At 42.8% G+C, this 72,089-nt stretch overlaps 2 protein-coding genes across 2 annotated transcripts in view; one reads left to right on the top strand and one right to left on the bottom strand.

Moving 5' to 3' along the window:
* The first annotated feature begins 19,137 nt into the window (after positions 1-19,137).
* Positions 19,138-53,992, top strand: hgfb (hepatocyte growth factor b). The gene is made up of 18 exons (XM_029696519.1): positions 19,138-19,408; positions 20,706-20,862; positions 22,892-23,004; positions 23,404-23,518; positions 24,472-24,614; positions 25,299-25,419; positions 33,854-33,972; positions 35,140-35,305; positions 35,466-35,599; positions 41,487-41,580; positions 51,539-51,675; positions 51,823-51,855; positions 51,960-52,065; positions 52,233-52,307; positions 52,413-52,562; positions 52,668-52,774; positions 52,878-53,020; positions 53,134-53,992. The coding sequence occupies exons 1-18, from the start codon at positions 19,360-19,362 to the stop codon at positions 53,311-53,313; spliced, it is 2,142 nt and encodes a 713-aa protein (XP_029552379.1). The 5' UTR covers positions 19,138-19,359; the 3' UTR covers positions 53,314-53,992.
* Positions 53,993-69,258: 15,266 nt separating this feature from the next.
* Positions 69,259-72,089, bottom strand: part of LOC115151353 (uncharacterized protein K02A2.6-like) — a 10,971-nt gene continuing 8,140 nt past the window's right edge. The window contains exon 2 of the mRNA XM_029695267.1: positions 69,259-69,474. Within this exon, the coding sequence (XP_029551127.1) occupies positions 69,259-69,474 (216 nt within the window). The remainder of the gene's footprint in view (positions 69,475-72,089) is intronic.

Below are 72,089 nucleotides of genomic sequence, written 5' to 3' on the forward strand. Positions count from 1 at the left end.
ACCCTATCATGGAGAGATGTACTGCTTGGATTCTTTACCTACGATATAAATATGTTTTTATATAATTAATTTCATTATAATTTTGGCCAAATTGAACATTATTTGAAGTCAATAAAATACTCAACCAAAAAAAGATTTTAGAATTATACATGTGTGCATATCCCTTAAAGTAGAACTGACAACATTTTAGAAACGTGAAATCTTCTTACGTGAAATCTTTCTTACAGAAATTTTACAATTAAAAAAAAAATAATCTGCGAGCACTTAAATATGGTAATGTTCACGTTTTCATAATTTTTTGAGATACGTAATTCTCAAACATTCTAAGGCATTTGTGAGAATTCTATAGTAATATAGAGCGGGAAAGCGACCGTGTGTTTGTACAATTAATAGACACTGCAGTAAATATAGTGAGGGAAAAAAGTATTTGATCCCCTGCTGATTTTGAACGTTTGCCCACTGACAAAGAAATGATCAGTCTATAATTTTAATGGTAGGTTTATTTGAACAGTGAGAGACAGAATAACAACAACAAAAAAATCCAGAAAAACGCATGTCAAAAATGTTATAAATTGATTTGCATTTTAATGAGGGAAATAAGTATTTGACCCCCTCTCAATCAGAAAGATTTCTGGCTCCCAGGTGTCTTTTATACAGGTAACGAGCTGAGATTAGGAGCACACTCTTAAAGGGAGTGCTCCTAATCTCAGTTTGTTACCTGTATAAAAGACACTTGTCCACAGAAGCAATCAATCAATCAGATTCCAAACTCTCCACCATGGCCAAGACCAAAGAGCTCTCCAAGGATGTCAGGGACAAGATTGTAGACTTACACAAGGTTGGAATGGGCAATAAGACCATCGCCAAGCAGTTTGGTGAGAAGGTGACAACAGTTGGTGCGATTATTCGCAAATGGAAGAAACACAAAAGAACTGTCAATCTCCCTCGGCCTGGGGCTCCATGCAAGATCTCACCTCGTGGAGTTGCAATGATCATGAGAACGGTGAAGAATCAGCCCAGAACTACACGGGAGGATCTTGTCAATGATCTCAAGGCAGCTGGGATCATAGTCACCAAGAAAACAATTGGTAACACACTACGCCGTGAAGGACTGAAATCCTGCAGCGCCAGCAAGGTCCCCCTGCTCAAGAAAGCACATATACATGCCCGTCTGAAGTTTGCCAATGAACATCTGAATGATTCAGAGGACAACTGGGTGAAAGTGTTGTGGTCAGATGAGACCAAAATGGAGCTCTTTGGCATCAGCTCAACTTGCCGTGTTTGGAGGAGGAGGAATGCTGCCTATGACCCCAAGAACACCATCCCCACCGTCAAACATGGAGGTGGAAACATGATGCTTTGGTGGTGTTTTTCTGCTAAGGGGACAGGACACCTTCACTGCATCAAAGGGACGATGGACGGGGCCATGTACCGTCAAATCTTGGGTGAGAACCTCCTTCCCTCAGCCAGGGCATTGAAAATGGGTCGTGGATGGGTATTCCAACATGACAATGACCCAAAACACACGGCCAAGGCAACAAAGGAGTGGCTCAAGAAGAAGCACATTAAGGTCCTGGAGTGGCCTAGCCAGTCTCCAGACCTTAATCCCATAGAAAATCTGTGGAGGGAGCTGAAGGTTCGAGTTGCCAAATGTCAGCCTCGAAACCTTAATGACTTGGAGAAGATCTGCAAAGAGGAGTGGGACAAAATCCCTCCTGAGATGTGTGCAAACCTGGTGGCCAACTACAAGAAACGTCTGACCTCTGTGATTGCCAACAAGGGTTTTGACACCAAGTACTAAGTCATGTTTTGCAGAGGGGTCAAATACTTATTTCCCTCATTAAAATGCACATCAATTTATAACATTTTTGACATGGGTTTTTCTGGATTTTTTGGTTGTTAATTCTGTCTCTCACTGTTCAAATAAACCGACCATAAAAAGTATAGACCGATTTTTTCTTTGTCAGTGGGCAAAAGTACAAAATCAGCAGGGGATCAAATACTTTTTTCCCTCACTGTAAAACCTAATAAAAACGTCTGTCTCATCCAGGACCAGAGTCTACGCAGACCGGTGCGCCATAGTCAATCAGAGCTATACTAGGACTTTATGCAAATAAGCCTTTAGCCACACGGTAACTTTGTGATGAAACGTAGATGCAACGGTAATATTTCATACTTTGGTCATCATACTTTGATCAGGTTTCATCCAAATATCATCCAATTTCATGACAAACATGTTTTTGACTGTTTATTACCTTTCAAATCTAAATACCTTGTGTTAAAAAAAAACATGTTAATGTGTTTAAAAAGTGTTACAGCGGTTAAACACGTTATTGTAAACACCATCTAAACACTGATGCATATTCATTGAAATTCTAAATGCCTTGATGCGTTTTACCTCTTAAAGTCTAAGCCGTTTGGGAAAAGTGTTTAGTTATGTTTTCAGATCCTAAACACTTGGTTTTACAATGTAGACTGGGGGGGTCTGTGTGTAATGTGATATCCTGGTCTGTAGTGATGGGGGTCTTAGCTGTTGCCATGGCTGCCATCTTCTCACATGCCAGTGCTAAGCATTAACAGAGAATGAGAAAAAGGGATAAAGAGAGAGGGGGGGTGAAGGAATTACCTCATCAACTTCACAAATGGTCACAGTAAAAAAAAAGTATTTCTGAATGAAGTAACATTACCCCAAATAAAAGTTTCCACATAAAGAGTCAGCACACTGCTATGTGTATCTGAGTTACGATATACTGAATGTAGGAACTATGATGTTCAACTGAGATAAAGACAAGCTCAATCTCCGCACTAAGCATTGACCATTGATATTGTAATTTGATCCTCATTAGTAAAACAGGCCACAACCACCCTAAGGCCAAAACTAACATGAACCTAACTGTAACCATAAGGCCATTAGACCTAACCTGTATAAACATCTCTTATCAAGTGGCCCTAATTTAGTTGACCTCTGACCTTCATTCAAATTGGTTGTAGATTAGTTCTTCCAGTCAGAGCAAAGAGGGGGGTGGGGGGAGTTGTTCCCGTAAGCAGGGTCCAGAACAGGACAGAATAGAAAATAATAGAATAGAATGGATCACCACTTATTGAACACTGTTAACATTAAATGTAAGGGTATTTTGCCATCTCCTTTAGTCAGAGGGCTCCCTCCACATTGCTACGTGTGAGGTGAGCATATTGGACGCAGCGTATGAGCTGTCTCCATCTATTATCCCTAACACCATCCCTTTAGGAATTTATCGTTCAGCTTAAGCCTCTGCACACATTCAGAGACCACAGACTTTGCCAAAACATTAAACCTGACCACACAATCACTTGCTCTTACTCTCTTTTGCTTCGTCCTTGCTTTCTTCTCACCCTCTTCCTCCCTCTCCTAACCCAGAATTTAGCTTCATCCTGGATGTCCCAGCATTAATTTACAATCAGTCAACAATAAATCTCAACATTCCCCAGTATTCCTTCTATTCTTCTGTGAGGGCTGGAATTACAGTCAAGATTCCCAACTTGACCTACAGGACCAGCGGGACACAGGGTCCCCAGGTGTGTGCGCATGCGTGTTCCCCTTGTCAGTGGAAAACAGAGAACTCTCTCCAGGTGAGTATTCTCAGTGGCACAATGAGTGAAGTTGATCTCTGCATTTCCAATCTGTTTGGAATGGGGCCCAAGCACTCTCTGTACTACGTGATGACTAGCTGTAGTTTGGCCATTACTATACAAAAACACACGCACTATAATGAGTGATCTGTTGGTGGTTAAAGGTACATGGCAGTCATCATAGTGTAGTGGTCTGCCTCTGGCTACCAACCTGTAAAGGCAAATTAGATTCCCCCCTCCCACCAAACACACACAAACATGAGACTGAGCAATGCTTGTGTAGAGGGGGGTGCAAGCGTATGTAGTAGCTAAATCTTTCCCAGCTATTGGGTCCCTGCTTCATCAAATGGTAATAACACACACACACACACACACACACACACACACACACACACACACACACACACACACACACACACACACACACACACACACACACATAAGAGAGGGGTGCACAACCAAAAGCAGATGTGTGTGAGACCCCAGCTGCACCTTGTCTGGCTTGGCATGCACAATGTTAAGCATCAACATGCTAAATACACATATCAGCTCTGACACAAGCAAAACCACAAACACACACACACGTGGTGAGAAAACCGCTTGACCAGATAGAGCTATTTCTCTCTTTCTCTCTCTCTCTCCCTTCACAGCAGTGTCCACCAGACAACATAAGCTGATTGTTACCAGTTGTGTAAGTGGTTATAAACCATAAACACACTCATAAGTACAGGCCATTGTGAAATAGAAGTAAGGAAGTATTACAGTGGTAGAAGTGATGCCAGTTATTAGTCACCAAAGTCACATTTTGAGGAGACTGTAGGTATAGACCACACCCATTTGGAATGTTACAACACAATCTTTATCAGCTAGCAAAACAATAGTGGAAAAAATATTTCTTTCCTCTTCAAGTGTAATGGTCTTTTATGTCAAATGGGACCTATTCTGTGTGTGTGTGTGACGTATATGTATTGTATGTTGAAGGATGTGTGTCTTAAACAGTTATGTTTAGTGTGATATACAAAAGGACATGGTATTCTACTCAGGGATTGTTTCACATCAACACCCATAAACACAGGAGATGAAGGACAAACACTAGTCTGAAAGAGAGATAAGGTGTGTCATTGGGTGTGTACACGTGTATGCTTGCGTGCATGTGTGTGTGCATGTCTGTATCTGGCAGATTGAAAAGGAGCTGCTGTATTTCTTTGGGGAGTGTGTGTGTCTGACAATAGAACCACCTAAGGTCGATGTCCGCACATTGGCTGCGTCTCAATCCGAAGGCAAGACTATTATGAACACGTTCATGTTTTGTTCAAGGATGCCCACAGTACCAGTCAAAAGTTTGGACACCTACTCATTCTAGGGTTTTTCTTTATTTTGACTATTTTCTACATTGTAGAATAATAGTGAAGACATCAAAACTCTTCAAAGAAGCCACCCTTTGCCTTGATGACAGCTTTGCACACTCTTGGCATTCTCTCAACCAGCTTCATGAGGTAGTCACCTGGAATGCATTTCAATTATCATGTGTGCCTTGATAAAAGTTAATTTGTGGAATTTCTTTCTTAATGTGTTTGAGCCAATAAGTTGTGATGTGACAAGGTAGGGGTGGTATACAGAAGATAGCCCTATTTGGTAAAAGACCAAGTCCATAAAATGTCAAGAACAGCTCAAATAAGCAAATAGAAATGACAGTCCATCATTACTTTAAGACATGAAGGTCAGTCAATGCGGAACATTTCAAGAACTTTGACATTTTCTTCAATTGCAGTCGCAAAAACCATCAAGCGCTATTATGAAACTGGCTCTCATGAGGACCGCCACAGGAAATTAAGACCCAGAGTTACCTCTGCTGCAGAGGAGTTACAATCCTCAGAAATTGCAGCCCAAATAAATGCTTCACAGACTTCAAGTAACAGACACATCTCAGCATCAACTGTTCAGAGGAGATTGCGTGAATCAGGCCTTCATGGTCAAATTGCTACAAAGAAATGACTACCAAAGGACACCAATAAGAATAGGATACTTTCTTTGGCCAAGAAACATGAGCAATGGACATTAGACAACTGAAAATCTGTCCTTTGGTCTGATGAGTCACATTTGAGATTTTCGGTTCCAACCACTGTCTTTGTGAGATATTTTGATTTGTTTAACACTTTTTTGGTTAATGCATGATTCCATATGTGTTAACTCATAGTTATGATGTCTTAACCATTGTTCTACAATGTAGAAAATAGTAAAAATAAAGAAAAACCCTGGAATTGGTAGGTGTGTCCAAACTTTTGACTGGTACTTTATATATGGAGACTGATTAGTGCTAAAATAATTTTTTTATCCTTTATTTAACAAGGTAAGTCAGTTAAGAACAAATTCTTATTTACAATGACGGCCTACACCGGCCAAACTTGAACGACGCTGGGCCAATTGTGTGCCGCCCTATGGGACTCCTCAATCATGATCGGTTGTGATACAGCCTGAATTTGAACGAGGGTGTCTGTAGTGATGCCTCTAGCACTGAGATGCAGTGCCTTAAACCGCTGCGCCACGAGGGAGCCCCCCAAAAAATAAGGGGTAAAATATATATAATTTTTAAATACATGTTTCCTGATCTTTATTATATCTCTCAGCTATAGGACAGAACCTTCAGAACAAACTTCCTTTAGATTTTTTGGGGGGACTATCTTTTGTTTCACGTAGTGAATATGTTAATCAATGCATTTGTATTGGCTCATAGCAGTAAGGGCAAAAATACTTTTTTGAAATGTCAAGGGGTCTTAAAATTCAAAATTAAATACAAAAACTATCTTTGGTATGACCTTCTTAAAACAATTCCATGTAGCTTAGTAGAACCCCCCTCCCCCGACCTTAGACTGTTATGGATTTTAAAAGCCTAAGGTTTACAGTGAAATGCCTTTCTTGCTCTAAACCCAACAATTCAGTAATCAATAACAATGTAATACTATAAATAACATGAGGTAGAACAAAATCACAAGAAATAAAATAAGAAGAACACAAGAAAGTAAATAAGCATACTATTTATAGGGTCAGTCAGTTCCAGAACCATACATACAATGTGCAGGGATACTGGAGTGATAGTGGTAGTATGTATAGGGGTAAGGTGATTAGGCATCAGGATATACATTGTGTACAAAACATTAGTAATACATGCTCTTTCCATGATATACATTGCCTTTGGAATGTATTCAGACCACTTGACTTTTTCCACATTCTCTTATTCTAAAATGTATTGAATAGTTGTTTTTTTCTCAATCTACACACAATACCCCAATACCCCTAATTTATTTAATACATTTTTAAAAAAATCACATTTACATAAGTCTTCAGACCTTTTACTCAGTACTCTGTTGAAGCACCTTTGGCAGCAATTACAGACTTTTTCCACATTCTCTTATTCTAAAATGTATTGAATAGTTTTTTGTTCTCAATCTACACACAATACCCCATGAAGACAAAGCAAACACTGGTTTTTAGAAATGCTGGCTAATTTATTTAATACATTTTTTTTTTAAATCACATATACATAAGAATTCAGACCTTTTACTCAGTACTCTGTTGAAGCACCTTTGGCAGCAATTACAGCCTCAGTCTTCTTGGGTATGACGCTACATGCTTGGCACACCTGCATTTGGGGAGTTTCTCCCATTTTTCTCTGCAAAACCTCTCAAGCAGAACCTGTCAGGCAGAACCTGCCAGGCTGGATTGGGAGCGTTGCTGCACAGCTATTTTCAGGTCTCTCCAGAGATGTTCGATTGGGTTCAAGTTGGGGCTCTGGCTGGGCCACTCAGGGACATTCCGAGACTTGTCCTGAAGCCACTCCTGCATTGTCTTGGCTGTGTGCTTAGGGTCGTTGTCCTGTTGGAAGGTGAACCTGAGGTTCTGAGCGCTCTGGAGCAGGTTTTCATCAAGGATCTCTCTGTACTTTGCTCTGTTAATCTTTGCCTCGATCCTAACTAGTCTCCCAGTACCTAACACTGAAAAACACCTCACAGCATGATGCTGCCACCACCATGATTCACCGCAGGGATGGTGCCAAGTCTCCTCCAGAGATGACGCTTGGCACTCAGGCCAAAGAGTTTGGTATTTGGTGTTTTATTAGGATCCCCATTAGCTGTTGCAAAAGCAGCAGCTACTCTTCCTGGGGTCCACACAAAACATGAAACATAATACAGAGTGACATAATACAGAACATAATTAGACAAGAACAGCTCAAGGACAGAACTACATACATTTTTAAAAAGGCACACATAGTTTTTGTTCATGCATTGATATCAAGGCTATCTAGGTCAAATAGGGGAGAGGCGTTGTTCCACAAAGTGTTGCTTTATCTGTTTTTTGAAACCAGGTTTGCTGTTTATTTAAGCAAATGAGATGGAAGGAAGTTCCATGCAACAAAGGCTCTATATAATTCTGTATGTTTTCTTGAATTTGTTCTGGATATAGATACTATGAAAAGACCCCTGGTGGCATGTCTGGTGGGATAAGTGTGTGTGTCAGAGCTGTGTGTAAGTTGACTATGCAAACAATTTGGGATTTTCAACACATTAATGTTTCTTATAAAAAGAAGAAGTGATGCAGTCAGTCTCTCCTCAACTCTTAGCCAAGAGAGACTGGCATGCATAGTGTTTATATCAGCCTTCTGATTACAATTAAGAGTAAAACGTGCCGCTTTGTTCTGGGCCGCTGCAGCTTAACTAGGTCTTTTCTTGCACCACCGGACCACACGACTGGACAATAATCCAGATTAGACAAAACTAGAGCCTGCAGAACTTGCTTTTTGGACTGTGGTGTCAAAAAAGCAGAGCATCTCTTTATTATGGCTAGACCTCTCCCCATCTTTGCAACCATTGAATCTATATGTTTTGACCATGACAGTTTACAATCTAAGGTAACGCCAAGTAATTTAGTCTCCTCAAGTTGTTCAACAGCCACACCATTCATTACCAGATTCAGCTGAGGTGTATCAATTAAGGAATGATTTGTACCAAATACAATGCTCTTAGTTTTAGAGATGTTCAGGACCAGCTTATTACTGGCCACCCATTCCAAAACTGCAACTCTTTGTTAAGGGTTTCAGTGACTTCATTAGCTGTGGTTGCTGATGCGTATATGGTTGAATCATCAGCATACATGGACCCACATGCTTTGTTTAATGCCAGTGGCAGGTCATTGGTAAAAATAGAAAAGAGTAGAGGGCCTAGAGAGCTTCCCTGCGGTACACCACACTTTACATATTTGACATTAGAGACGCTTCCATTAAAGAAAACCCTTTGAGTTCTATTAGATCGATAACTCTGAATCCACAATATATATCCATGAGGTTGAAAAGTCATAGCACTTAAGTTTTTTCAACAACAGGTTATGGTCAATAAAATCAAAGGCTGCACTAAAATCTAACAGTACAGCTCCCACAATCTTTTTATTATCAATTTCTTTCAACCAATCATCAGTCATTTGAGTCAGTGCAGTACATGGTGAGTGCCCTTCTCTATTATCACGCTGAAAGTCTGTTGTTAATTTGTTTACAGAGAAATTGCATTGTATTTGATCAAACAGAATTTTTTCCAACAGTTTGCTGAGAGCTGGTAGCAAGCTTATAGGTCTGCTGTTAGAACCAGTAAAGGCCACTTTACCACTCTTGGGTAGCAGAATTACTTTGGCTTCCCTTCAGGACTGAGGAAAAATACTTTCCTCTAGGCTCAGATAAAAAATATGACAGATAGGAGTGGCTATAGAGTCAGCTACCATACTCAGTAGCTTTCCATCTAAGTTGTCAATGCCAGGAGGTTGGTCATTATTGATCGGTAACAATAATTTTTCCACTTCTCCCACACTAACTTTACAAAATTGAAACTTGCACTGCTTTTCTTTCATTATTTGTTAATGCATGAGTATCATTTTTCACTGTTTGTCGTGGGCATTTCCTGCCTAAGTTTGCCCACATTGCCAATGAAATAATCATTAAAATAATTGGCAACATAAAATGGTTTTGTGATGAATAAGCCATCTGATTCGATGAAAGATGGAGTTGAATTTGTCTTTCTGCCCATAATTTCATTTAAAGTACTCCAAAGTTTTTTTCCACCATTTTTTATATCATTGATCTTGGCTTCATAATACATTTTCTTCTTCTTTTTGTTGAGTTTAGTCACATAATTTCTAAATTTGCAGTAAGTAAGCCAGTCAGATGTACAGCCAGACTTATTAGCCACTCCTTTTGCCCCATCTCTTTCAACCATACTGTTTTTCAATTCCTCGTCAATCCATGGAGCCTTAACAGTTCTAACAGTCAGTTTCTTATCAGGTGCATGTTTATCAGTAACTGGAAGAAGCAATTTCATAAATTCATCAAGTGCAGCGTCTGGATGCTCCTCATTAATCACATCAGATCAACAAAATTTTTTAACATCATCCACATAAGAGTCACAGCTAAATATTCTGTTTACACTATTTTAGGCCCAGCTGTTGGAACTTTGGCTTTCCTGGATATAGCCACTATATTGTGATCACTGCATCCAATGGCTACGGATTTAGCTTTAGAACAAGCTCTACAGTGTTAGTAAAAATGTGATCGATACATGTGGATCATCTTGTTCCTGTAGTGTTTATAAACACCCTGGTAGGTTGATTAATAACCTGAACAAGATTACAGGCACTGGTTACAGTAAGAAGCCTCCTCTTGAGCGGACAGCTTGATGAAAACCAGTCAATATTCAGTCAAAAAACCAGTCAATATGATGTTTACATCACATACACTATCAAGATTTTCACACATATTATTTAGATACTGACTGTTAGTACTTGGTGGCCTATAGCAACATCCCAAAAGGAAAGGCTTTCGATGTGCCAAGTGAACCTGCAAACACAACACTTCAATAACACTTGACATAAGTTCTTCTCTAAGCATTACAGGGATATGGCTCTGAATATATACATCAACTCCTCCCCCATAAGCATTTCTGTCTCTTCTATAGATGTTATATCCTTGTATTGCTACTGATGTATCATCAAATGAATTATCTAAGTGAGTCTCAGAAATGGCTAATATATGAATGTTATCGGATGTTAGCAAGTTATTGATTTCATGAACCTTATTTCTAAGGCTACATATATTAATATGGGCTACTTTCAGCCCTTTCTTGGGTAGCTTATCAGAGATAGACATAATATTGAAAAGCGCAAACAAAGCAAGAGAAAAATATATAATTCAGCAGTCCATTAATCAATTGGTGTGTGTGTGTGCTGCGGGGTTGAGGCTACGAAGCCATAGGGTTGGATCTTTCATCCCTTAAAGGCTTCTGGGAGGGAGGTTGGACAATGAGTCTGTCGTAGCGGACGTACGCAATGTCCCCATGCGCTCTGGCAGCTTTAATGCCTGGGATCAGTTCTTTCCACTTCTGGCGCACAGCTTCAGGATAGTCCTCGTTGAGAAAGATATACATTCCTCTCAAGTTCTTGGCTCTTTCCAGAACAGCTACCTTGTCCTTGAACCTCAGGAACTTAACCACTATCGGCCTGGGCCTATCACCTGGGCCGGTGGTGGGTTTTTCAGTCCTGTGGGCACGCCTCACCTCAATCTTCCTATGGTCCATCTTCAATTTCTCAGTGATCATTTCCCTCACTTTGTCCTCAGACTCCATCCAGGTCTCATGTGGAGATTCTGCAATTCTGTCCACAACCATGTTGTTTCGCCTTGATTGTCCCTCGGGATTATCCCTCATCTGATTTATCTGTCATTGTTATCATGGATTCACACACAAAACTGATGTCCTCCCTCAATGACTTACAGATTGCTGTCATCTTGCCGTTCTCCTGTTTCAACTCGTTGAGGGGACCCTGGGAGAACTGCAAACTGTTCTTCAGGTCCTGGACCTCTCTGGTCAGGTTGTCCATTCTTTTATTAGTAGAATCCACGAGTATTTGGACAAAACACTTGAAACTATTTTCTTGTTGTTGTAACAACTGCTTATAGGTCTCTTTTTGTAAGTTTAAAAGATCCATCACGTGTGATAGAGCGACACCACTGGCACTGTCCTCAAAGGTACTCCCGCAAGCTTTGGTCTTTGTCATGGTAGCTAGCAACGTATGTTAAGCTATTACTCCTCGCAGTTCTAGACAGGGCATGTCACAGCAGCTAGGCTGTCTGTTTCTCAGACCCATTCTTGGTTGGCAGAATCACTGTAAAGATACAAGCAGTCCCAGCAACTGATGCCAACTGCGATGCAGGATCCAACATACGAAGCTAGGTAGCTACTAAGAACATTCCAATATACTTTTAAACAACAAACTTTCCAAACAAACAAAACCGAGCTCTTCCTTCGTTCTGCGTTGAATCTTTTTCTCATCAGACCAGAGAATCTAGTTTGTCATGGTCTGAGAGTCCTTAAAGGTGCCTTTTGGCAAACTCCAATCGGGTTGAGGAGTGGCTTTGGTCTGGCCACTCTACCATAAATGCTTGATTGGTAGAGTGCTGTAGAGATACTGTAGTTGTCCTTCTGGAAGGCTTTCCCATCTCCACAGAGGAACTCTGGAGCTCTGTCAGAGTGACCATCAGGTTCTTGGTAACCTTCCGGACCAAGGCCCTTCTCCCCCGATTGCTCAGTTTGGCCGGGTGGCCAGATCTAGGAAGAGTCTTGGTGGTTCCAAACTTCTTTCATTTAAGAATGATGGAGGCCACTGTGTTCTTGGGGACCTTCAATATTGCAGAAATGTTTTGGTACCCTTACCCAGATCTGTTCTTTGACATAATCCTGTCTCGGAGCTCTACAGACAATTCCTTCGACCTCATTGCTTGGTTTTTGCTCTGACATGCACTGTTAACTGTGGGACCTTATATAGACAGGTGTGTGCCTTTCCAAATCATGTCCAATCAATTGAATTTAACACAGGTGGTAGAAACATCTCAAGGATGATCAATGGAAACAGGATGTACCTGAGCTGAATTTGGAGTCTCACAGGGTCTATATATTTATGTAAATAAGGTATTTCTGTTTTTTATTTTAATGAATTAGCAAAAATTGAAATAACCAGTTTTTCCTTTGCCATTATGGGGTATTGTGTGTAGATTGCTGAGGCTTCTTTATTTTAAAATACATTTTAGAATAAGGCTGTAACATAACAAAATGTGGAAAAAGTCAAGGTGTCTGAATACTTTCCAAAGTTAAATCCACTTCAATCATTGTAGATGAAGGGTAGGAGACAGGTAAAAAAATATGTTTAAACCTTCATACAACTGAGACATGGATTGAGTGTGTGCCATTCAGAGGTTGATTGCAAGACAAAAGAAGTGCCTTTGAACGAGGTACGGTAGTAGGTGCCAGGTTCACCGGTTTGAGTGTGTCAAGAACTGCAACGCTGCTGAGTTTTTAAACGCTCAACAGTTTTGCGTGTTTGTCAAGAATGGTCCACCACCTAAAGGACATCCTGCAAAATTGACACAACTGTGGGATGCATTGGAGTCAACATAGGCCAGCATCCCTGCGGAATGCTTTCGACACCTTGTAGAGTCCATGCCCCGTCGAATTGAGGCTGTTATCAGGGCAAAAGCGGGTGCAACTTAACATTAGGAACGCTTTCTAATGTGTTGTACTTTCAGTGAGTGATAAACAGAGTAGCAGCATCGTATATGAGGATTTCATGTAAGTGGGTCTGCGTGTGTCTAGAATCAGAATAAATACATATTATAAGTGTGTGACAAATTATGGTGTGAGCGTTTGTGTGTGTGTTTGAGTGTCAGTGTGTGTGAGTGTGTAGGGCTCTGTCAGTGCGCAAACGTGAAAATAAAATAGAAGGGCCAACTCACACAGTCCATGTAGAAATGTAGTTATTTATTCAGTTAGCTATTTAGCAGTCTTATGGCTTGGGGATAGAAGCTGTTCAGGATCCTGCTGGTGTCAGACTTTATGCACCGGTGCCGTTTGCCATGCGGAAGCAGAGAGAACAGTGGGTGGCTGGAGTCTTTAACAATTTTCCAGGCTTTTCAATCACACCGCCTGATATAGAGGGCCTGGATGGCAGGGAGCAACAGTGATGTACTCGGCTGTCCGCACTACTCTCTGTAGCACCATGCGATTGAGTGTGGTGCTATTGCCATACCATACAGTGATGCAGCCAGTCAAGATGTGAGGAAGGTATTTGATGCCCCGTTCTACATGAGAGAAGCTGCCATAAAGCTAATCCAGCTCCGTCAGGACGCCCGAAGGGTGACCGACTATGCGGTGGATTTCCGCACGTTGGCAGTGGAGAGTGCGTGGAACCAGGAAGATCTGTTCGACATGTTCCTGCACAACGTCTCGGAGGAGCTTGCTGCTCGGGAGTTACCCATGGCCGAGGCACTGTTTCCCGAGCCTATGCAACTAGGCAGAGCTGGGCTGTCGCTAGCGGAACGGCAACACAGGATCAACACAAGGAGCAATCTGTATTGCGGGACTTTTGGTCATTTTGTGTCCTCTTGCCCGATAAAAGACCAGGCTCACTGGTAGGAGCGAGTACTCTGGTGGGCCATATGGAGACCTTTTCTGCTTCCCTTACTTGCACCCATTTCATGTCATTCTGCTGTGGGGAAACCAGTCCAAATCTCTCTGGGTCCTCATTCAGTCTGGGGCCGATGAGAGCTTTTTCTATGCCACACTGGCTTCCGAGCTGAACATCCCCACTCAGCCCCTCTCCGTTTCCATGCATGCTAGAGCATTGGACGTGCGCTCTATACGTCGGGTCACCCATAACACCACTCCCACCCACCTACATGTGTCAGGGAATCACAGCGAGACCATTCAATTCCTGCTCATCAAGTTCCCCCAGATTCCTGTGGTTTTGGAATTCACCTGGCTCCAGCGACACAATCCCCTCATCAACTGGTCTACTGGTGCTATCACAGGCTGTAGTCCGTTCTGCCACGCCCATTGTCTGAAGTTGGCACAACCTGCCCCGGGACGTCTTCCTGGGGCCTCGGATGTTGTTCCAGGACCTCCGGGAGGTGTTCAGCAAGTCCCGGGCCACTCCCCTTGATCTGCACTGCCCCTATGACTGCGGGATTGACATTCTCCCTAGCACCACACCACCCCAGGGACGTCTGTACTCTCTGTCGGGAACGGAGACCAAGGCTATGGAGACCTACATTGGGAAAGCCCTAGCTTCAGGATTTATCTGTCCCTCTTCCTCTCCCGCAGGTTTCTTCTTTGTGGAGAATAAGGACAAGACCCTGTGCCCGTGCATTGACTCCCGGGGACTCAATGACATTACTGTGAGGAACCGTTAACCGCTACCACTAATTTCCTCGGCCTTCGAGTCGCTCCAGGGGGCAACTGTTTCTGAAAGCTGGATCTACGAAACGCCTACCACCTGGTGCGGATACGAGAGGGGGACGAGTTGAAGACCGCCTTCAATGTGGCCAGCGGCCACTATGAAAATCCCATATATCCCTGGATTTTGTCCCGGGTCTCCCCCTGTCTGAGGGCAACACTGCCATCCTGACTGTGGTCAACCGATTTTCCAAAGTGGCCTATTTCATTCCTCTCCCCAAACTACCCTCGGCCAAGGAGACGGCCCAGCTTATGGTGCGTACGTCTTCCTGATCCACGGACTCCCGGTGGACATGGTCTCCGGCCCGGGGTCCACAGATCTCGTCCCAGTTCTGGAAGGCGTTCTGTACGCTCATTGGGTCGTTGGCCAGCCTGTCCTCCAGATTCCACCCCCTAATCCAACGGCCAGTCGGAACGAGCCAACCACGACTCTTCGCTGCATTGTCTCCGCCAACCCTACCACCTAGAGTCAGCAACTGGTATGGGTTGAGTACGCGCGCAACACCCTTCCTTTCTCTGCCACAGGTCTCTCGCCCTTTGAGTGTTCCTTGGGATATCAGCCTCCACTCTTCCCCGAGCAAGAGGAGGAAGTCATCAATCCCTCTGCCCAGATGTTCATCTGCCGCTGTCGCCGTACCTGGAAGAGAGCCCGGGCCACTCCGTTGAAGACCACTTCCAAGTATAGGCGACACGCAGATTGCCCCCGGACCCCTGCTCCACGCTATCGGCTCAGGCAGAGGGTATGGCTCTCCACCCGGGACCTGCCCCTCTGGGTGGAGTCCCGTAAACGTTTCATCAGCCCGTTCCTCATCTCTAGGGTCATTAGCCCCACTGATGTTTGTCTTTTGTTACCCCGTACCCTCCATATTCACCCTATTTTCCATGTGTCTAGGATTAAGCCCATGTCTCACAACCCTTTGTCTTCAGTTTCCCGGCCCTCCCACCCCTCCCCGAGTCATTGATGGCCATCCTGGGGACACGGTGGGAAGCCTCCTGAGTGTTTGACCACGGGGCATGGGTTTCGAGTACCTGGTTGACTGGGAGGGTTATGGTCCAGAGGAGAGGTGTTGGGTCCCCGCTAGAGACATCCTGGACCCAGCCCTCATCGCCGACTTCCACCGCCGGTACCCCGGTCAACCAGGTACACGCCCAGGTAGGACACCAGGTGGCACCCCTAGAGGGAGGGGTACTGTCACACCCTGATCTGTTTCACCTGTCTTTGTGATTGTCTCCACCCCCCTCCAGGTGTCGCCCATCTTTCCCATTATCCCCTGTGTATTTATACCTGTGTTCTCTGTTTGTCTGTTGCCAGTTCGTCTTGTTTGTCAAGTCAACCAGCGTTTTTGTGTCTCAGCTCTTGCTTTTTCCAGTCTCTCTTTTTCTCGCCCTCTTGGTTTTGACCCTTGCCTGTCCTGACTCTGAGCCTGCCTGCCTGACCACTCTGCCTGCCCCTGACCCTGAGCCTGCATGCCATCCGGTACCATTGCCCCACCTCTGGTTAACTGACCCCTGCCTGCCTTGACCTGTCTATTGCCTGCCCCTGTTGGATTATTAAACCATTGTTAATTCAACGTTGTCTGCATCTGGGTCTTACCTTCATACCTGATAGATGGCGGTCATTTTAAAACATGCTGGACAAGAAGAGGTTGAAAATTACCGTGAATATGCCTGCCAGCTGTTCTGCGCATGGTTATGACCTGATTAAAGACTTTACTCACATCAGCCTCGGACATCGAGATCACCCAATCCTCTTGGTCGGTGGCAGCCCTCACACCAGGCATGATGTTGTTATTGTCGAAGTGTGCATAAAATGCATTGAGTTCATATGGTAGAGAGGCATCGTGGGGCAGCTAAAGGCTGTGTCTTCCTTTGTAATCCATAATGGACTGTAGTCCCTGCCACATATGGCGGGCATCGGAGCCTGTGTAATATGATTCCACCTTATCCCTATTTGTTCCTTTTGCTCATTTGATGACTGCTGAGGTCATAGTGGGACTTCTTGCACTTGTTCCTGTCCTCCGCTCTAGCCTCAGGGTTGTCTGCAGGGTTGTGCAGTAGCCATGTCTTTTAGTTTAGCACCAACCTCTGTGTTAATCCAGGGCTTTGATTTGGGAAGTAGCGAACCATCACTATGGGGACAAATGAAGCTGATGAAGGAGGTGGTTTGCTCGTCGATGTTATCGGCAGAGTCTTAAAACATATTCCTATCAGCGATAGCAAAGCAGTCCTGTAGCATAATCTCTGATTCTGGTGACCCTTTCTCGATGGAGCGAGTCATAGGTACTTCCTGTTTGAGCTTCTGCTTGTAAACAGGAAGCAGGAGTACAGAGTCATGATCTGTTTTGCCAAAAGGCGGCCGAGGGAGGGCCTTGCATGCTTGTTTGTCAGTAGAGTAACTGTGGTCTAGGACTTTATCGCCCATAGTGGCGAGGGAGACGTGTTGAATTTAAATCGCCGGCAATCAGAAAAGCAGCCTCTGTATGTACGTTTTTCTGCTTGTTTATAGCCTCATACAGTTCGTAAAGTGACAGTTTGTTATTTTTATCGTCCTGAGGTGGAATATATACAACAGTCAATAACAGCTGAAAACTCCCTCTGGAGGTAGAAGGGTTCAGGCATTCCAAGGTGGGTGAACAATGGGTTGACACTTGCACCACTTTTGAGTCAGCTCACCAGTTGTTACTGATGAAGAGGCAAACCCCTCCCTCTCTCGGTATCCCTGACTCCACTGTCCTGTCCGTGTGTGTGTATAGAGTTGACAGTCCCTGTCAGCACGTGTTAATTAGCAGTAGAGGTCTGACAACAGGATCTGTGTGTTTGTTTACAGGATGATCTTCTGATACTGTGTCTGTGATTACACCCTCTACATGCACCCACATGCACACACATGCACACACATTGTATTTGTTTGAGGACGAACCCCTTATCCTCCAGAATCTCGCCATCTCACTCCCCTCTTCTCTTGCTCCCTCATTTCTCATCTGCCTTCCTTCCCTTTCTCCTCAGGCCTGGTGGGTCACTCCAGGTCTGAAGAGAGAGAAGAGAAAAGAGGGAGTGAAGAAGAGAAAAAAAGAGGGAGCAAGGAAGAGTGAAAGAAACAGAAAGGGAGGAAGGGTAAGGGTCAGCTTGAGGTCCAGATAATTTAGAGCAGATGAAACATGACCTTTGTGTGCGTGCACACACACACACACACACACACACTGCCCTGGTGCAGTGTGTGTGTCTGGAGGAAATCAAATGGACCCCTCTGCCCTAGCACCCTGCGCCCCTTCTCCGCAAAGGATGCCCAGTTCCAAACCAACCCAGTTCCAAACCAAAATAATAGAATGTGCCTGCACCTTTATTAACTCCTAAATGTGGCAGGTTGAATTGGATGGTAACAGAGTGCATGTGGAGGAGCTGTTAAGTGGACATTCTTAGCCATATCTTACAGAAGCAAAACAAACCAAGGTGCTGAACACTAAATCGTGCAGTCTTAAATGGTTCCAGTGGTATGTAACAGAGCGCTACCAGAGCTCTAATCTCAGTCTAATATCTGAAAGCACACACACACATGCTTCTATCAGATCGTTAGATTGAACTAATGGAGATTTACTCAACCCAAAGCATGTGAGTGATCTGTACACATCTGCTTCTAGTTACGAGGGTACGAGGGTGTGTGTGTGTGTATGTGTGTGCGTGTGTGTGCGCGTGTACGTGTGTGTGTGGTTATGAGAGTGAAAGTCCCTGATTCATTGGCAGGGATTGTTTATTATCATGTCAAGTGACTGTGGTTTCTTTCTAAGTAACAAAAAACCTCCTATTAGTCATCTAGAAAAAGAGAGATAAAAATGAAGATGCATAGTGTGTGTGTGTGTGTGTGTGTGTGTGTGTGTGTGTGTGTGTGTGTGTGTGTGTGTGTGTGTGTGTGTGTGTGTGTGTGTGTGTGTGTGTGTGTGTGTGTGTGTATGAGATCGATTATAAAGGAGGTGAGGTGATTCCCCAAGTCCCAGGAGATATGGAGAAGAGGAGGTAGTTCATCCTGGTTGAGGATGTTGTGTGTCACCCATGAAGACAGAGCTGTTTATAGAAGATAAACTCTGACACTTTTGCTCATGTGTATCATGCTATCATCACTGGGACTTTTCCACTGATTTTCCACTGATATACCTACCCAACATATTGTTCAACAGTGAGTGAGTGGGGTAGAGGAGTAAAGTGGGAGGAGAACTGACAGTGTGTAATATGGCTGGTGCTGAGAGAGAGAGAGAGAGAGAGAGAGAGAGGTCCACACAGTGTGTTTCTACTCAGAGGCATCTCTGCTGTAGCTGAGTGAAAATCCCCAGTCTCTTCGTACCGTCGTCTGGACTTTATCAACGGACGGCAATACCTTTACTATTGGGATATCGTATCAGTAATAGTTTGGATATCGTGAACAGCCTTTGAAGCAACCATGTGGATTTACAACATTATTTTTATGCTCTTAATTGTCCACTATTCTGGTAAGTTGAGGAGACAGTCGTAATAGGAATTCAGCCTTGCAGCTTGTTATTGAGATTCAGCATAGTTGTTTAACTTTTCTCCAGCCTGGTCCCACCAAAACTTAGCTCAGCCTACATTGCATTTGTGATTTAATAAAATCTTATTTTACGAAGGTAGGCCCTGAGCCTAATGTCGAATGGTGGAGTTTATTGATTTGAATTTTTTTTGCAGCACACAGCACAATAATCTGCGTAAAATCTGTTACCTTGCAGTCAGCTGAGCAAGTTTTCCATTCTAACAGACTACCATCTCTCCATCTTGCAAATGTAACATGTCAGGGCAGATGAGCTTTGATTAGATAAAAAACTGTCATCCTACAAAATTAAACTGCAAACATAAACAACAAAAACATTCTGTGGGGAATGGAGAAACTGTGACCCCCATCTCTATAGACTTTCTGTGATGATTCTACAGCAAACTTGCATAACATCATTTTATTTTTGAAAATCCCAGAGAACCCTGTGTGCTTGAATGAATTTTGAATGAATGAATGTTATATATATAAAACTGTGTCTAACGATCTGTAGCACGAGATGCAGCCTCTCAGGTAGAAGCACGTGCATCTCCAGCTCTCATATCTCCACTCAGCTATAGATGTGCTGGTGGAACTATGGACGATGTAAATTTGCAGTTTTCTCTCACGATAATCACTCATTCTAAAGCTTCTAGACGAGTCTGACATGGACTCTCTGATCCCAGTGCATTCATTATTTAGAAGGAAAGTATATCATATTTGTTATAGGCTATTGATAATACTTGTGTAGGCTAGGTATTTATCCATAATATGGTTCATATTAAGTAACGCACTTTTTTCTCTATGACTTTTATTGAGGAGGAAAATACCGGAGTATTAAGAAACATACACATAGCCTGACTGTCTGCTACTGGGCTGTTTATGTATTCACGTATGAGTCAACTCAGCATGGTGTGGTGATGAGAAACAACATAATTAGTCAATCAATCCCTGCTGGAGAGGGAGGGGGATTGAGAGAAACTGTGTGTGTGTGTGTGTGTGTGTGTGTGTGTGTGTGTGTGAATGTGAATGTGAAAGAGAGAGAGAGAGGGAATGCATCCCATTAAGTCATGTGGCAGTGGAACCAGGCTAATTGACACATCATGATGCTGCTGGTTTTGTCTCAGTCCTGATGGGAACATTAACCACTACCTCACTGGCCAGGGGATGGACACCGCATTCAACGCCTTTATTTCATGCTGTGTGTGTGTGTGTGTGTGTGTGTGTGTGTGTGTGTACACTAGAGTGCAGGAGGAATGCATTGCAGGACTACCAGAGAAGCGATAGTGTGCGATTGCTCCAGCTGCCAGACTCCGCCCTCCAGACTATAAGCAGGAAGTTGAGCGTAGTGAAGTGTGCCCGGAGCTGCAGCCGCAACAAGCGACTACTCTTCACCTGCAGGTACGTGTGGTGCATCTGAGAAAAAACTCCTGGGGTTCTGTGCCTGTAGCTTCACCTGCTGTGTTTCTATAACTTTCTCCTTATGATGTTTTGGCTTGTCTGGGGATTGTTTTTCACCTGTAGGTAAATATATTTATTGTCCAAGCCAGTATGACATCATCCCCTGGCTTTCCTTAGCAGCAGTCCAAACTCTCTATTGTAAATATGGCAGCTCTAACTCTTACTACAGTCTAATACCCTCCCATTCTCTAATGAGAAGTCTGGTTTCTCTTAGTGTCGTTCAGCAGCAGCAAGCTTGAGTCTGGTGTGCAGGACTAGGTTTCCCCTGGCAGACTGAGTCCTCTCTGACATCTCCTCTCAGCAGTAGCAGGCTCAGGGTCAATCCTATTTCAATTTAGGACACATACTGTATAGTCTCCTCCAGGTTGCTCAAGATCCACTTCGAAATCCGACGTCCGTCCAAGTAAGCAGGACGTTGAGAGATGATTTCAAAACTGGCCACTAGGGCCAATGGTGAGCGCTGGGGTTTGCTAGGGTGTTCTGGACGGGGATGGTGGATAGACGCAAGCCATGAGTTCCGGCTCTGAGGTTCGCATGTTCAATCTCAGTGCTAGGCACTCATTTGGGGGGCTTTAACCCTATCCCAAACCTTAACACTTACCTCAACCATTCCGAATGAATGCTTAAACTTAACCGTGAACCTTCTCCGGCTCCAAGGGTCACGTGTTCAATGCCAGTGCGTCCCACCTGGCCAATATCCGGTGAAATTGCAGAGTGCGAAATTCAAACTACAGTATTATAAATATTTAACTTTCATAAAATACAAGTGTAATACATCAAAATAAAGCGTAACGTCTTGTTAATCCAGCCGCTGTGTCAGATTTCAAAAAGGCTTTACGGTGAAAGCAAACCATGCGATTATCTGAGGACAGTGCCCGCATACAAAAGCATGAAAAACATATTTCAACCAGGCAGGTGCGACACGAAAGTCAGAAATAGCGATATAATAAATGCCTTACCTTTGATGATCTTCTTCTGTTGGCTCTCCAAAATGTCCCAGTTACATCACAAATGGTCCTTTTGTTCGATAATGTCCTTCTTTATATCCATAAAAACTCAGTTTAGCTGGCGCGCTTCAGTCAATAATCCACCCAGTTTCCATCCATCAAAATGCATACAAAATGAATCCCAAACGTTACTAATAAACTTTTCCAAACAAGTCAAACAACATTTATAATCAAACCTTAGGTACCCTAATATGTAAATAAATGATAAAATTTAAGATGGAGAATTGTTATTGTCTTTACCGGAGAAAAATACCAAAGAACGCGCTCTCTTCCACGCACTTGGAAACACTACAGCCAAAATGGGAGCCACCTAGAAAAACTACAATTTCTCGCTCATTTTTCCAAAAACCAGCCTGAAACTCTTTCTAAAGACTGTTGACATCTAGTGGAAGCCCTGGGAACTACAATCTGGGAGGACTTGGCCTTATAATAAAAGTGATAGCCATTGAAAATAGGGGTTGGCTGATTTGTTTGGGGGGGGTTGGTTTGTCCTCGGGGTTTTGCCTGCCATATCAGTTCTGTACAGTTTTAGAAACTTGAGTGTTTTCTATCCAAATCTACCAATTATATGCATATCCTAGCTTCTGGGCCTGAGTAACAGGCAGTTTACTTTGGGCACGCTTTTCATCCGGACGTCAAAATACTGCCCCCTACCCAAGAGAGGTTAAAACCTATTCCAAAACTTAACCCTTACCTTTACCATTCCAAATGAATGCCTAAACATAACCATTATGTCAATTTTTTTTCCTTATCTCAAACCTTAACCCTTAATTTAACCATTCAGAATGAATGCTTAAACTTAGCCTTCGAAATTTGACGTTTCTTCAGTGAGACTGAGACCATGTTAATAGTCTACTATCTGCATGTTAATTGTAAGTTGCTTTGCCTGCTAAATTATTATATTACGTAAATCGATCAATATCTCTCTTTCTCTCTCTGTTTGTCTCTCTCTCTCTCTCTAGAGCATTTCTGTACGATCAGAAAAACAAGAAATGCCAGTGGCTTTCATTCGACAGGAACTCACCAGGAGTCCATAGCCAACACGACTTCAACTACCAACTCTACCAGAAGAAATGTATTGTACTATTCTCTCTCTCTCTCTCTCTCTCTCTCTCTCTCTCTCTCTCTCTCTCTCTCTCTCTCTCTCTCTCTCTCTCTCTCTCTCTCTCTCTCTCTCTCTCTCTCTCTCTCTCTCTCTCTCTCTCTGCGTCAGTAGAAAGGCACTGCAGTGCTTACAATATGTGTCTAAAGCAGGGCTGCATCTCTTTCTCCTTTCATCAGAGTTTGGTAGCCGGGTTAGTATTCTAACATATTGGAACAGTGAAATGGAGCATTATGGTAGATGTGAGACCTGTCTTAATATGCTCTGTTAGATGAGTAAAACAGAAAAGCATATTTTTTCAGATTCTGTTCTTGCAAACACTCACAGTCTGTTTTTCCATTCCTTTTGTTAACTCTTTCTCTCTCTCTGTAGCCTATGTGCAGGAGTGCATAGTAGGGACAGGAGTGAACTACAGAGGGAGGAGGTCAGTAACAGCCAGTGGAATAAAGTGCCAGGCATGGGCCTCTCCTATCCCTCATGAACACAAGTAAGCTAGAGCCTGTGTTTGTGTGTGCGTGTGCGTGTGTGTGTATATATAGGATGGTGATTAGTCCTAAGGGACCAGTTATTCATCAGTACTAGTCCTCTCTGACCTCACTCTAACACTACACAGTCAGGGATCATTTCCTGTTGTAGTCACACTGTTTATATGTGTGTGTGTGTGTGTGTGTGTGTGTGTGTGTGTGTGTGTGTGTGTGTGTGTGTGTGTGTGTGTGTGTGTGTGTGTGTGTGTGTGTGTGTGTGTGTGTGTGTGAGAGAGAGAGAGTTTAAACTGTATTAAAACCTAATTAATTTTGAGATAAAGTATACAACCTGTGACAAACAGCAGCCCTGATACAGAGATAGTAGCAGAGGATGATGACATGCAGCCTTGTTACGGGAACAGAGAGAGAGAGAAAGTGAGCGAGAGATAACAGAAACGTCTCGTGCCAGAAGTTCATTAGAGCAGCACAACCAGAGGACAACCAACCATAACAACCCCCGCCTTCCTCATGCTTACTTTTCCTCCCATGTCTTCTCGTGTTGCCCTCTTACCTCCCCATTCTCATCTTTTCTCCTTTTCTCCTCTCTCCTTTCCAGTGAGCTCACACTGGGGCAAACACACACACCTCCATCACACCATTACCATATGTTGCATTATGTTGCCTAACTCTGTGCCTTCCAAACTGTTTCAGCTGTGACCCATATAAACCAAATGATCATGTGACTCAGCAAACAAAACCACAATCTAGTGAGGACCTCAGTCAGTATGTAGATGTGTATGACTCAGTATTGTTTAACTACCACATATTTCACAACACATGGAGCAGGCCTGATCTACACTACACAATGGAGATTTCCCTTCTGCTTCTCAACTTTCTGCACCAGATAGAAAGGGAATATTGTCCTGATGTTGGGAGATATTGATTAACACTAACTGAAGTCCTTCTCTCGCTCCAGTTTCCTACCGAGGAGGAACAGGAAGAAGGACCTGAGAGAGAACTACTGTCGTAACCCTGACAACGCTACCTCAGGACCATGGTGTTTCACTACAGACCCCAATGTCAGACACCAGGACTGTGGAGTACCTCAATGCTCACAAGGTAGGACACATACACACATGTCCATTTCCTTTTACAGAACACCATTTAAGTGTACTGTCAGATATGAGCTCTCCCTTCTCCCTGTGGCGCTGGACCATAGCCTGCTGTGGTATCTACAACTGAATGACGCAAACTGTCACAGGATAAATGATCCTCTGTGGATATTTTTTTGTTATATGTATAGTTAATAAACATCTGACAGTGATGTGATTAGGTGTGTATGAGAATATACAAGACTATCAGGGATGTGTGTGACTGAGTGAGGAATCTACTGGGTTGTTTTCAGAGTCTGAGGAAATGTAGTGGGTCTGTCCAGAGAGAGTGTGTGTTCTGGTCAAAGGAAAAATGACTGGTTAGGTTGATTTCAAAATAAGTTTCCAGTAATGACGAACACTGGAACATAAGACAACCAAACCCACGGACGGAGGGACGGACGGACGGATGGACGGACACACACACACACACACACACACACACACACACACACACACACACACACACACACACACACACACACACACTGATTGTTGACTCATTTTACATTACATTCTAAATAGATAGACAGGACAATTATCCGGAACATTTGCGGTACAGCACCTCATGTTGTTTATGAAGTACAGTATATGCAAAAATAATGTCCATTGCATGTGAGAAAATTTAAATATCACCCCTGTGTGTGTCCAGTGGAGTGTGTGAGCTGTAACGGGGAGAGCTACAGAGGTCCCATGGATCACACAGAGACAGGATGGGAGTGTCAGCGCTGGGACCTGGAGGAACCACACAAACACCTCTTCCACCCCAAGAGGTAACACACACATATGCACACACACACACACACATATGCACACACACACACACACACACACACACACACACACACACACACACACACACACACACACACACACACACACACACACACACACACACACAGAAACACACTCTCACTTTCTCTCAGTATGAGGTTGAGTATGAGTCTCTGGGGCCTCTTCATTACAGAAACAAAGGGATGATTAAAGACGTGTTAACAAGTCTAACACTAATCCACACCACCTGCTGCTGGGGCAGGACACACACACAATCACACACACACACACACGCACATACCCTTCACCTCTGTGATGAAGATGCCCTCAGCACCTCTGAATCTCTGTTAGTATTTAATTTTTTGAAAATTACTATTATTATTATTATTATTATATATAGATATTTGTTTCATCAGGGGAGCCCAATTGAGACCATGGTCTCATTTCCAATGGTGCCCTGAGACCATAAAGTAATAGAACAAGTACACTACACCAGAACATCACCAACATCACAGCCATCATAAACAAGTTATTACATCAATGTTTCAAAACAAATGCACACCTCGGTGAACTCATTTATCATCAGGGTTTTAAAATGCCCTAGTGGCACCAGGGAATCCAAATGTAATTCATTGTATAAGTGATTCCAAAAAACGTGGCGCATGAAAACTTAAAGCTGATTTACCAAATTCCGTGGAGACTCAAGGAATCTGAATAGTTACCAAACCCGTTCACAGGGTTGGTTATCTCATTCTTTTATACGTTAGCAATGAAGTTAGGTAAGTTGGAAGCTTGTGTAGTAGGGCTTTGTAAACAAAAATGGAGTAATGCATTGATCTAAGGGACTTTAATGAGGGCCAGCCAACCTTTTGATACAGGATGCAGGGGTGAGTATTAAATCTATCACCAGGAGGAATGAGATGGAGAACACCTGCACTATAAAAACTAATTAGTTCTGCTAACAACATTTTTGGCTGGAAACCAGTTGCCTAGAACCATTCAAGTAACCCAACTCAATGTATTTCAGTGTTCAATACATAAAGTAACTAACTATATGATGAATATTATGGTTATCTTTTTAAGTTTACAAATACAAAATCTATTCTGAACTATAAAGATTGAAGTTGCTTGAACATGAATATGTGTTGTAGTGAACATAGAAATGTAGGGTCCGTTCTTAAAGGATTAACCTTCATTATCATTTTATTTTCAAGTGTAAGTAGTAAGTAGTTCTGATTACAAATTTTCAGTGATTGTGTCTTCATGTTTAATGTTGTTTTATGTATTTGAAGATTTGTCATTTTAACCCACCTGTGCAGGAATTGTTCAACACAGTGCTCATTCCTCTAGCAGTAACTGGAAGAAGAGCTGTAAGCATTACATGATAATGCATTAGCCCCGGTCATTAAGAGTGGCTCACATGATTTTGTTGATGGTGGGAATGGCTTGTCTTTTTATTGCACGTACATTTGATCGATTGTTTTGATATCCAGTCATCATGATCAATTACACACTAATTACACAGCAAACTGTTTAATACTATTTTATTAATCTACTTTTCTTGCTTCAAACATGCAATACAACATTGTGTAAAAGTATCATGAAGTCCAAAAATATTGAATTACCCACAATCTTCTAAAAACAGTTCCAAGGCACTAATAAGTATTCATAACTTCCAAAAACATACAACCCATATAAATAAATCAAGTGTTTTTACCCCAAAATCCATGTCTCTGACTTATACTTTATTATTTTAAGTAAAGACGCAAAAAAATTATACAATCAAGTAAGAACAATTTATTTAATAAATGCTAAATTGACTCAAAAATAAATAATAATAACTTGCAAAAACTCAATGACTTTAGATTAGCAGAACACAAATAAATAAATGTATATTTACTCAATAATTTCTTGAAACAAACTGGTTCACCTGGCACCTACTACAGTACCCCGTTGAAATGCACTTAAATATTTTGTCTTGCCCATTCACCCTCTGAATGGCACATATACACATTCCATATCTCAATTGCCTCAAGGTTTGAAAATCTTTCTTTAACCTGTCTCCTCCCCTTCATCTACACTGACTGAAGTGGATTTAACAACTGACATCAATAAGAGATCATAGCTTTCACCTCGATTAACCTGGTCAGTCTGTGTCATGGAAAGAGCAGGTTTCCTTAATGTTTTGTACACTCAGTGTACACACACACACTTACAGTGCCTTTACAAAATATTCACACCCTTTAGCTTTTTCCACATTTTGTTGTGGAAACATTTAAAATGGTGTAAATGTAGATGTTTGGTCACTGTCCTACATACACAATACTCCATAATGTTATTAAAGTAGAATTGGCTGTGATAGAATGGCTGTGATAGAAATGACTGTGATAGAATTGGCTGTGATAGAATTGGCTGTGATAGAATTGGCTGTGATAGAATAAAAACTGGGGATGGATCAACAAAACTATATTTATTTCACAATATTGACAGAGTGAAAAGAAGGAAGCCTGTAGATACAAATATTCCAAAACATGCATCCTGTTTGCAACAAGGCACTAAAGTAACACTTCAAATCCTTATGTCCTGAATACTAAGTGTTATGTTTGGTGCAAATCTTATACAACCCATTAGTGAGTACTACTCTCCATATTTTCAAGCATAGTGGCTGCATCATGTTATGGGTATGCTTGTAATTGCTAAGGACTTGGAAGTTGTTCAAGATAAAAAATAAACAGAATGGAGCTAAGCACAGGCATAGTCCTAGAGGAAAACCTGGTTCAGTCTGCTTTCCACCAGACACTGGGAGATTAATTCACCTTTCAGCTGGACAATAACCTAAAATTCAAGGCCACATCTGCACTGGACTGGCTTATCAAGAAGACAGTGAATGTTCCTGAGTGGCAGAGCTAAAGTTCTGAGTTAAATCTACACTGAACAAAAATATGAACAGAACAGGTAAAATGTAGATCCAATGTTTCATGAGCTGAAATAAAAGATCCCAGAAATGTTCAATACGCACAAAAAGCTTATTTCTCTCAAATGTTGCACACAAATTTGTTTACATCCCTTTTAGTGAGCATTGATACTTTGCCATCTACCTGACTTGTGTGGCATATCAACAGCATAATCATTACACAGGTACACCTTTTGCTGGGGAGGATAAAAGGCCACGCTAAAATGTGCAGTTTTGTCACACAACACAATGCCACAGATGTCTCAAGTTTTGAGGGAGCGTGCAATTGGCATGATGACTGCATTTTAGAGAATTTGGCAGTACGGCCAACCGGCCTCACAACCGCAGACCACGTGTATGGAGTCGTGTGGGCGAACGGTTTGCTGATGTCCACATTGTGAACACAGTGCCCCATGGTGGCGGTGTGGTTATGGTATGGGCAGGCAGGCATGAGCTACGGACAACGAACACAATTGCATTTTCATCTATGGCAATTTAAATGCACAGAGATACCATGACGAAATCCTGAGGCCCATTGTCGTGTCATTCATCCGCCGCCATCACCTCATGTTTTAGCATGATAATGCACAGCCCCATGTCGCAAGTATCTGGAAACAATTCCTGGAAGCTTAAAATGTCCCAGTTCTTCCATGTCCTGCATACTCACCAGACATGTCACCCATTGAGCATGTTAGGCATGCTCTGAACCACCAATATCCAGAAACTTCACACAGCCACTGAAGGGGAGTGGGACAACATTCCAAAGGCCACAATCAACAGCCTGATTAACTCCATGCAAAGGAGATGTGTCGCGCTGCATTAGGTAAATGGTGGTCACATTGACTGGTTTTCTGATACACGACCCTAGCTCTTGGTATCTGTGACCAACAGATGCATATCTGTATTCCCAGTCACGTGAAATCCATAAATTAGGATCTTATATATTTTTTTCCAATTGGCTGATTTCCTTATATGAACTGTAAATCAGTAAAAAAACATTGTTGCATGTTACATTTGTTTTTGTTCATTAATACTTTTGATGATCTGAAATATTCAGCTTTTAAAAATGTTTATGCTGTTTTCAAATGAAACAATACCTTGCTCTTGTTAAAGTTTTTTTATTAAATTTTTTCTATGGCAAGACCTCAAAATGCTTGTCTAGGTATAATTAACAACAAATTTGATAGAGCTTGAAGATTTTTATAAAGAATAATGGGCAAATATTGCACCAGGTTTCGAAAGCTCTTACATGCTGACTAGACCGGGGACGCGCATAGGTTTGCATGCGCCAACACGCGCATATTGATTTTGTTCATTCACACTAGACACGATCAGGACACACAGCTTGAAATATCAAAACGAACTCTGAACCAACTATACTGCTCAAAAAAATAAAGGGAACACTTAAACAACACAATGTAACTCCAAGTCAATCACACTTCTGTGAAATCAAACTGTCCCCTTAGGAAGCAACACTGATTGACAATAAATTTCACATGCTGTTGTGCAAATGGAATAGACAACAGGTGGAAACTATAGGCAATAAGTAAGACACCCCCAACAAAGGAGTGGTTCTGCAGGTGGAGACCACAGACCACTTCTCAGTTCCTATGCTTCCTGGCTGATGTTTTGGTCACTTTTGAATGCTGGCGGTGCTTTCACTCTAGTGGTAGCATGAGACGGAGTCTACAACCCACACAAGTGGCTCAGGTAGTGCAGCTCATCCAGGATGGCACATCAATGCGAGCTGTGGCAAGAAGGTTTGCTGTGTCTGTCAGCGTAGTGTCCAGAGCATGGAGGCGCTACCAGGAGACAGGCCAGTACATCAGGAGACGTGGAGGAGGCCGTAGGAGGGCAACAACCCAGCAGCAGGACCGCTACCTCCGCCTTTGTGCAAGGAGGAGCAGGAGGAGCACTGCCAGAGCCCTGCAAAATGACCTCCAGCAGGCCACAAATGTGCATGTGTCTGCTCAAATGGTCAGAAACAGACTCCATGAGGGTGGTATGAGGGCCCGACGTCCACAGGTGGGGGTTGTGCTTACAGCCCAACACCGTGCAGGACGTTTGGCATTTGCCAGAGAACACCAAGATTGGCAAATTTGCCACTGGCGCCCTGTGCTCTTCACAGATGAAAGCAGGTTCACACTGAGCACATGTGACAGAGTCTGGAGACGCCGTGGAGAACGTTCTGCTGCCTGCAACATCCTCCAGCATGACCGGTTTGGCGGTGGGTCAGTCATGGTGTGGGGTGGCATTTCTTTGGGGGGCCGCACAGCCCTCCATGTGCTCGCCAGAGGTAGCCTGACTGCCATTAGGTACCGAGATGAGATCCTCAGTCCCCTTGTGAGACCATATGCTGGTGCGGTTGGCCCTGGGTTCCTCCTAATGCAAGACAATGCTAGACCTCATGTGGCTGGAGTGTGTCAGCAGTTCCTGCAAGAGGAAGGCATTGATGCTATGGACTGGCCCGCCCGTTCCCCAGACCTGAATCCAATTGAGCACATCTGGGACATCATGTCTCGCTCCATCCACCAACGCCACGTTGCACCACAGACTGTCCAGGAGTTGGCGGATGCTTTAGTCCAGGTCTGGGAGGAGATCCCTCAGGAGACCATCCGCCACCTCATCAGGAGCATGCCCAGGCGTTGTAGGGAGGTCATACAGGCACGTGGAGGCCACACACACTACTGAGCCTCATTTTGACTTGTTTTAAGGACATTACATCAAAGTTGGATCTGCCTGTAGTGTGGTTTTCCACTTTAATTTTGAATGTGACTCCAAATCCAGACCTCCATGGGTTGATAAATTGGATTTCCATTGATTATTTTTGTGTGATTTTGTTGTCAGCACATTCAACTATGTAAAGAAAAAAGTATTTAATAAGATTATTTCTTTCATTCAGATCTAGGATGTGTTGTTTAAGTGTTCCCTTTATTTTTTTGAGCAGTGTATATTAATTTGGGGACAGGTCGAAACACATAAAACCGTCATGGACATTTAGCTAGCTAGCTTGCTGATGCTAGCTAATTTGCCCTGGGATATAAACATTGGGTTGTTATTTGTGACTTGATTCGGTCATATGTAGCAAAAATTTGAACAGTGTTTTTTACATTGGATAAAAGCAGAGACACAGAGCTACAAACTGGTATATCATACTGCATTTGAGGACCAAAGGGAAAGTAATTCTGCTTTGAAAGTTGATAACCTCTATGGGATTTTTGTCCCTATACCAGGACTGTTGCGCTAACGTGCGCTAATGTGATTAGCATGATTTTGTAAGTAACAGCAAACCTTCCAGGACAAAGACATGTCTTATATGGGCAGAACCCTTACATTCTTGTTAATCTAACTGCAGTGTCCAATTTACAGTAGCTATTACAGTGAAAAAATACCATGCTATTGTTTGAGGAGAGTGCACAACAACAAAAAGCTTTTATCACGGCAACTGGTTTGATACATTCACCTCTGAAGGTATACAATGTACTTACATTCAGTAACCGTGATCTGATTTGTCATTCTGAGGGTCCCAGTGATAAAATGTAGCATAGTTTTGTTTGATAAAATACATTTTTATATTCAAATGTAGGAACTGGGTTCTACAGTTTGAACACCTGCTGTCTTTGGCTCCACACCCACCCTGCCCGGCCATCTAGATGTGTGAAAGTCAGTGTGTAAGCTAATGATCCATCATGTATGACATTCCTGAGAGTGTGTAAACGTACATGTTGTATTACCATATCATTTTTGAATGTTCTCTGTAGTTATATACTTGAAAATGTATCAATTGACCAATTCGGCACATTTGGGCAGACTTGATACAAAATACTGTGCAGTACTGCAATGCTCCACTGGATCAATCTGAAACTTTGCACACACACTGCTGCCATCTAGTGACCAACATGTAAATTGGGCCTAAACTGCAATATTACACTATGTCATTTCTCTTGCATTTCAAAGATGATGGAGAAAGAAAATAGAAAACGCATGTTATTTTGTTTGTATTTTCTTTTACCAGATCTAATGTATTATATTATCCTACATTAATTTCACATTTCCACAAACGTCAACGTGCTTCCTTTCAAATGGTATCAAGATTATGCATATCCTTGCTTCAGATCCTGAGCAACAGGCAGTTAGATTTGGGTATGTCATTTTAGGCAGATTTTTTTTTTAAATGGTCAGAACCTTGTAACCTCACTTTTGAGAAAATGGCCTATGAATGTTTTGGTATGCACTGGAGACCTCATAGTTGTCTACACCCATTCAGCATTGTTTACACCCTTTTCAGCTTTAGCCCCACACATCTCTTTAAGGGTTGATCCAAGCGTTCTGTCCTAACAACAGCAGTCAAGCACCCAAGCTAACTAGCTAAAGTTGGCTTTTTCCATACTTGCATAGTGGAGTCTTTTGTTAAGACAAGTAGCTAGCTTGCTAAACAATGAACCATTATCCCAACTCATGACATTAATACATTGCATGACTTTGCAGGTAGCTAACCAACCAGGTTCAATGTTAGCTAGCTAACATTAGGCTATAACTACCAAAGCAATTGGCTCTGAGATACGAATAATAAGATCATGCACGTAATGTTAGCTGGCGAGCAACACCAATGCAGTTCTAAAAGCTGCGTTAGACAGGATTATCTACGCATACTGACCAGCTCAAATAGACAGAAGCGAGCTACAGTATATGGCAGACCAATCCAAACTCATCTCTCGTCATGTCCAGCCCACTCATTATCTCAGTCAATCATGGCTATCTCAGCCAATCATTGCTGTCTTTTCTGTGGCTAAACCAACTAGGCTCGTAATTTAACATTTTTACTCATATTTATAGATGACATACGGGTTTGTTATTAAGGCACAGGAAAGTTTACCTGTTCCAGAAGTAATTTCTGCCAAAAAACGAATGTTGATTTAAGAAAAAGTAATTTCTGCCAAAAAACAAATGTTGATTTAAAAAAAAGTTTACGTTCAAATGGCTCTGCTGTGAAGTAGTGACCAGCGACATATGCCTAGTTTCCTGAAATGAGTCACATTTTACCTGACATGCACAAAGTCTTTGTAGAATTTGGACCCATTTTGAGTCATACAAAATTGTGTGTTCTCTACTCAGACAATTAATCCACAAATTAAAGGGAAACCTAGCTAGTTTCTAGTAATCTTCCTCCTTCAGTCTTTTTCTTCTTTTTCTGTGGACTTTTTATGGTGATTGGCAACCAACTTTAAGGTGCATTACCGCCACCAACTGGACTGGAGTGTGGACCTCAGTTCATCTTTCAATCACCCATGGGGCGGCAGCGGGGCGGCAGGTAGCCTAGTAGTTAGAGCATTGGGCCAGTAACTGAAAGGTTGCTGGATCGAATCCCGTGAACAAGTCAGTTAACCAGTTAACCAGTTAACTTCATTGCTCATATGTATCTCCATCTGTCCCAATGACTTGTTGAAATCCTACTCTTCCCTCTGTGTGTTGTGTTGCAGGTATCCTGATAAAGGCCTGGTTGATAACTACTGTAGGAACCCAGATGGACGTCAACGACCGTGGTGTTTCACCACGGACCCACACACACTCTGGGAGTACTGCAACATCACAGCCTGCTGTGAGTGTCTGTGTGTGCATACATGTGTGTCTGTGTGTGCTGTGAGTAACTACTCCAAATTTACAGCTTCCTTTACCTGTCATTCCGCCCCCTCCTCTCTCTCTGATTGGCTAAGGATGAGGAATGCTGTTTGAAGGAACACACACCCTCTCATTTTACTCTGGTGTCCTGCTTCATTCACTGTTTATTGTTCTAAACAGGCCCTTGCGACTGTCCTGTAATTCTAGTACATTTCACACACACAAACACACACGCACGCACAAGCACACACACATGCATGCACACACACACAGGCACACAAAAACACACACATACAGTACATGCATACACAAACACAAGCGTGTATGCACACACACTTTAGAAAGCTCAGGTACTCTGCTATATAAACCTAATGTCAGACACACAGAAGTCACACACATTATGCTCCAGTTACATACAAGATGAGGGGTGTGTGTGTACCTGTTTATGCAAGAGTCGAAGAGAGAGAAATACATCTCTATAGTCATCATATTTCTAATTGTTGAGGGCTGAAGTGAAGAGAGTCTATAGAAGGTTGACAGAGAACAGCACTTAAACGCTGCAAATGTGTTTTGTTTTTCTCTGTCTGGCTCTTCTCTGCTCTGATCGAGTAATCAGGAGCTCTGGAACTGGGTCTTTACAAGATGGCGTCTTTTCAGTTGGACTCTTTCTTTGTCTCATTGTAGTATCTGGTACAGGCCTTGGAAGTCAACCCAGTCTAGTTTTATGGTCTAACCCTTAAACGTGGTGTTATTGAAACCAAGGCAGAAAGAAAGACATGGAAACAAAGAGTTATATCGTTTTGGCCTGTTCTATTCCCTGTATCTGTCTTTATTATCCTTACTAGTAGCAGTATATTTTCAGACAGATCCACAGAAAACTGTCGGTTTAAATTCTGGACAGCTAATAGGCTACCGTATATTTCTGGGAAAATTGCATCAGAATTGTTTCCTTCTTATTGCAACTTAATTGATCAGCTAATTGAGTACAATGTATTGTATAGAGCAGTTAAGTCCAAGTCAGCCTTGTCCTTGTTACAGTGTCTGAGTGGCACGTTGGCCTCAAGGAGAAACTATTTCAGTTTAACAGAGGGTATAGGTGATATGGCTATGTTTAATCTCTGTCTCTTTCTCTCTCTCCCTCTCTCAGCCACAGACAGTGTTGTAGAGGTGGATGTGACTACTAGGTGTTTCCGGGGTCAAGGTGAGGGCTACAGAGGGTCAGTAGCAGTAACACCCAGTGGGGTGATCTGTCAGCGCTGGGACTCACAGTACCCCCACAACCACTCATACGTTCCCCAGAACTACCGCTGCAAGTGAGTGAACCACACTTGTATCGACAGCCCTACACACAATATGTTTGTCTTTGTGTGAATATATCTTTATTGTGTGTGTGTGTGTGTGTGTGTGTGTGTGTGTGTGTGTGTGTGTGTGTGTGTGTGTGTGTGTGTGTGTGTGTGTGTGTGTGTGTTTCAGAGACCTGAGGGAGAACAACTGCAGGAACCCAGATGGACGTGACCTCCCATGGTGCTTCACTTCAGACCCTAAAGTTCGCACAGCGTTCTGCACTAACATCCCCCGCTGTGGCAAACAGAACACTGAACCTCAAGGTGAGAGCCTATTGTAACATAGCTCCAGGAGATGATACAAGTCTTCAGGTCTCAGACAATCATAGTTCGATGAGTGCTGTTGAGTGTGCAAAGCTGTCATCAAGGCAAAGGGTGGCTAATTTGAAGAATCTATTTTGATTTGTTTAACAATTTTTGGTTACTACATGATTCCATATGTGTTATTTCATAGTTTTGATGTCTTCACTATTATTCTATAATGTAGAAAATAGTAAAAATAAAGAAAAACCCTGGAATGAGTAGATATTTCCAAAGTTTTGACTGGTACTGTATATTTAAAACCAAAAACCTTTAGACTTTTACTGAAGTAGTGTTTTACTGGTTAACTTTCACTTGAGTCATTTTCTATTAAGTTATCTTGACATTTACTCAAGTATGACAATTGGCTACTTTTTCCACCACTGTGAATTATTTTGCTGTAACAATATAGGTCAAATTAAGATGCCACATCTGTAGAACTCTGGTAATGACAGCCCACTACACATAAACAAACTAGCTCTGACACATTGGACAGTGAGGTGAGGCTCTGTCCCATCAGATAGAGAGAAGACGGAAGCTATGAACCATTGGATAGAGAGGAGAAAGAAGCTACTGTATGTCCCATTGGATAGTATCAAAAGGGAGGAGCAGTGAGGGATTCTGTGGGATTCATATTATGTAGGGTTGTGCTTTTCTCACACTCAGATGATAACCTCGGGGCTGGGACAGTTTTGTGACAGTTGTTATTTGAACACTCATTCAAATAACTCCGTGAGAAGCAGGGTGCCGTTTTGGAAGTTTCTTGAATCACAGTGTGAAACTGCAACAAACACAAAAGTACATGTTTTCAGTTACAGTAATATATAGCACAGAATGTCATCCACAATAACTGCACTAAATGTATGAAATAAGGAATAAGAGTACTCACTCGAGAGCCAAGTATAAAATAAAGTTAGTAGAATGCAACTGTATGCTTGATATTGCTCAGCTAGGTGTCCCTAGGGAGAAATAGCATTGAAGCTCATGCAAAGTACTTAAACTGCCACCAGGGGGTGCTAAACAACTAACAGGTCCAGAACACTCCCCACCTGGGGTTTTTAACGATCCCCCATAAACCTAACTCTGACCACTGGGGTCTTCTGAAGAAAAAAGGAGAACCACTTCAGAGGTAGGCTGACAGAAGACCTTCAGAGTTCCCTCCTTGACAATTCTCACATTGACTTTCCTCGCTATCCCATCCCAGCTGTTAAGGGTGTTCACAACGACAGCCATAGGCCATTTATTTATTTTAGCCTGACTGTCCTTCATTAAGACAACTTCCCCTTCTTTAAGATCTGTCCTCTTGTCCTGCCACCACCTGTTCCAAAAGGTGTCAGCCAGACTTTGTACCTGCTTCCACTCTTGCTTGTAGAGTTCTACTTCCCTGAACATGGCTGGTGGAGGAGGGGGGACACCAGTCTTCTGTGTCAAGAGCATAGCTGGGATGAAGATGAGGGGTGATTCCGGGTCTGAAGATACTTGGATGAGAGCCTGGCATTCATCACAGCAGTGACCTCAGCCATCAGTGTTGTCAGGACATTGTGTGTAAGGCGTGAAGTTCCACCTTAGAGGATCATGCAGTGAAGGATACGACGTGCAATACCAATCATCTGTTCCCATGCACCACCCATATGGGATGAGTGAGGTGGGTTGAACACCCAGGTACATTTCTGTTCTTGGAGATAACTCTCCATGCTCTCTGAACTGGAGCTTGATCCATCCATCCTCAGTAAGTACCAACAAAGTTTGTACTGCAATCTGAACTTATCTGCTTCGCTATACCTCTGATTGAGAATAATCTTCTCAGGGCATTTATGAAGCTGGAAGCACTTAGTGATTCAATTACTTCTTTGTGTACAGCTCTTGTGCACAAGCACAAGAACATCGCCACCCACCATTTGCTATTGGCATGTCCTCCTCTGGTGCGGCGTGAGACCACCTCCCATGGGCCGAAAACATCCACACCGACGTAGGTGAAAGGTGGTGCTACCTGTAGCCACTCAGCTGGCAGTTCCGCCATTTGCTGGTGTTTCGTCTTCCCGTGGAGCTTCTTGAACACGACACACTTGAAGAGTGCACCACTGATACATCTCTTAGCGCCAACCAACCAGAGTCCATCTGCTCGCATGGCATCCTCTGTGAAATATCTCCCTTGATGTTTCATGGCTTCATGGTGGTGACGCACAAGCAAGGTTGCCAGGTGGTGACGACCTGGAATGATGATAGTGTTGACATTGTTTGTTCTTAATTTAGATTGCTTGATTTGGCCTCCAACTCTGAGCAGCCCATCACTGTCAACGATAGGATGCAGACTTCGTAGACTGCTGTCAGTAGGAAAACTGCGTTCTGCTGTTATGCACCTAAATTCCTCTGCATAACACTCGTCTTGGACACTCTTTATCACAAGGACTTTGGCTCTTTCCAGCTCTTTCCAGCTCTTCTTCAGTGGGATTCTTCAGACAGATGTTCCATCCATGGCAGCTGTTCTCTTGTGCAGACTGAGAGAAGGTCCAAGCTATGTGGATTAAGCGTGCTACTGTCCTTATGAGACTGTTCCATTTGGAGAAACGCTCAAAGCGTTTGGTCACCTGTAAGTCACCTGTGGCCGTATCTCAGAGTCGGAAGCAGAGTTGATAAGGTGTCATGAACCGGCTCGAAGCCTGTAACAAAAAGGGAGACAACGTGGAGTAAAGAATAACAAAATATATTTATTAACTGAAGTAACCTTATATACAAATACACAATAGTGTGTCTGCATGGAGAGAGTCTCCCAATGAATGTGGAAGAGGTCTATTTATCCTGGGACAGACCTGGGCCCAGGTGTTTCCCATGTCGCTGACGACCCTCCCGGCTCCGCCCACCGGCATCCTAATAAGGAAACAAGAGCAAAGAGAGAGAATATGGCAGACAGAGTGGGAGGGTCATCACAAAGGCCAAACAACTCTAGAGATTTGGAGGAGTGCAGGGCAGGATTCTGAAGAAAAGCTGGTCCAGACAGCCATGTCGTGTTGCTGAGGAGGGCTACTGTTACGGATCTAAACTCATGGTCAGCTGGGTTGAGATCTGCGGGCACGTACCTCCATTGGTCTGTGGACGTGGATTGCCAGATGCGCTGAACTCTGTTGCTCACGTAGACGTAAAACCCCCTTGTTTGGTTGTGGATGTACACAAGCACCACTATCCGAATAGTATGTGATGCTGTCAAACTTCAGATACATCTCCTCAACTATCAACTCTGCAATCTGGACTGCCACCACGGCTGCGCATAGTTCCAGTCTAGGGATAGTGAGTTCTGGCTGGGGAGCCAGCTTGGCCTTTCCAAAGACAAAGCCAACTTCACTTTTTTCGCTTTGGCAATGACTATACTAGTCCTTGAACTGGCTGATGACCTCGAACTGACTGATGATTTGTAAGAGCGCAAACTTATAGACTGTGCATCGAATGCTCCATGTTTCTCTTTAATGTTTTCATCTTTCTGTGTAGAATTTTCCTTACTACTTTCCTCCATGATGTGAGGTAAGCGTGGTATGTAGGTGAAGACTTAAGCTGGCGATGTCGTGATGGCTTGCTCTGCGCCGAGATGACAGCCCGTTAACCTATCATCCCACCCACGGTTCACACTATTCAACAGCCAGTAAAAAATCAGAGCGCCAAATTCAAAACCACAAAATGTCAAAATTCTAACTTCTCAAACATAGGACTATTTTACACCATTTTATAGATACACTTCTCCTGAATTGAACCACGTTGTCCGATTTCAAAAAGGCTTTACAGCGAAAGCAAAACATTTGATTATGTTAGGAGAGTACATAGACACAAATAACCCCACGGCCATTTTCCAAGCAACTAGATGCATCACAAATACCCAAAACACAGCTAAATGAAGCACTAACCTTTGACAATCTTCATCAGATGACACTCCTAGGACATCATGTTACACAATACATGTATTTTTTGTTCGATCAAGTTCATATTTATATCCATAAACCCCATTTTACATTGGCGCGTGACGTTCAGAAAATATTTTTCCTCCAATACTGCCGTTGAATCAGCACAACAATTTACAAAATACTCGTCATAAACGTTGATAAAATATTAAACTGTCATTCAAAGAATTATAGATGAACATCTCCTTTATGCTAATGCTGTGACAGATTTCAAAAAAGCTTCAAGACGAAAGCACACTTTGCAATAAATCTGAGTACTGCGCTCAGAAAAATACACTAGGCAATACAGATACCCGCCATTTTGGAGTCATCTAAAATATTAAATAGCATTAGAAATATTCACTTACCTTTGATGATCTTCATCAGAAGGCACTTCCAGGAATCCCAGGTCCACAATAAATGTTGCTTTGTTCGATAAAGTCCATAATTTATGTCCAAATAGCTCCTTGTTGTTAGCGGGTTCAGTTAGCTACTCCAAGTGTAGGAAGCGCGCGGAAAATGTCACGATGAAAAGTAAAAAAAGTTTTATTTACGTTCGTTCAAACATGTCAAACGTTGTATAGCATCAATCTTTAGGGCCTTTATAATGTGAAACTTCAATAATATTCCAACCGGACAATTCCATTGTCTTGAAAAACATTTGGAACACAGCTACCGCTCACGTGAATGCGCGCCAATGAACTGATGTCCTTCCCTGGGTCACCAAATTCCCCACCTTCTTTCTCGCTCTCTGTTCATCATAGCCGCCTCAAACAACTTTCTAAAGACTGTTGCCATCTAGTGGAAGCCTTAGGAAGTGCAAAATGAACCCTAAATTACTGTGTGTTCGATTGGCAATGACTTGAAAGGACTACAAGCACCAGAATTCTCACTTCCTGGTTAGATTTTTCTCAGGTTTTTGCCTGCCATATGAGTTCTGTTATACTCACAGACATCATTCAAACAGTTTTAGATACTTCAGAGTGTTTTCTATCCAAATCTACTAGTAATATGCATATTCTAGTTCCTGGGCCCGAGTAGTAGGCCGTTTAATTTGGGTACGTTTTTCATCCGGCCGTGAAAATACTGCCCCCTTATACCTTAAGAAGTTAAATCTTTAGTCCTTGCTGCTAAACATGGAGGTTCCTCTCTTACGGGTAGCCGTGCCTGTCTTTTCACTATACTGGACTTGCTAAATGTACAGTAGCCCTTAGCCAGCTATCTAGTTAGCTAAACATTCATTCAAATAACTCAGTGAGAAGCAGGGTGGCGGTTTGGAAGTTTACTGGAATCACAGTGTGAAACTGCAACAAACACAAAAGTACATGTTTTCAGTTACAGTAGTATAGAGCACAGAATGTCATCCACAATAACTGTACTAAATGTATGAAATAAGGAATAAGAGTACTCAATCTAGAGCCACATATAAAATAAAGTTAGTAGAATGCAACTGTATGTTTGATATTGCTCAGCTAGGTGTCCCTAGGGAGAAATAGCAGTGAAGCTAATGCAAAGTAGCTAACAGCTAACTCAATTATTCATATTTTACAGAAACATGAACATTATATGTGATAAACATTTATCTTGTGTTAATAAACGCATGTACTTACAGACATTGCGTCATATGAAGCTTATAAAGAATGATGTTGAATGATTGTAACTACTCTGTCACACACATTGCGATAAACATTTGAAACGGCTTCCTGTCACATGACACAAACAGGTAAATTCTACACTGCTGCACTTAAACTGCCACTAGGGGGTGCTAAACAACTAACAGTCATGTTGTGGTCTACCAGTCAGGACAACATAGATCAGTATAGTTTTCCCAATATATTCCCCTGGGGCTGGTTTGTAGTATTCTATTACATTAACATAAATATGTTTTCATATTTCATTAGCTTGGTCTCATGTATGTGTTCCAGACTGCTACACAGGTAGTGGAGAGAACTACAGAGGCGAGGTTTCCAGGACCAGGTCAGGTCTTCCCTGTTCCCTCTGGAGTGACCACAGCAACAGGTAACAAAACCACACGCTACACATCTTTGTGTGTGTGTGTGGGTGGATGCCAAACCACATGAATTCCGCATGTAAACGGATGAAGTGTCCCAAAAACACTTTTTGTTTTGCGTGACCTGACATATGAAACAAAATGGATGACGTAGTACACAATTTGATGACATAGTAAACACAAAATGTGAGCACCACTTTCAAAACTACTTTTTGAAATCATACAAAAGTTGGGACATTCCCCACATCCCCATAAAGACAAAGGCTATTTTAAGCTTACAGTAGGTGTTAGGTTTAGGGTCACAGTTAGGGTTAGAATTAGGAGTAGGGGTTAGGTTTAGGGTTAGGGAAAACATATGCTGTGTGTGTGTGTGTGTGTGTGTGTGTGTGTGTGTGTGTGTGTGTGTGTGTGTGTGTGTGTGTGTGCGAAAGCATCTGGGGGACATGCTTCAAGCCTCACCTCTGAACCTGAGCCTCTTCCTTTTTCGGGAACACTTCACACTTCAAAGCCAAACAGCTCCTCTGCTTGGCTCCCACCCAGGGGTTAGACGTCAGAGGTCAGGGATAGAGTTTAATATTTTCCGGGTAATTTACAAATGTTTCATCCCGAAAATGAATCACTTTTCCCCCGGTTGACCTGGTATTTCCAGTCAAAACCGTAAGTGTCATTCTAAAACAAATAAAGCATATAAATGTGTCTCGATTTGATTAGAGCTTGAATCGGCAATAAAATTCAAGCATGATGCCACCTGAGCCTGATTAGCCATACATTAAAGACATTTTATGAGCCCATGCCCAAAAAAGTGTAAAAGATTGTGCAGTTATCCAAGACAGCATATACAGTGCATTCGGAAAGTATTCAGACACCTTGACCTTTTCCACAATTTGTTACGTTACAGCGTTATTCTAAAATGGATGGAATAGTTTTTTCTCCTCATCAATCTACACACAATAGCCCATAATGACAAAGCAAAAACAGGTTAAGAAATCTTTGCAAATGTATTAAAAATAAAAAAGGGAATTTACATATTTACATCAGTATTCAGCCACTTTACTCAGTACTTTGTTGAAGCACCTATGGCAGCAATTACAGTCTCGAGATCCTCTCAAGCTCTATGAGGTTGGATGGGGAGCATTGCTACACAGCTATTTTCAGGTCTTTCCAGAGATGTTCGATCAGGTTTAAGTCCAGGCTCTGGCTGGGCCACTCAAGGACATTTAGAGACTTGTCCCGAAGCCACTCCTGCGTTGTCTTGGCTGTGTGCTTAGGGTCAATGTCCTGTTGGAAGGTGAACCCTCGCCCCAGTCTGCGGTCCTGAGCGCTCTGGAGCAAGTTTTCATCAAGGATCTCTCTGTACTTTGCTCCGTTCATCTTTCCCTCGATCCTGACTAGTTTCCTATTCTCTGCAGCTGAAAAACATCCCCACAGCATGATGCTGCAACCACCAAGCTTCACCGCAGGGATGGTGACAGGTTTTCTCCAGACATGACGCTTGGCATTCAGGCCCAAGAGTTCAATCTTGGTTTCATCAGACCAGATAATCTTTTTTTTCATGGTCTGAGAGTCCTTAAGGTACCAACTTGGCAAACTCCAAGCGGGCTGTCATGTGCATTTTACTGAGGAGTGGATTCCGTCTGGCCATTCTACCATAAACGCCTGATTGGTGGAGTGCTGCAGAGATTGTTGTCCTTCTGGAAGGTTCTCCCATCTCCAAAGAGGAACTCTAGAGCTCTGTCAGAGTGACAATTTCTTTGACCTCATGGCTTGGTTTTTGCTCTGACATGCACTGTCTACTGTGGGATCTTACATAGACAAGTGTGTGCCTTTCCAAAACATGTCCAATCAATTGAATTTACCACAGGTGAACACCAATGAAGTTGTTAAAACATCTCAAGGATAATCAATAGAAACAGGATGCACCTGAGCTCAATTTTGAGTCTCACAGCAAAGGGTCTGAATACTTATGTAAATAAGGTATTTCAGTTTTTTTTTTTTACATTTGCAAACATTTCTAAAAACCTGTTTATGTTTTGTCATTATGGGGCATTGTCTCTAGATTGATGAGGATTGGATTTGATTTAATGCATTTTAGAATAAGGCTATAACATGACAAAATGTGGAAAAGGTCAAGGGTTCTGAATACTTTCCGAATGCACTGTATAATATACTGTTTATGCTACCGCACAATAAGCATGACAGAAAAACATAAAAGTCCATAAATGTGGCTATGCTCTCTTTGGTTTATAAATGTTTTAAGCTCCAGTAGGCTAATATTTTTGAGTGTGGATTGTATTACTGTATTGTATTGTATTGTATTATACTGTATTATAGGACTTGAATTACGAACCTCTTTCAATGAAGCTCGGAGAGAACATGCGATGCTGGTGCAGATTATGTGTTCAACAAGTGGGTTTGTGATATTTCTGCCCTGCTAGAGCTGCCCTGGTCAACTGTAAGTGCTGTTATTGTGAAGAGGAACCATCTAGGAGCAACAACGGCTCATCCGCAAAATGGTAGGCCACACAAGCTCACAGAACGGGACCGCTGAGTACGTAGGCGTGTAGCGCGTAACAATCGTCTCTCCTCAGTTGCGACACTCACTACCGAGTTCCAAACTGCCTCTGGAAGTAATGTCAGCACAATAACTGTTCGTCTGGAGCTTCATCGAATGGGGTTCCATGGCTGAGCAGCCGCACACAAACTTATGATCATCATGCGCAATGCCAAGAGTCGGCTGGAGTGGTGTAAAGCTCATTGCCTTTGGACTCTGGAGCAGTGGAAATGCATTCTCTGGAGTGATGAATCACACTTCACCATCTGGCAGCACAACAGACTAATTTTGTTTTTGGCTGATGCCAGGAGAATGCTACCCGCCCCAATGCATAGTGCCAACTGTAAAGTTTGGTGGAGAAGTAATAATGGTTTGAGGGTTGTTTTTCATGGTTCGGGCAAAGCCCCTTAGTTCCAGTGAAGGGAAATCTTAGCATTATAGCATACAATGGCATTCTAGACGATTCTGTGCTTCCAACTTTGTGGCAACAGTTTGGGGAAGGCCCTTTCCTATTCCAGCATGACAATGCCCCGTGCAAAAAGAGAGGTCCATACAAAAATGGTTTGTCGAGATCGGTGTGGAAGAACTTGACTGGCCTGCACAGAGCCCTGACCTCAAACACATCGAACATATTTGTGAAGAATTGTAACACCAACTGCAAGCCAGCTTAATCACCCAACATCAGTGCCTAACCTCACTAATGCTCTTCTGGCTGAAATGAAGCCTGTCCCCACAACAATGGTCCAACATCTATTGGAAATTCTTCTCAGAAGAGTGGAGGCTGTTAGAGCAGCAAAGGGGGGACCAACTCAATATTATTGCCTATGATTTTGGAATGAGAAGTTTGAAAAGCAGGTGTCTACATACTTTTGGTCATGTAGTGTGTGTGGATCTATATACAGTTGAAGTTGGAAGTTTACATACACTTAGGTTGGAGTCATTAAAACTTGTTTTTCAACCACTCCACAAATTTCTTGTTAACAAACTATAGTTTTGGCAAGTCGGTTAGGACATCTACTTTGTGCATGACACAAGTAATTTTTCCAACAATTGTTTACAAACAGATTATTTCACTTATAATTCACTGTATCACAATTCCACTGGGTCAGAAATTTACACACACTAAGTTGACTGTGCCTTTAAACAGCTTGGAAAATTCCAGAAAAGAATGTCATGGCTTTAGAAGCTTCTGATAGGATAATTGACATCATCTGAGTCAATTGGAGGTGTACCTGATGATGTATTTCAAGACCTACTGTCTCTTTGCTTGACATCATGGGAAAATCAAAAGAAATCAGCCAAGACCTCAGAAAAAAAATTGTAGACGTTCACAAGTCTGGTTCATCCTTGGGAGCAATTTCCAAATGCCTGAAGGTACCACATTCATCTGTACAAACAATAGTACGCAAGTCTAAACACCATGGGACCACGCAGCCGTCATTCCGCTCAGGAAGGAGACACGTTCTGTCTCCTAGAGATGAACGTACTTTGGTGCGAAAAGTGCAAATCAATCCCAGAACAACAGCAAAGGACCTTGTAAAGATGCTGAAGGAAACAGGTACAAAAGTATCTATATCCACAGTAAAACAAGTCCTATATCGACATAGCAAGGAATAAGCCACTGCTCCAAAACAGCCAAAAAAAAGCCAGACTACGGTTTGCAACTGGACATGGGGACAAAGATCGTACGTCTTGGAGAAATGTTCTCTGGTCTGATGAAACAAATATAGAACGGTTTGGTCGTAATGACGATCTTTATGTTTGGAGGAAAAAGGGGGTGTCTTGCAAGCCGAAGACCACCATCCCAACCGTGAAGCACCGGGGGTGGCAGCATCATGTTGTCTGGGTGCTTTGCTGTAGGAGGGACTGTTGCACTTCACAAAATAGTTGGCATCATGAGGGAGGAAAATTAAGTGGATATACTGAAGCAACATCTCAAGACATCAGTCAGGAAGTTAAAGCTTGTTCTCAAATGGGTCTTCCAAATGGACAATGACCCCAAGCATACTTCCAAAGTTGTGGCAAAATGGCTTATGGACAACAAAGTCAAGGTATTGGAGTGGCCATCACAAAGCCCTGACCTCATCCTATAGAACATTTGTGGGCAGAACTGAAAAAGCGTGTGCGAACAAGGAGGCCTACTAACCTGACTCAGTTATACCAGCTCTGTCAGGAGGAATGGGCCAAAATTCACCCAACTTATTGTGGGAAGCTTGTGGAAGGCTAACCGAAAAGTTTGACCCAAGTTAAACAATTTAAAGGCAATGCTAGCAAATACTAACTTTGTGTATGTAAACTTCTGACCCGCTGGGAATGTGATGAAAGAAATAAAAGGTGAAATAAATCATTCTCTCTACTATTATTCTGACATTTCACATTCTTAAAATAAAGTGGTGATCCTAACTGACCTAAAACAGGGAGTTGTTACTTGGATTTAATGTCAGGAATTGTGAAAAACTGAGTTTAAATGTATTTGGCTAAGGTGTATGTAAACTTCCAACTTCAACTGTATATATATATATATATATATATATATATACTGCTCAAAAAAATAAAGGGAACACTTAAACAACACATCCTAGATCTGAATGAAAGAAATAATCTTATTAAATACTTTTTTCTTTACATAGTTGAATGTGCTGACAACAAAATCACACAAAAATAATCAGTGGAAATCCAATTTATCAACCCATGGAGGTCTGGATTTGGAGTCACACTCAAAATTAAAGTGGAAAACCACACTACAGGCTGATCCAACTTTGATGTAATGTCCTTAAAACAAGTCAAAATGAGGCTCAGTAGTGTGTGTGGCCTCCACGTGCCTGTATGAGCTCCCTACAATGCCTGGGCATGCTCCTGATGAGGTGGCGGGTGGTCTCCTGAGGGATCTCCTCCCAGACCTGGACTAAAGCAGCCGCCAACTCCTGGACAGTCTGTGGTGCAACGTGGCGTTGGTGGATGGAGTGAGACATGATGTCCCAGATGTGCTCAATTGGACTCAGGTCTGGGGAACGGGCGGGCCAGTCCATAGCATCAATGCCTTCCTCTTGCAGGAACTGCTGACACACTCCAGCCACATGAGGTCTAGCATTGTCTTGCATTAGGAGGAACCCAGGGCCAACCGCACCAGCATATGGTCTCACAAGGGGTCTGAGGATCTCATCTCGGTACCTAATGGCAGTCAGGCTACCTCTGGCGAGCACATGGAGGGCTGTGCGGCCCCCCAAAGAAATGCCACCCCACACCATGACTGACCCACCGCCAAACCGGTCATGCTGGAGGATGTTGCAGGCAGCAGAACGTTCTCCACGGCGTCTCCAGACTCTGTCACGTCTGTCACGTGCTCAGTGTGAACCTGCTTTCATCTGTGAAGAGCACAGGGCGCCAGGGGCGAATTTGCCAATCTTGGTGTTCTCTGGCAAATGCCAAACGTCCTGCACGGTGTTGGGCTGTAAGCACAACCCCCACCTGTGGACGTCGGGCCCTCATACCACCCTCATGGAGTCTGTTTCTGACCGTTTGAGCAGACACATGCACATTTGTGGCCTGCTGGAGGTCATTTTGCAGGGCTCTGGCAGTGCTTCTCCTGCTCCTCCTTGCACAAAGGCGGAGGTAGCGGTCCTGCTGCTGGGTTGTTGCCCTCCTATGGCTTCCTCCACGTCTCCTGATGTACTGGCCTGTCTCCTGGTAGCGCCTCCATGCTCTGGACACTACGCTGACAGACACAGCAAACCTTCTTGCCACAGCTCGCATGAGCTGCACTACCTGAGCCACTTGTGTGGGTTGTAGACTCCGTCTCATGCTACCACAAGAGTGAAAGCACCGCCAGCATTCAAAAGTGACCAAAACATCAGCCAGGAAGCATAGGAACTGAGAAGTGGTCTGTGGTCCCCACCTGCAGAACCACTCCTTTATTGGGGGTGTCTTGCTAATTGCCTATAATTTCCACCTGTTGTCTATTCCATTTGCATAACAGCATGTGAAATTTATTGTCAACCAGTGTTGCTTCCTAAGTGGACAGTTTGATTTCACAGAAGTGTGATTGACTTGGAGTTACATTGTATTGTTTAAGTGTTTCCTTTATTTTTTTGAGCAGTATATATATATATATATATATATATATATATATATATATATATATATGCACTTAGTGTACAAAACATTAGGAACACCTTCCTAATCTTGAGTTGCACCCCCTTATGCCCTCAAAACAGCCTAAATTCCACTCTACAAGGTGTCAAAGGCGTTCCACGGGGGTGCTGGCCCATGTTGATGCCAATGCTTCCCACAGTTGTGTTAAGTTGGCCAGTGGACCATTCTTGATTTGCACAGGAAACTGTTGAGCATGAAAAACCCAGCATCCTAGCAGTTCTTGACACACTCAAACTGATGCCCTTGGCACCTACTAACATTCCCCGTTCAAAGGCACTTAAATATTTTGTCTTGGCCATTCAACCACATACACAATCCATGTGTTGATTGTCTCAAGGCTTAAACATCCTTATTTAACCTGTCTCCTCCCGTTCATCTACACTGATTGAAGTGGAGTTAACAAGTGACATCAATAAGGGATTATAGCTTTATAGCTTTCATCTAGATTCACCTGGTCAGTCTATGGCATGGAAAGAGCAGGTGATCCTAATGTGTTGTACACTCAGTGTGTGTATATATAGAGTACCAGTCAAAATCCCTCCATCACTCTCCTTCTTCGTCAAATAGCCCTTACACAGCCTGGAGGTGTGTTTGGTCATTGTCCTGTTGAAAAACAAATAATAGTCCCACTAAGCGCAATTCAGATGGGATGGCGTATCACTGCAGAATGCTGTGGTAGCCATGCTGGTTAAGTGTGCATTGAATTCTAAATAAATCACTGACAGTGTCACCAGCAAAGCACCCCCACACCATCACACCACCTCCTCCATGCTTCACGGTGGGAACCACACATCCTCCGTTCACCTACTCTGCGTCTCACAAAGAAACAGTGGTTGGAACCAAAAATCAAAAATTTGGACTCATCAGACCAAAGGACAGATTTCCATCAGTCTAATGTCCACTGTCTCTTATTTTTATTGGTGTCCTTTAGTAGTGGTTTCTTTGCAGCAATTCCACCATGAAGGCCTGATTCACGCAGTCTCCTCTGAAGAGTTGATGTTGAGATGTGTCTGTTATTTGAACTCTGAAGCATTTATTTGGGCTGCAATCTGAGGTGGAGTTAACTCTAATGAATTCATTCTCTGTAACTGATGTAAATCTGGGCCTTCCTTTCCTGTGCCGGTCTTTAAGCGAGTCAGTTTTATAATGGCGCTTGATGGTTTTTGCAACTGGACTTGAAGAAACCTTTTATGTATTGACTGTCTTCAAGTAATGATAGACAGTCATTTCTCTTTGCTTATTGGAGCTGTTCTTGCCATAATATTGACTTGGTCTTTTACCAAATAGGGCTATCTTCTGTATACCACCCCTACCTTGTCACAACACAACTGACTGGCTGAAATTAATTAAGAAGGAAATAAATTCCATAAATGAACTTTTAACAAGGCACACCTGTTAATTTAAATGCATTCCAGGTGACTACCTCATGAAGCTGGTTGAGAGAATGTCAAGAGTGTGCAAAGCTGTCATCAAGGCAAAGGGTGGCTAATCTATTTTTTCGTTACTACATGATTCCATATGTGTTATTTCATAGTTTTGATGTCTTCATTATTATTCAACAATGTAGAAAATAGCAAAAATAAAGAAAAACCCTGGAATGAGTAGGTGTGTCCAAACTTTTGACTGGTACATAAAATAATATATATATCAGTGCATATATATGAATCTTGAACAGTATTATCTGTTTTGTAGGCAATTTTAAAGCAATTGATTGTGAGAAAGATTGCGAGAAAGATTGCGATAGTGTGCTTGCTTATGCACTGATTTAAAGCAATGATGTTCGAGTGATAGACTGTTTTAACAAAAGAAAACGTCTTTACAATTAGAAAGGTAAGGTGACCCCCGAAAGCCAGATGGAGATGTGTAAATTAGATGCGCATTCGGTCCTTATTATAGTAGCATAATCTATGCTGCTAACCAGCTCTCAAAGTCACACTTCAGAATTAGACGTTCATCCATGTTTCTCAAATGTCAAAATTTGAGGTTATTGCAAACGTCAAATTTCAAAGTGTTTAAGGTTAAGTTTAGGCATTAACTCAACATTTTTAAGGTTTGGGTTAAGTTTATTCATTAACTCTGAAATCTTAAGGCTAGGCATTAACTCTGAATGGTTAATGTAAGGGTTAAGGTTTGGGATAGGCTTTCTATCGCTGGATTCGAACTTCCAACTTTTGGAATCAGAGGTAGATCCACCATCCCTGTCCACAACCGAAACCTATCCCCGTCTACAACTGAAACCTACTTGAAGGTAACAGCACTCACTGTTGCATCTAGTGGCCGGTTTCCACATCATCTCCCGACGTCCTCAGACATGGATGGACATCGAATACTAACTTGTATCAACAGTGACGTGGCTGATGCTGCAGCAAATGTAGGCCTACCTGTCACAGAAAAAAAGTTACCATGATGAGCTGATACATGCATTGTAAACTGCGCTCATACTGAGACGAGCTGTCTGTCCCCACCCTGCGCGTTGATTTTTAAATGTATTTAACCTTTATTTAACTAGGCAAGTCAGTTAATGAGAACACATTTTAATTTACACTGACGGCCTACTTGTAAAGCCTCCCCAGCCAAACCTGGGCCAATTGTGCACCACCCTATGGGACTCCCGATCACGGCCGGTTGTGATACAGCCTTGGATCGAACTTTGGTCTGTAGTGACGCCTCTAGCACTGCAATGCAGTGCCTTAGACTGCTGTGCCACTCGAGAATTGAGCATGCAGATAGAAGGCCATAGAGAAGACAGATTTAGACATTGCATATAATTGAACAGCTCCATTTCACATCATGCTGTTCATAGAAATAATTATTATAATATACCGGTTTCTCGCAGTTATTTATCCCGTGAAAAGGAAGAGGGTTTGGGCAGGAAATCTCGGTAACCCGTTTCCCGGTATTCAACCCTAGTCAGGGATCAGCGGTTTATTGTTTATGTTATAGAGACTCAGAGGGATCATCCCTCTCTCACACTCAAACTCACACTCACACACACACACTCGCTGTGCGTCAGTGATGGGTCCTCCTCTGAATTCCCCTCTTCTTATCATCCAGGAATGTCTGGGAAAGAATTCTGTTGGTCACGTTCCAAACATTACGATCATTTCTCTGTCAGTGGAGGTGTGTGGGTGTATGTAAGGGAGAGAGGGAGAGAAAAAGACAGTGAGAAACCATACACACCTGTGGTAGGCTCAATATGCTAGGCTGACTGCATCTCTTACACTGTTATATAAACTCTACGCTTCTTCTTTGCGTGTGTTTAGTGGTGACAGAGATGCGGCGGTGCTGACTGTCAGACAGGAGGGGAGTTTCTGTAGGAACCCTGACAGAGATACATACGGCCCCTGGTGTTACACTAACAGCACTGCTGTACCCTGGGACTACTGCAGCATCAAACTATGTGAGTCTCTCACACACACACACACACACACACACACACACACACACACACACACACACACACACACACACACACACACACAACTGCTGTAGTGGCATCATCACTGTGTTGTCACTGAGACCTCGTGTTTCATCCTCTGTCATACAGGTGAACCATCAGAGAACACCATTCCACAGAGAGGTCAGTCCTTCAACTCACGCCTTCTGGTTTTCATGGTTTCATCTTGTACCTTTTCGGGTAAACCATGTTTTTTCAACATAGTTTCCTCTTTCTCAAATTGTCAGTGGAGGTGTCCAAGGTGTTGTGTTTCATCCATAAGAGGACCAGGATAGTAGGAGGAGCTCCAATTGCCATTACAGACGGAAGCTGGATGGTCAGCATACAGAAAGGGTACACACACACAAACACACATAGACACACAATTGGCTTTGCATCTCTGTATTATATAGGTGTAAACTGCTCTTGTGTCAGATTTATAGACCATCTGTCCCAGTGTTGGAGTTAGCGAAGATCCATCCCCAGTGTGTGATATCATGTGTGTTGTGTTCCTTCACCAGGTCCAGTCACTGGTGTGGAGGTTCTCTTATACGGGAGGAGTGGGTTCTCACTGACAGACAGTGTTTCTCCTCATGGTAACTGGACCTCTCTCTCCCTCTCAATATTTATTTTGAGCTCTTTTCCTTTCTTCCGCTGTACCTATTTCTTTACTATACTTACATCTACCTGTCTCCACCCAGTGTTCCAGACCTGAGTGAGTACCGTGTGTGGTTGGGTGTGTCAGACCTCCGTGGCTCGGCTCCTAACGACTCCTTCAGACAGGAAGTCTCCATCTCCCATGTGGTCTGTGGTCCTGAGGGCTCCAACCTGGCCCTCATACGGCTGGCCAAGTGAGTGCATAAACAGAAATATACAAACACAGCTGGTCGTTTTACATAGTGTTCTACTCCTGAAGTAACTTTTTGTTGATATGATTATGTCTTTGTCTCTGTAAGGCCTGCCCTCCCTGCAGACAGTGTTCACACCATTCAGCTGCCGGTGGCTGGGTGCTCTATTGCTGAGGGTACGATGTGTAGCATGTATGGATGGGGTGAAACCAAAGGTACACACACATACCATCATACCCATCAGATTTTATCATCTAGATAAGGAACTGGTTATTCATTAGCTCTACTGATCAAAATCTCCCCCCTTCTCTCTCTCAGGGACGGGTCATGAGGGTGTACTGAAGGTGGTCCATCTGCCCATGGTCAGTAATGAGAGGTGTAGAGAACAACACAGAGGGAACCTCCACATCACAGACACCAAGATCTGCGCTGGGGGGAGGAGGGATGAGGGGGTCTGTGAGGTAAGGAGGCTGGTGAACTGCTAATGAAATGTTCTGCACTGAAACACTTGAACAGAGTTTGCCCTCACCAGGAGAGTACTGACTAAAGTATGTTTTATGTCTCGCTCCGTCAGAGGGACTATGGCGGCCCCTTGGTGTGCCAGGAAGGAGAGAGCAGGGTCATAGTGGGGGTCAGTGTCCATGGCAGAGGCTGTGCCCGTGCCAACCGCCCTGGCATCTTCATCAACATCCCCTTCTACACACAGTGGATCCACAAGGTGTTCAGACACTACCCTGAACCTCAGATCAACTAGAGACAAACCTTTATCCCATCATCAACTACAGACTAGACCCAACCTTGAGACATCCTACAACCGGTGGATCCATAAGCTCATCAGATACTATCCTGACCCTTACCCTGATCTGACCAACTAGAACCACCTTGATATAGACACATTGTTGTGTAAGTCCAGTAAGGAACAGCTGAGTCCTTGTGCATTTGAAAGGGGGGAAAATCCAGCCGTATTGTAAATATCAGACGCAACTCCAGACTTGATGCTGGACTGCTAAAATACTCATCATGGGCTTCTATATGTCTGCGGAGTGGAAAATAATTGTGTTGATAAGACTGATGGATTGATCTTTAGATAATATAAATAGGTATTGTTACAAACATGCTACTAAGGGCAACAGAGGTGTGGATATGTGGTTGGCCAACGACCATGTCCTGAAGCTGGTAAGGTTTGGAGTCAGAAAGACGCTGTAGGTAAGATGGTAAAAGTGGGAATACACTTGATTCCGGACGTTACTTGAATGTACTGAAAACCAAAAGTAGCAGTAGCTCTCCACTTCTGTAGTGTGCTTCTGTAGGGCACTGTCAAGGGAACTAAAATACAGCTGGGTCGTTCCACCAATTTGGTGCCTTTTGAGAAGTGTAAAACATTTAATTTGACCAAATTTTAACATTCTGCCCCAAAGAGCACATGTTCAACTTAAAAAATAAAACATTTCCCCATCTCAAGAGGTTAAATAAAAAAAGGGTCGATGATTTCATCTTAAATCAGCCATAAAACCCTTGTGAAAGGGGGATGGAAGCTTGTTGTGTGCAACAGGGAGTGGCAATTGAATGCCAGCTTCACAAAATGTTCTAAATTGTTAAAACATTTCGAGCCTGTCTATCTATGGGTAACAGGGTTGACGTGTTATGCTTGACCGGCTCAGTTTTCCACCACAAAACACCAGAACATTTCCAAAAAGAGTATAACCAGCTCACCTGCTTTTACATTATGATTTGACTATTAGATGTTCAATGTTTCTTTTGATTCAAATATTTATGTAGGAATAGTTTCACCATATTAAAATTAGAGTTCAGTTCACGTAACAGGTTTGACCTTAAAATGAGGGACAGAGGTAAATTAATCACAAATGACATGAAATAAATAATCATCTTCAGAAATGACTTTACGAAGCAAAAACATAACTAGGGATTTACAATGATGGGGAAAACATGGAGAAATGTCGTGGTTAAGTGGGTTAAAATCATCCTAGAAGTCATAGAGGGTTCATGAAAAAACATGTAAAAATGCTGACTTTATCAAGTCTTTATTCATATAAAATATTGAATATATTGACATATTGAATTCTCCATGTGGTCTATATTAAAGGGCACTTCATTTAATGTAACAGACTTTTAAAATGCAATACTGGTGCACAATTTCTACTTTAATATCAAAGGGAAGAAAAAGGCTCTCTTTTCGTGGAACAACCCAGCTCTGTACATCTGAGGGCATTATACTATACTATGCCTATAAGTGTCTCAGTGTAAATTGTTTTCTGAGTGTAAATCTGACAGGCGGAATGTGATATGGGTCTTATAGACCTGTGAGAGGATGGGGACGTTGGCCTTTTTAGGAACATGGAAAGATCAACATGAAGCCATTGAAGGTAAATACATGTATGTGTATATATGTTTTATTTCTGTGTATGTATTGTAAAGGTAAAAGGCGATGCAGCTCCAAGCCTTTCCAGTTTCCTCGGACCCTCTCCCTCTCCTTTCTATCAATTTTAACTCTCCTTGTCATCTATTCTCCCCTTCTCTCTTCCTGCAGTGATGTATTCTGTTTGACACACACAATCAGTATGACTGATTACGTGTCTGTGTGTGTTTGTATGTGCATGTGTGTGCGAGTGGGTTCTGTGAATTCTATCAGAGTGAGTTATATTCCCTCACCTCCCTCAGCCTCTGGCAGACATCCAGTAACTATCTACTCTGGAAATGAATTTTCACAGAATCTGTCACCGCAAACTGTTATCAAAATGGAGCTGTTGGCAACTGTATGTTCAGTGTTATTGTGAGAATATTAGCCTCTATCTCTATCACACATTGATCTGACTGTTTCACCTGTGAATGTGAGTGGTCCCTCAAACAAGTAACCCCTACTTTATAGCTTTAATTGTTTATGTGGGTGTATTTGTAAATGTAGTGAAGTTGCATTCTGTGTCTGTATCTATATGTGTGATCTGAATTTTTTATGCTGCTATACAAGGTTGTAAATATTACATTATATGTACATGTATACTATAGGCTACTGTTCATATATTGTTTTTAATTTGAATACTCCATGTCAATATTACAGTACTATGATATACCTGGAGTACACCGTGTTCCTATCTTAATGTATCTGTAAGTCAATCATTGAATACTGTTTTAATGTGTTTATATTTTAGTGTTACAGTATATTACCATACCCACATACAATGAGTTTGTTCATTTAATTTGCATTAGGTGGTTGTGAGTGCAATCATTAGGCCTAATTTCAATTTCAATGTTTCAGCAAGAATTTGATGCGTTCACAACCAGGCATTAGAACAGTAGGCTTCTAACAGGTGTCTATTCAATTCGATTCAGAAAGAATCCATCAAAGGATGGAAGGAAGATGTCTGACACGTATCTCACATAGGTCTGTAATGCACATTGAAAACTCCAACGCTGACATACATGGGACAAGAAAATAAAAAGGTAGGCGCTAATGTCTTTAAAAAAGTATGAAAATGTATGCACTCACTACTGTAAGTCAAATAAAACAACAATAATAATGGCACCGGAGGGGAGGGCTGCCATTTTAAGGACTCCTAACCAACTGTGCTATTTTGTTTTTTCGCATTGTTTGTAAGTCATTTTGTACATACTGTTGCTTCTACCGTCTCTTATGACCGAAAAGAGCTTCGGGATATGAAAATAGCAATAACTCACCTCGAACTGGACAAAGATTTTTCTTTAATGAGTCCGATGCAAAGGATATACTGCTTTGTCAAGAAAAAGCCCAAATCCCTGTCTGTGTGAATAAAAGATGTAGAAAAAGGGTGAGGAGGGCGATGTGCCTTGTATAAATTCACAGATGAGTAGGTAAACCGCCACTACCCTCGGTATTATTGGCCAATGTGCTATCATTGGAAAACAAACTAAACAATCTGCGATTAAGACTATCCTACAAACGGTACATTAAAAACTGTAATATCTTATGTTTCACCGAGACTTTGCTGAACACCGATAATAGCGTCTGATAAATGAATACATTTTTTTTTTATATATATGGAATTAAGGATTTTTTGTGGATGTTTGCTTTTGCGTTGAATTTGTAGCCTACTGTAGAAGAAGCCTGGTGGGAGGCTGGGAGCAAATTGTTGGCCAGCCTCAAGGTCTGTCAGAGGGTGCTATTATTCCTGACAACATTCACCCTCTGATGTCCCAATGCAACAAAATTAAAACGTAGAAAATATGTCTTAATAAAACACCATGCTAGTGGCTAATTCTACTTCATGAGGTTGCGTATGGAGTTCAGTCAGGTTGCAGCAGTCTGTTGTTTACCCATAGATCTAGATGGAGAACTATAATGCCCAAAAAACATATTTTAGCATGGGCTGTGCCATTGAGGATTTTCACCATTTTGAAGTACTGGGTGGGACTTCCTATCGACGGGTTGGTTGACAACGTCACAAAAATTATACAAGCTACCATGTGAGGAATCTATGGTGGCTCGTTTCAACTCATTACCATTGATACCATGTCTTGTTTTGTGGTGTTTTGACTCATGTGAAGTCTATGCTAATATGGCAAAAATGTTGTTAGCTAGCTAACAAAGAACTGTAACAATGTATTTGAAAGACAACAAGTGCTCATTGTGAAAATGTGTTTCGGTTTTCAATAAATATGTGGAGACAAAATATAGTTTACATGTTGTCAACAATCTAAGCCAACCCCATCTGTTTTGCCACATAGTTGTGCACGCAACGGTTTTGTTGCTAAACAACCCACCCATCTAGTTGTTAAGGAAGGATCATATAATTCCATCCAGGTCACCAGGAGGGATCAGCCAATGAATTATACCCATGAGAAAACATTCCATAACCGCAGCTGGCTGTAAACAGCCAACCTTGGCTTTATACCCATTCAAACAAAACACTACAGGTGGCACTATGCATCTGTTCAGTTTGTTTTCCTACTCATAGAAGTAGTAAAATAAGAAACTTCCGGTGGCAGTATGCAGCCGCTCAGTTTGTTTGCGAACTCATAGAAGTAGAAAAAGAAGAAAATATACTACTTCAAAATGGAGATAGCCTCAATGGCGCTGCCCGAGCTCTCACATTTGCTATAATGGAACAGATACAGCGATGCAGTGTATGTGTTTAGAAAACCAGTCAGTATCTGGTGTGACCACCATGCAGCGTGCCTTATGCAGCGTGACACATCTCCTTTGCATAGAAATGATCAGGCTGTTGATTGTGGCCTGTGGAATGTTTTCCCACTCCAATGGCTGTGTGAAGTCGGTGGATATTGTCGGGAACTGGAACACGCTGTCGTACATGTCGATCCGGAGCATCCCAAACATGCTCAATGGATGATATGTCTGGTGAGTATGCAGCCCATGGACAAACTGGGACATTTCAGCTTCCAGGAATTGCTACATGGGTCCGTGCATTATCATGCTGAAACATGAGGTGATGGCGGCGGATGAATGGCATGATAATGGGCCTCAAGATCTATTCACGGTATCTCTGTGAATTCAAATTGCCATCGATAAAATGCAATCGTGTTCGTTATCCATAGCTTATGCCTGTCCATACCATAACCCCACCACAATCATGGGGCACTCTGTTCACAACGTTTACATCAGCAAACCGCTCGCACACACGACGTCATCTGCCTGGTACAGTTGAAACCGGGATTCATCCGTGAAGAGCACACTTCTCCAGCATGCCAGTGGTCGTCAAAGGTGAGCATTTGCCCACTGAAGTAGGTTACGACACGGAACTGCAGTCAGGTCAAGACCCTGGTGAGGACAACGAGCGTGCAGACAAGCTTCCCATACACGGTTTCTGACAGTTTCTGCAGAAATTCTTGGGTTGTGAAAACCAACAGTTTCATCAGTTGTCTGGGTACCTGGTCTCAGACGATCCCGCAGGTGAAAAAGCAAGATGTGGAGGTCCCAAGGTTTCTTGGTTGGATGTACTGCCAAATTCTCTGAAACAATGTTATGGTAGAGAAATTAACATTAATTTCTCTGGCAACAGCTCTGGTGTACATTCCTGCAGGCACCATGCCAATGACACGCTCCCTGAAAACTTGAGACATCGATTGGCGAAGTGGTCTAAAGTACTGCATCACAGTGCTTGAGGTGTCACTACAGACCCAGGTTCGATCCCAGGCTGTGTCACAACCAGCTGTGACTGGGAGTCCCACAGGGCCGTACACAATTGGGTCGGGTTAAGGGAGGGTTTGACCAGGGGGGCTTTACTTGGCTCATCGCGCTCTTGTGGTGGCCCAGGCTCCTGCAGGCTGACTTCAGTCATCATTTGAACGGTGTTTCCTCCAGCACATTGGTGCAGCTGTCTTCCAGGTTAAGTGGGTGGATGTATAGAAGCGTGGTTTGCCGGGTCATGTTTCGGAGGATGCATGACTCAACCTTCGCCTCTCCTGAGCCCGTTGGGGTAGTTGCAGCAATGACACAAGATTGTAATTGGGGAGAAAAAGAGGTAAAAAAAATATAAACTTGTGGCATTGTGTTGTGTGACAAAACTGTACATTTTACATTGGTCTTTTTCTGTCCCCAGCACAAGGTGCAACTGTGTAATGATCATGCTGTTTAATCAGCTTCTTCATATGACACATCTGTCTAGTGGATGGATTATCTTTTCAAATGTGTAATGCTCACTAAAAGGGGTTTAAACAAATTTGTGCACAGAATTTTAGACAAATAAGCTTTTTGTGCGTGTGGATTATTTCTGGAATCTTTTATTTCAGCTCATGAAACATGGGATCGACACTTTACATGTTGCCTTTCGATTTTTGTTCAGTATAGTAAAGGAGAAAACCAACATATTTGCACCCTGAATGGAGGATGTTTTATGTACGAGCTGGTCGCGGGGGACACAAGTGTATAACCCACTGGGCAGGCTGAGTTGGGACGTCAGAGGTCAAACAACGTCAGGAATAATAGCGCCCTTTGGTCGTATCTTGGGGCTGGTTGTTGGCTGAGTAAGCTAGTCTACAGTTGGTTGTGAATCAGCTGCCTGAAGTATATCTCATCATTAGCCTACTCCCAGTATGAAAATGACATATTTCATGTTTTACCTCAATAGCGGACGAGCTGCAGAAGCTGGTCAAACCCTCCTCAGTTGCATCCTAAATTATGGTATTATTTCTAAGCTAGTTAGACTGAAATGCTGTGAGAAGGATCACCCGTCTAGCCTATTTATAGGCCAACAACTACTGCATGTGTGGAGTCATTATGGAACTCTGCTGTAGAGACACTGGGTGGCCACTGGGCTGTGCTAGTGTACAGGCAATATGCGAAGGATGAATAAGACCTAAATATCTATGTGCCACACACACACACACACACAGGAACACACGTTCAGGGCTCTCTTTGGCTCAGGACTGTGTGTTTGTCACAGCAGTGATGTTGAGCTAGAGCAGGGTTCTCTCCCTAACTGTGTCTTTAATGTTGGCTGCTCTTATAGCCCTGCACCCACATCATGGCCCACATAACCCACTCTGCATCCAAAAAACACTTAAACAGGGACATGACTGAGAGACACTGAAACCCAAGGGAGAAAGAGGGGAGGAGGGGTGGAAAGGGAAGGGAGAGATAGAGAGGGAGAGGGGATTAAATGCTGAATCTATTGATGTAGCATTAAAGGTCCAATGCAGCCATTTTTATCTCAAATTCAAATCATTTCTGGGTAACAATTAAGTACCTCACTGTGATTGTTTTAAAATACAACTGTCAAAATAGCTTCTTAGCAAAGGGCAATTTCTCAAGCAAGAATGTTGCCTGCACTGTCTGGGAGTGGTCTGAGTGGGTAGGGGAAAACAAAAAAATAGTTTTTATTGGCAGAGAATTTTGGAACTCTCTTTCTTATCGGTCTATTAAACCTCCATCCAAACCAGGTCATACACTAAAAGGACATTATTGTCATTTTCAGAATTTCACAGTATTATTCCAACCTCATATTGTGACCTGAACAGTTTATTAGGAACCTAGTATGGATTGGACCCCATTTGCATCCAGAACAGCCTGAATTATTCAGGGAATGGATTCTACAGGGTATCGGAAACTTTTGTTGCTCAATTGGTATCAAGGGACAGATCTTTGTGGGCTATACTCGGCCTTGTCTCAGGATGGTAAGTTGGTGGTTGAAGCTATCCCTTTAGTGGTGTGGGGGCTGTGCTTTGGCAAAGTGGGTGGGGTTATATCCTGCCTGTTTTGCCCTGTATCGTCGGACAGGGCCACAGTGTCTCCTGACCCCTCCTGTCTCAGCCTCCAGTATATATGCTGCAGTAGTTTAAGTGTCGGGGGGCTAGGGTCAGTCTGTTATATCTGGAGTATTTCTCCTGTTGTATCTGGTGTCCTGTGTGAATTTAAGTATGCTCTCTCCAATTCTCTCTTTCTTACTCTCTCTTTCTTTCTCTCGGAGGACCTGAGCCCTAGGACCATGCCTCAGGACTACCTGGCCTGATGACTCCTTGCTGTCCCCAGTGCACCTGGCCGTGCTGCTGCTCCAGTTTCAACTGTTCTGCCTGTGGCTATGGAACCCTGACCTATTCACCGGACGTGCTACCTGTCCCAAACCTGCTGTTTTCAACTCTCTAGAGACAGCAGGAGCGGTAGAGATACTCTGAATGATCGGCTATGAAAAGACAACTGACATTTACTCCTGAGGTGCTGACCTGTTGCACCCTCAACAACCACTGTGATTATTATTATTTGACCCTGCTGGTCATCTATGAACATTTGAACATCTTGGCCATGTTCTGTTACAATCTCCACCCGGCACAGCCAGAAGAGGACTGGCCACCCCTCATAGCCTGGTTCCTCTCTAGGTTTCTTCCTAGGTTCTGGCCTTTCTAGGGAGTTTTTCCTAGCCACCTTGCTTCTAAACCTGCATTGCTTGCTGTTTGGGGTTTTAGGCTGGGTTTCTGTACAGCACCTTCTGACATCAGCTGATGTAAGAAGGGCTTTATAAATACATTTGATTGATTGATTGATACACCACCGCCACCAGCCTGTACCAGGCAGGATGGGTCCATGGACAAATACTGCTTACTCCAAATCCTGACACTGCCATCAGCATGACAGAACAGAAACTGGGATTCGTCGGACCAGGCAATGTTTTTTCACTCCTCAATTGTCTAGAATTATTGATCATGTGCCCACTGGAGCAGCTACCTGTTTTTAACTGATGTGTGGTCGTCTGCTGCAATAGCTGTTCCGTAACAAGGATCAACGAGTTGTGTGTTCCAAAATGCAGTTCTGCACACCCCTGTTGTACTGCTCCGCTATTTGTCTGTTTGTGGCCCGCCTGTTAGCTTGCACAATACTTTCCATTGTCCTTTGACCTCTCTCATCAACATGCTGTTTTCACCCCCACAGGACTACATCTGACTGGATGTTTTTTGTTAGTCGCACCATTATTGGTAAACCCTAGACACGGTCATGCATGAAAAGCCCAGAAGGGCAGCCATTTCTGAGATACTGGATCTGGCTCGCCAGGCACCGACAATCAAACCACACTCAGTGGCTTAGGTCACTTGTTTTGCCCATTACTATTATATACAGTTGAAGTTGGACGTTTACATACACTGAGGTTGGAGTCATTAAAACTCATTTTTCAACCACTCCACACATTTCTTGTTAACAAACTATAGTTTTGGCAAATCGGTTAGGACATCTACTTTGTGCATGACACAAGTAATTTTTCCAACAATTGTTTACAGACAGATTATTTCACTTATAAATCACTGTATCACAATTCCAGTGGGTCAGAAGTTTACATACACTAAGTTGACTGTGCCTTTAAAAAGCTTGGAAAATTCCAGAAAATAATGTCATGGCTTTAAAAGCTTCTGATAGGCTAATTGACAAAATTTGAGTCAATTGGAGGTGTACATGTGGATGTTTTTCAAGGCTTACCTTCAAACTCAGTGCCTCTTTGCTTGACATCATGGGAAAATCAAAAGAAATCAGCCAAAAAATGTAGACCTCCACAAGTCTGGTTAATCCTTAGGAGCAATTTCCAAACGCCTGAAGGTACCGCGTTCATCTGTACAAACAATAGTACGCAAGTATAAACACCATGGGACCATGCAACTGTCATACCGCTCAGGAAAGAGATGCGTTCTGTCTCCTAGAGATGAACGTACTTTGATGCGAAAAGTGCAGATCAATCCCAAAACAACAGCAAAGGACCTTGTGAAGATTCTTGAGGAAACAGGTACAAAAGTATCTATATCCACAGTAAAACGAGTCCTATATCGACATAACCTGAAAGGCCGCTCAGCTCCAAAACCGCCAAAATAATGACAGACTATGGTTTGCAACTGCACTTGGGTTTGCAACTGCACTTGTACTTCTTGGAGAAATGTCCTCTGGTCTGATGAAACAAAAATAGAACTGTTTGGCCATAATGACCATCGTTATGTTTGGAGGAAAAAGGGGGAGTCTTGCAAGCTGAAGAACACCATCCCAACCATGAAGCACGGGGGTGGCAGCATCATGTTGTGGGGGTGCTTTGCTGCAGGAGGGACTGGTGCACTTCACAAAATAGATGGCATTATGAGGTAGGAAAATTATGTGGATATATTGAAGCAACATCTCAAGACATCCGTCAGGAAGTTAAAGCTTGGTCGCATATGGGTCTTCCAAATGGACAATGACCCCAAGCATACTTCCAAAGTTGTGGCAAAATGGCTTAAGGACAACAAAGTCAAGGTATTGGAGTGGCCATCACAAAGCCCTGACCTAAATCCTATAGAACATTTGTGGGCAAGGAGGCCTACAAACCTGACTCAATTACACCAGCTCTGTCAGGAGGAATGGGCCAAAATTCACCCAACTTTTTGTGGGAAGCTTGTGGAAGGCTACCCAAAACGTTTGACCCAAGTTAAACAATTTAAAGGCAATGCTAGCAAATACTAATTGAGTGTATGTAAACTTCTGAACCACTGGGAATATGATGAAATAAATAAAAGCTGAAATAAATCATTCTCACTACTATTTTTCTGACATTTTCACATTCTTAAAATAAAGTGGTGATCCTAACTGACCTAAGACAGGGAATTTTTACTAGGATTAAAAGTCAGGAATTGTGAAAAACTGAGTTTAAATGTATTTGGCTAAGGTGTATGTAAACTTCTGGCTTCAACTGTATATATATTTTGGGTATTTTACCCCCTTTTTTCTCTCAATTTCATTTACAATCTTGTCTCATCGCTGCAACTCCCCAACAGGCTTGGGAGAGGCGAAGGTGAAGTCATGTGTCCTCCGAAACAATCGTGCTCCTTAACAATGTGTCAGAGGAAACATCGTTCAACTGGCGACCGGGGTCAACCCAGGTCTGTAGTAACGCCTCTAGTACTGCGATGCAATGCCTTAGATGGCTGCGCCCCTCGGAAGTCCGTTTTTCCCATTCTAACGTTCAATCGAACAGTAACTGAATGTCTTGATACCTGTCTGTCTGCTTTATATAGCAAGCCACGACCACAATACATTTTTGTGAACAGTGTGGTGTACCTAATCAACTAGCCAGTGAGTGGATACATAAAACACAGGTCAATCATGTTTTTTACTGCACTGGGCCTTTAAAGAAGTTAAAGCCAGCAGAAAATAGACAGAATAGACATTTTCTCTGTTATGTGGAGTTCTTCATGCTAGTGCTGACATGCACAACACAGACAGACAGACAGACAGACAGACAGACAGACAGACAGACAGACAGACAGACAGACAGACAGACAGACAGACAGACAGACAGACAGACAGACAGACAGACAAGACAGACAGGACAGACAAGACAGACAGGACAGACAGAGGCCATGTCCGAACTGCATACTGGGTACTAATTGTGCTATATACTATTCAGCATGTACTGTTTAGTAAAAACGTATGCAGTATGCCACGTTGGCAGTGACATATTACTTTTGGTGCATTTTAGATAAATGGGAACTTAGAGCTCAGACTGGGGAAAATGGAGGCTGCCTCGAGCAAACCCATCAGTTGTAGGAACGGTCGTATTTTCACCAATGCGTTCAACTGAAATTGTTGCAGGAGAAGAAGAATGCTGTCCACGCCCTGAGGGGTTATACAGGCCCTCATGGTGTGGGAGTTCAGAGTCATGACAATAAAGGTGACCTTTGGCGTGATGTGAAGTTGCTGTTTTCGTTGTTCAAGGTAAGATGCAGTGCGTTGACGTGGGTCAGTGTCAGTGCTGTGCTCTCGACCGCACACTAGCGAGAGGGGGTGCAGATGAGCCAGTCACTGAGGTAAGGAAGGATCTTTATCCCCTCTAGCTGGAGGAAGCTCAGGGCTGCACTCAAGCATCTTGGAGCCAGGGAACCTGGGAGAGGCCCAAGGGTAATACCGAGAACTGTTATGGCTGGGCTTGGAAGGTGAATCACAGGAAACATCTGTGTTCCGGTAACACAGGAATGTGAAAGTAAGCATCCTTTAAGTCCAGGGACGTGGACCATTCCCCTGTGGCTACGGTCAACCATCCGCAACATGTGGAAGGGGAGAACTTTTAGGAAAACATTGAACCATTTTAAATCCAGAACTGGACGGAAGCCTCTGTCTTTCTTGGAACCAGGAATTAGGTTAAGTAAAATCTGTTATGATGCTTTTAATCTTGTGATCGCACTCTTCTCCAGGAGAGACGTAATATTCTGGTTGAGGGTGCAAGCTTTCAGGAGGTCTGTGGTCATTCTGACCCCTGAGAATGGTGGGGGTCAGCGTCAGAACAGCAGCCTGTACCCTTGAAAGGGTCATTACTACCCATGGGTCTGAGGAGTGAGATGCCCAGTAGGTCAGCTGCTGCTGTTTGGTAAACTGGCCGACCCCCGCCATAGCTTCTACCTCTACGAGTGTTTGTGGCTGCATCACCATCTGGGTCTGGCAAGCACCTGCGTTAGGCTGGTGATAGGGCCATGTGTGTGTGTAGTGAGAGCGGCAAGGTACACGCACATCAGGCCTCCCTCTGCCACAACTCTGTGATGCCTTGTTTCTGGCCTGACTCGGCTGTTTTCTACGTTTTATGGCCCGCTCAGTCAAGGGGCCGAAGAGCTGTCCAGGGACCACTGGGAGCTTTCTTAGCGTCCGTCTGGAGTGGTCGGACATGGTGGCTTGAGCGAATCAGGCCTGCCGACGAGTCACAAATTCAGGTTGCAGAGATCCAGGTCTGTGTGCACTGGCTGGAGCATCTTTTTCTTTTCTAGCATGAGCACTGAGAGAGAATTCCCAATACGGGCCATGTGGGCTGCTGTGTCGTAGACCCATGACAGTAGTTAATCAGTGGACCTGCATTGAGGTCTGGGGCAGCGGGTGTCATACTTCAGGACTTAATCTGGGGAGATCATCAGCTCTGCTATGCGTTCATCCACCTTAGGCATATAGTAGAGCCCATGTTGTTTTGCGTCGCGCTGTCATGGTTGTCGTATGATGAAGGAGCGGACCAAAGCGCAGCGTGTGTATCGTTCCACATTTTCTTTATTAAACTGTGAAACTATGCAATACATACAAAATAAACTAAAGAACAAAAACAACAAACCGTGACGAAGAGGTGAAACATACCCTAACTCAAAAACAATCTCCCACAAACCCAGGTGGGAAAAACAACTACTTAAGTATGATCACCAATTAGACACAACGATGACCAGCTGCCTCTAATTGGAGATCATCCCAAAAAAGCCCAACATAGAAATACACAAACTAGAACATAACAACATAGAAAATCTAAACTAGAAAAAAAAACTGTCACACCCTGACCTACTCTACCATAGAAAATAACAGCTTTCTATGGTCAGGACGTGACACTCGCATGGCAGATGGAGTCTAACTATCCTTGCCATGGTGGGCAAGAGCACGCCAGTCTGCTAAGCATCTCTGAAGCCTTGTAAGAAAAGCTGGTGAAGGTGGCACACCTTCAGGGGCTGTGGCTGAGGGTCATTAAGCTCTAGCCTAGCTAAGGCCGCACGCAGGACTGCATGTAGTGAGGCAGAGCATTCTTCTGACTGTGATCAGAGCCTTGGAATGACTCCTCTGACCATTCTTAGCGTTCATGTTGAATGGGTCCACAATACCAGTTGGCAGTTCCCTAGCCATGTTGGCTGAGTCCTCATCCTGTTCATTAAAGGCCGCCATCGGTTTAATGAGTTTTCTCTATTTTGGTGGCCCTGGAAAGGGTCCTGGCGAATAATGCCGGACGCTGGTAAATTATCTGTGAAAACCAGGCCCTCAACTCTGGCTAGCCATGCTTCACTCCTCCACAGGCAGGATGGCACAAATAATGCAGGGGTAAGAGAGGGACTTTCACAGATGACCAATGCCTAGGAAGGTCGGGCACAGGTCACGACCATCTTCCACTTGTAGTTCAGTTCCACAAGAAGAGCAGCCATACACAGCATCATGGTGGTGTTTTGTTTTCTCAGCTCAAAATAAAACATATATGGAATAAAAAATATACAGTGAGTGTGATAGAATTATAAGTGCATTAATAATAACGAAATAATAATACAGAAACATAATATGAACCAGTATGTAATATGCTGTTCATTTATCTAAATGTTGATTATATGATCTGTGTGTTCTATTGATGTCTGATCTGAGTTTGATTGGTTATATGTAGCAATTCCTATAGGGGAACACTTGGCTTCCCAGCTTACCCATTACAAGTGATTGAAGCCGAAGCTACATCTCCGTGTCATTTATTTATGTATTTATACCCTTTCGGGTACGAATGCGATTTCTAATGTATTTGTTCATGTTAGAATGTTACAGATGTTATTGTGTGTTATTTAGTCAGCAGCAAAGATGTTTACAAAAGAAAATGAGTTATTTGTATGGTTAGACCACTTTGAAATTAGCCGTTTTCTTAGCGAGCTTTCTAGAAGGTTGCTCACTTGCATGAGGTGACTAGAAATATGGAAGTATAGATTAGCCAAATTGTTTTACCTGAGCATAACCCCAAAACTAAGGACTTATTAGCCAGCACTACTCTCTTGTTTAAGATTTGTTGTCATTGAGGACTGATTGGGCTCATTGATTTGAGGTGAAAAAATAAACGCTGCACTCATGGAATGGCATGCTTTGAGCATTACTGAAAAGTGCTATTTACAGTGCCTTCGGAAAGTATTCAGACACCTTGACTTTTTCTAAATTGTGTTACGTTACAGCCTTATTCTAAAATGTATTACATAAAAAAAATATACACACAATACCCCATAATGACAAAGCAAAACAGGTCTTTAGAAATGTTTGCTAATTTATATGTATATATTTTTTAAATCACATTTACATAAGTATTCAGACCCTTTACTCAGTGCTTTGTTGAAGCACCTTTGGGCAGCGATTACAGCATTGAGTCTACAAGCTTGGTACATCTGTATTTGGGGAGTTACTCCCATTCTTCTCTGCAGATCCTCTCAAGCTCTGTCAGCTTGGATGGAGAGCGTAGCTGCACAGCTATTTTCAGGTCTCCCCAGAGATGTTCAATTGGGTTCAATTCTGGGCTCTGGCTGGGCCACTCAAGGACATTCAGAGACTTGTCACGAAGCCACTCCTGCATTGTCTTGGCTGTGTGCTTAGGCTCGTTGTCATGTTGGAAGGTGAACCTTCGCCCCAGTCTAAGGTCCTGAGCGCTCTGGAGGAGGTTTTCATCAAGGATCTCTCTGCACTTTGCTCTGTTAATCTTTTCCTCAACTCTGACTAGTCTTCAAGTCCCTGCTGCTGAAAAACATTGCCACAGCATGATGCTGCCACCACCATGCTTCACCATAGGGATGGTATTGGACAGGTGATGAGCGGTGCCTGGTTTTCTCCAGATGTGATTCTTGGCATTCAGGCCAAAAAGTTCTGTCTTGGTTTCGTCAAAACAGAGAATCTTTTTTCTCATGTGCTGAGAGTACTTTAGGTGCCTCTTGGCAAACTCCAAGCCGGAAGTCCATCTGGAAGGTTCTCCCATCTCCACAGAGGAACTCTGCAGCTCTGTCAGAGTGACCATCAGGTTCTTGGTCACCTTCCTGACCAAGGCCCTTCTCCCTCGATTGCTCATTTTGGCCAGGTGGCCAGCTCTAGGAAGAGTCTTGACGATTCCAAACTTCTTCCATTTAAGAATGATGGAGGCCACTGTGTTCTTGGGGACCTTCAATGCTGCAGACATTTTTTGGTACCCTTCCCCAGATCTGTGCCTCAACACAATCCTGTCTTGGAGCTCTATGGACAATACCTTCGATCACATGGCTTGGTTTTTGCTCTGACATGCACTGTCAACTATGGAACCTTATATAGACAGGTGTGTGCCTTTCCAAATTATGCCCAAGCAATTAATTTACCACAGGTGGATTTGTAGAAACATCTTAAGGATGATCAATGGAACCAGGATGCAACTGAGCTAAATTTTGAGTCTCATAGCAAAGAGTCTGAATACTTATGTAAATAAGGTATTTCTGTTTATAATTTTTTCATAAATTTGCAAAAATATCTAAAAAACCATTTTCATTTGTCATTATGGGGTATTGTGTGTAGATTGATGAGGGGAAAATGTATTTAATCAATTTTAGAATAAGGCTGTAATGTAACAAAATGTGGAAAAAGGGAAGGGGTCTGAATACTTTCCGAATGCACTGTAAATAAAATACATAAAAAATACATAAAACAACTTCTTAATCATGGCCTCTAAAATGGCCATAAGCAATGCCTCCGTGCCAGTCACCTCCTTACATTTCCATCTCCCTCTCCTCCCTTCCACTCTTCACGCTGCTGTGCCGCCTCCTTCCATCCTGTGTCCTTTACAGCTGTCACCCTGTCCTGCTCTTCATCCGTCTTCTCCATCTCCTTCAGTACCTTCTTCTTTTTAATAGGACTGGAGGATTCAGCATCCGCATCTGGACCCTTTCGGGAGGGAGAGGAGCCCACAGCTGCACCCTGGTAGGATGAGGAGATGATCACCAGAGGGGTGTTAGAATGGCAGTGCTTAGCCGCGGGAAGTAGGGGTGCAGAGGGTGCTATAGCACCCCCTAAAAAAATCGGAAGAAGTAGTGCAGTGGGCCATTAATAGTCCTGTATTAGCGGACCAGTACAGCCGTCTGCAGCGCCAGCATGGGAAAAAACATTTGTTCAGTACCTCCTTTATTTGTATTGAATGTTCATACTATTATCACAGATGTGTCTTGTTTCCGGAAAGTAGGCACATGTTGCACGTCACTACATTACAGGAGAGGCATTTGAACATAAAAATTATATTTTATCAAAATTCGTTTTTTTTGCAGAAATGCTTTCTGGAACATGTGAAATTTCATGTGCCTTAATAACAAACTTGTATGCCATCTGTAAATATGAATACATTTTGTTATATTACGAGCCTAGTTGGTTTAACCACGGAAAAAGTCAGGAACCTTCCCGCTAGCCATGACTGACTGAGATAATGGATGGGCTGGAGATGCTGCGAGATGAGTTTGGCTGGTCTGCCATGTAGCACGCTTCTGCTCAGTATGTGTAGGTAATCCTTTCTAACGTGGCTATTTTGAAAGATATCACGAAGAACTGCATAAGTGCTGCTAATGCTCTCCACTTTCTTGAGGACCGAGTTTTGAAATCAGTGGAATGCAGGGGTCCCGTGTGGCTCAGTTTGTAGAGTATGGTGTTTGCAACGCCAGGGTTGTGGGTTCGATTCCCACGGGGGACCAGTACAGGGGAAAAAAACGTATGAAATGTATACATTCACTACTATAAGTCGCTCTGGATAAGAGCGTCTGCTAAATGACTAAATGTAAAAGATGTAAACGTAAGCAGAGTAAGATAGCTAAGGCGATACATTTCTGGCTTTTATTTGTAAATAATGTGATGGGAGTCGAAAAGTGAAAACACATAAGAAGTCTGTTGTATAAAACACTTGTCTCTGCATTACATCTTCAAACTAAGGGCAGCCATAGCATCCATGTATACTGGTAAGATAGTTTAGCTAGCTAAGTTTTCAGATATTATACCTTTTCTAATTTTGTTAGAAAGTCATATTCATTGCAAAAAAAGAGTACTGTTAGCTAGCTAGCTAAAATTAACTGGATGGCTCGCTTGCTAACGTTATGTGTATGATCTTTGTAGTAATATTATTTTTATCTCACAGCCATTTGCATTGCTAGTTATAGCCTAATGTTAGCTAACTAGCTTACATTGAATCTCGCTAGTTGGTTAGCTTAATTTACCAGCAGATTCATGCGGGGTAGTGGTGTTATGAGTTGGGATTATGGTTAATTATTTAGCTAGCTAGCTACATGTCTAAACAAAAGACTCCACTATGCAAGTAACCAATTCACTGTACCGTTTACACCTTCTGTATCCTGTGCATGTGACAAATAAACGTAGATTTTATTTGATATAGTGTGTGTTTCCCAGAGACAGTAATGTGATGAACAACATGACCTGCACCAAAGTCAAATTAGGATATAACTTTAGGCCAACGAGACCATGTCCAAGTTCTAAAATTCTCTGGTAGAAAGCCTTGCTTTTATTTCATCACACTTACAACCATAAGCTATTTTCTGTAATTATCTTGCCATTAACTTGTAAATAATTATTTGTTGTGAGTTTATTTTCCAGTAATAACGAATATAATTGAGCTAAAGTTAACACGTTGTCAACTAAATGATATATTCATTATTTTAACTGGCTAGCCAGCTAACTATACGTTAGTTAGCTAGCTAACAAGCTAGAAATGAACCAAAACATTGTTTAGAAAGTTGGTTTTAGTTGCCTGGTTTGCTATATTGATATATACTAAATTCATTTTTAAACTGATGGGTTTATTGGTGTTAACATACACCAGTTATGCTATTTTAGACCACCAGGCTGCTGAGGTCATGCAGCCTGTCGTTTTTGTATTTATACTTTTTCATAACGACAACGACAAGTTTGATGTTGGACGACAATAGAATGTTCATGATGTCACTGCGACAACTGTCTACAGACATGTCGATAAGTATAATCCAGTCTTTAGTCTTGAAATCTTTGGTTGTTAAGTGCACTACCATACTCACTGTGTATAGCACATAGACTCACATGTGAATCCTTAAAGAGATAGGTTGGGCTAAGGCTTAAGAAGATGTGAAAGATGCTGAATGTGTGTAGACAAAGGGGCTCTCCAGTAGGTCACCAAAACATTCAAGGGCCATTTTCTTATAAGTGAGGTGACAAGTTTATCAACTTTCAATGCAGAATTCCTTTCCCATTGCTCCTCAACTGTAGTGTGTGATATACAATCTGTACTTTTATCCAATGTATAAAAAACATTTTAAGTTTTGCTACGTAAGACCACCAAGTACTTCTGGACATCAGATTGACAGTTACTAACCTCGATTTCGACTTCAAATCCGACTTCAATTCCGACTCAGCTGTTCCTTTGTTATCATACCAGACCCCATTCCTTTGCTTCATGGGCTACCAAAACGCTATAGGCGTAGATGCGGTAGATGAGCCGGCATCCTGGTGAGACTGAGGCGAAGAGTATATTGACCGGCACTCCCCTCCGTTCTGTTGGCAAACGT

This window comes from Salmo trutta, chromosome 17 (genome assembly GCF_901001165.1).
Source record: "Salmo trutta chromosome 17, fSalTru1.1, whole genome shotgun sequence".
Classification (NCBI taxonomy): Eukaryota; Metazoa; Chordata; class Actinopteri; order Salmoniformes; family Salmonidae; genus Salmo; species Salmo trutta.

Coding starts and splice junctions, on each gene's coding strand:
- hgfb (XM_029696519.1), top strand. CDS start 19,360: ATGTGGATTTACAACATTATTTTTATGCTCTTAATTGTCCACTATTCT. Junction 23,519..24,471: donor CCTATCCCTCATGAACACAA/GTAAGCTAGAGC, acceptor CTCTCGCTCCAG/TTTCCTACCGAGGAGGAACA. Junction 51,856..51,959: donor GAACACCATTCCACAGAGAG/GTCAGTCCTTCA, acceptor TCAAATTGTCAG/TGGAGGTGTCCAAGGTGTTG.